A 72,089-nucleotide genomic window follows, 5' to 3' on the forward strand; every position below is an offset into this window, starting at 1 on the left:
ACACACACACACACACACACACACACACATATATATATATATATATATACATATACACACACACACACACACACACAGATATATATATATATATATATATATATATATATATATATATATATATATATATTAGATCCAGGTTTCTGGTATATCTCTATTCCAGAGACATGAAGGATATGTAATTTTCTCATCTTATAAATCAAATGTGCCAACACCCATATGAGTGAAATTTCTTTCTTCTGGACCTGCAAAATAGGATTAATGGGATTTTACCATTCACTGCAGGATTAATGGAATTTTACCATTCACCCCCACTTTTAGATGGTTTTGTTAAATGATTTGTTTTGGGTTCTTTAGAGAGTTCCGAGTGTCATTAAAACTATAATGAGCGAAGCAAGATAAATTGTGCTGATATCTAAATTTCTGGAAAACCAGTGTGAATCTTGCAAGGAACAATTGAAATGTGGGTGCCTAATAAGCATGATGTTAGGATTGAACTTTAAACTTTCCCAGATCACAATAAAAATAATGAGAGGTTTTCTAGTTATGTATGCTTTCTAGTTCACACTATGTTATTGTTTATACACCTAATCTATAAGCCACACATGTAGTTTTACCTACTGAGATTTGTAGACATGAAGGAGTGGAGGACTTTGAAAGGCTAGGATTAGGGCCTTTGATACAACATCCCTTGATTGGGCATTAATTTTCACCCTTGGCAGATATAGTGACAGTTTTCAAAATAATAAAAGAACAGATTATATCCTATCTCTCTGATTTCTTAGACGATTGGCAGGAGAAAGATATATGGGTAGAGGAATTCTTGTCTTTCGTGGCCAAGAAAGAATAAGTTTCTTTTCCTACCCAGTTATGCATACGCATCGAAAGTTTAAGGATGTACATTGGTTTTCTTTGGTGCACAAAGAAAGTTGAAAACGACCTTAATTTTTAGGTGGAAGATGAAACAAAGAACAAAATCAATATTGAAAGAAGGAAACAAGTATCTACAATGCAGTCCAAGATCATATCTGAATAATTGGCTTCATTTTTGTCTAGCAACAAGGAACTACATCCTTTGGTCACAGACATATAAGATTCGAGACAGTTTCAAGTTTAGATAATGATGAGGATCCTATAGCTAGAAACACTAGTGTAAGATTGGTACCAAAGAGAAAATTAGATTATCAGTGTGCGAAGTTTGGGGCTAGGTGCCCATACCCATCAATAGCAGAAGAATTAGCACGGTTGGGAAAACAACCATCAACAGATAAAGAAATAAATTTCCTTAAATTCATTTTCTAATGAGGATGAGGATCCAGGTGAAAAATCATAGGATATATCTAGGAGGAAAAGGAGAAAGGTTATGCAACATGAGAGATCCTTGGTTAGTTGCCCTTTCCATTCAACAACAGTAGAGCATGCTATGTCGGGGAAACAAGTATCCATAGAAAAATCCAAATATGTAAAAGATGATGTTCTTCTTCTCAAAGACAATGAACTAAAAATATTCATTGTAGCTTGGAAGGACATTTGTTGCGAACAATCAATGTATGAGGTTTTTACAAGAATGCTGGAATTGCAATGGATGGAAAGGGGAATAAAAATTGCACAAGAAAGTTGTTAAAACTTTTCAAAATGAAATCGGCTATTGGTTTGTTGAATGCTGTTGTGATGTCAATGAAAATGGGAATATGGGATAGCCTCTATGACACTTTCCAAGAGGTGAACAAACATGATGGTAAAAATACTAAAATGGATTATGTTCCAGGGGTGATAGATGTTGGAACTTCTAAAGTAGCAACACCAGTTCCATTTGTTAAGGAATAAGGTGACACTATGGTCTCTGCAAATGCTGTAAGCATTGGTGAATTTCTTCAACAAGTTATAAGTTTTCTCAAACGTTATTCTATAGAAATTATTGAGGCTAGAGAATTACTAATGAAGGAATGGTTCATGACATTGAGAAGGATTTGGGATTGTGAAAAAAGTGTCATTTGTGTTCTCAGTATTTCAAGGGTGGAGGATTCCTACCAATGGGTATGCCAAAAATGAGTCTGAGAAATAGTACAATAGATGAGTCATTTTATGGAAAAAACTAAAACTGTTTATAATAATGAACTATAAAATTATGTGCTAGATTAGTACCATATATTACATTTCATATCACATGTGAAGTAGAGATAGCAAACAATTTCCAATAAGTGGTCAATGTGGACTAGCAGGCATGAAATTCAATTCAATGGGACTCTTTCAGGACAATCCCTCATTTGTAAGATCCAAAGAACTCCCACCCTGATAATACTCTTAAAATTAGGAGTTTGACTCATTAATTTTGGTAACTTATTGATAAGATTTAGTCCCTAAGTTATGAGTGGACTTAGTTCTTGTATCTGTTATGATTGTAATTAACATTTTATAATTTATTTTCCTTGCTTTATTGTACATAATTCATGCAGGCCTTGGTCACACATATCATTCACCAAAATATGTATATTTTAATTGCATTCCCAGGGCACTTTTCTCTAATTATGCATTTCTATGAATAACTATTACGTTGAATTGTGTACCATATGCGTACATTGTAGTGTTCTTGTAGGAATTTACAGGGTAAGTTCCTCAGAAATAACACCAAAAGGACACCGCTCAAAACCAGATCACAGATCAATACACCAGTATTTTTGACGTGGTTAAAACCCTCAAAGAGGGAAACAGTCCACGGCCTGAGCCAACGCAGCCACTTCAGGCAATTTATTAATCAAAGAATGAAAATTTACATAAGCTTCTCTCATGCACGGATTACCTACCACGGATCAAGTGTCGGTAATACCGAGGAGAGAATGAACCGTCATATCACTACATATCATGACCATTTGATTGTAAGTTACAAAATGTACAACGGTAAAGAAACACACTTTACCTAACTCTATACCTAACTCTACACTAGACCAAGTTGTACTTAACTATTTCCTATGTGTCAGAATATCCTAACATCCCCCCATAAGAACAACTTGGGATAGGATTGAAGGATTTACAAATATGACACAATAGGAGAAGGAAGGAGGCACTAGAGCCTATCCCCCCTTAGTGAAAACTTCCTGAACTCCAACCATAAATCGAAGTTTAGTGAACTTCGCCTCTGTGAGAGCCTTTGTGAAGATGTCTGCAACTTGATCATCTGTTGAACAATATTGCAATTCAAGAACACGGTTGTGAATGAGCTTTCTGATGAAGTGCATGTGCAGTTCAATGTGCTTGCTGCACTGATGTTGAGCTGGATCTTTGCATAGCTTAATGGCACTTTGATTATCACACCAAAGTGTAGTCGAATGCTGCTGCTCAAAGCCAAACTCTGACAGGATCTGACAAAGCCACAAGGCTTCCTTACTAGCTTCTACGACACCACGATACTCTGCTTCTGCTGATGAAAGAGAAATGGCACCCTGTTTCTTGCAAGCCCATGTAATAGGTCCTGAACCAAGAGTGAACACATAACCGGCAGTAGACTTCCGATCATCAGGGTCACCAGCCCAATCGGAATCAGTGAAACCAACCAATAGAGGAGATGCTTTGGCACTGTAATGAATCCCAAACTAAACTGTACCTCGAACATAATGAAGTATTCTTTTAGCTGCTTCCAATGACTTTCATGGGGGTTTTGCATGAACCGAGCAACAAGGCCAACAATAAAGGAAAGGTCAGGACGAGTATGGGTTAGATACAAAAGTTTTCCTACAAGTTGGCGGCATAAGGTAGCATCAACTTCAGGAGAAGTACAAGTGACTGAGAGTTTGACTCTAGACTGAAAGGGAGAAGGGGCTGGCTTACAGTCTTCCATGTGAAAATGATGTAGAATATCACAAGCATACTTGGACTGGGAAAGGGAAATACCCTCCTTGGATTGCAAGACTTGAAGACCGAGAAAATAGTGTAAGTGTCCTAAGTCTGTCATTTCAAATTTCCTTTTGAGGCTAGACTTCACATGGTTTATAAGGTTGGGATCACTACCAGTAAGGATAAGATCATCAACATAAAGAACAAGGATGATAAGAGAGTTGCCCACTTTCTTGGTGCAGACAGTATTGTCAGAAAGACACCTATAAAAGCCAGATTCTAAAAGAAAGCTATCCATTTTGGCATACCAAGCCCGAGGAGCTTGCTTGAGACCATAAAGGGATTTCTTAAGTCGACAAACAAGGCTGGAGTCTGTTTGTATGAAGCCAATGGGTTGTTCCATATAGATTTCTTCATGCAAGTCCCCATGCAAGAAGGCAGATTTAACATCCATTTGATGGACTTCCCATTTGAAAGAGGCAGCAAGGGAAAGAACAAGGCAGATAGAGTTCATTTTGGCAACAGGGGAGAAGGTTTCAGTGTAGTCAATGCCTTCAACCTGTGAAAATCCCTTAGCAACAAGACGAGCTTTATGTTTATCAACTTTCCCATCTGGTCCATACTTGGTTCTGTAAACCCATTTGCATCTAACAAGTTTTCGTCCCTTTGGTAAAGGAACAAGATCCCATGTATCATTTGCCAATAATGAATGGTATTCTTCATTCATAGTTGCTTCCCAATCTGGATGGCCTGAAGCTTCTGCAAAGGTGTCAGGATCATAATTTACTGGAGCTTGAGCCAGTAAATAAGAGGCTCTCTCGAACTGAGAACGTGTGCGTCGCTGATCTGTAGGATCACCAGCAAGATCACCTGCTGCATCTCGAGTAGCACAAACCCATTTTGGAAGCTCAGGAGCTGAAGGAGGATCCTGAGATGGTGGGGGAGGATTGTCATCCTCACTTTCATCATCTGAAGAAGAAATGTTTTTAAAGGTAGAAGAGATAGGGAGAGGTGGCACATCCGCCGGACTAGGCTCGCAGGCCGATATATTTTCATCAAATTTTACATCTCTTCTAATGATAACATTTTTGGACTTAAATGGAATAAGTATAACCTTTTACATCTTCAGAATATCCAACAAAAGTACATTTTTCACTCTTAGGTTCTAAAGCTTTATGCTTTTCATCTGGAATATGGGCCCACGCTTCACTTCCAAAAACACGAAAGTGACTTACATATGGTTTGATTGAGCTCCATGCTTCTTCTGGAGTGATATTCTTTAAAGCCTTAGTAGGAGTGTGATTTATTATGTAATTTGCACAGTTAATTGCTTCTGCCCAAAAACTAAGACCAAGTCCTTTAGATTGTAGCATACAATTAGCCATTTCCTTTAAGGTGCGATTCTTCCTTTCAGCTACACCATTTTGTTGTGGAGTGTATGGAACAGTATGTTGCATTTGAATTCCATTCTCAGTGCAATAGTTGATGAATTTGTTTTTAACATATTCTCCGCCATTATCAGATCTTAACTTAAGAATTTGATGTCCAGATTGTTTTTCAACAAAGGCCTTGAAGGCCAAAAAAGTGTTAAATACTTCACTCTTGAGTTTTAAGAAGTATACCCAAGTGCGTCTAGAGAAATAATCAATGAAAGTTAAGAAATACTTGCAACCAGAGAATGACACAACTGGAAGTGGACCACATAAATCACTATGCACAAGCTTTAAAGGGGCTGAGGCGTGCCAAGAGGCACGTTTTTCAAAACTATCCCGATGATGTTTTCCGAGTACACATACGGAACAAACACCATCTCTGCAAGATACCATAGGAAGACCTGTCACCATATTTTCTTTACATAAATTCTGAAGGGAGCGATAGTTTAAGTGACCAAATCACTCATGCCAAAGTTTGCTCACTTCATCGTTATGAGCAACAAATATTGAGGGAAGATTTGATGACCCAAAGTTGTGAAACTTATACAACCTTGTAGAGTCATCAGCAATGCCAGTAGCCAAAATCTGTTTAGGATCTTTTAGGTCCTTGATTACAACATCATGAGGTGAAGATTCAACGATTTTACCTTCACCTGAATGAGTTATCTGATATACAGATAGAAGGTTGCAGGATAAGGTTGAAACACATAATACATCATTAAACTGACCATTGTCTAGATGAACAGTTCCAGTCCCTACAACATTAAGAGATCTATCATCAACAACATAGATATTTTTGGTGTTACAATCATTTAAAGAAGAAAACATGGCTTTGTTTTTGGCCATGTGATAAGAAGCTCTAGAATCAATGAGCCACTCATGAGAATGAGAAGAAGAAGATACATTTAATGCATAGCCAGACCGAGATGCTTGACAACCACATGCAGAAAGTGCCACCCTGAAGATGAAGTTGAAGTTGAAGATTGTCCCAAATGGATGTTATGCTTCTTCATTGCTGCTTCCAAGGCTTCCATCTTTTTAAAGCATTTTGATTCTAAGTGGCCATCTCGATTACAAAAATTGCAATGTGTATCAGTCTTCTTCCATTTGTTTTTATTGGTCTTATCATTTTGCTGAAATGATCTTTCATTTTGAGGCTGAGTTTTCTTAGGACCCTTATTTGGTTTAGGACCATTCTTTTTAGGATATGACTTCTTAGGATTCTTTGAATTTGGTTGCTGTTGGGCGGCTAACGCTTTCTTGGAAGAGTTTCCAAGATTAAGAAGACCAAGGTGTAAGAGTTTTTCTTGTTCTCTTATGAAAGAATCACAAAAACAGTCAAAGGAAGGAGGCTTATAGTCTTTTCCTTGAGAAATGAAGGCTTCCCTTGTAGAATGGAAGGTTGAAACAAATACAGAGTAGGCTGGTCCCAACTTAGTAAGGATGGAATAAATAAGGTTACTATCTTCTTTCTTAACCTTAACACCTTCCAAAAGATATCTAAGGGCCTTGAACTTAGACAAGAAATCTTCAATGCAAGAAAAATTATGGGTCCAATGTAAGTAACTCATTTTCAAGTTGATGGGCTCTAATTTCATTTTTAATCCCAAAAACTTTATTGATTTGTTCCATTGCTTCATGAGGAGTTTCAAGTTCTGCAATATGGAATCTAAGATCTGGAGAAATAGACATCCCTATCAAACCACGTGCTTGATCTTGTCTATTTTCCCACTTAGCAGCCTTGTCTTCATCTTTCGGTTTCTTTTCTTGGTCTATGGCTATTCGGTAGAGACCTTTACTTCTAAGTAAATCCTCCATGTAGGACAACCATTGGAATTAGTTGGTGTTGTCAAGGGTAACTTGGTATTGACTTTCCATTTCAACAGAAATTGAAGCTGAAGATGCTGAAAGTAAGTGTTCCAATGGATAGATCTTGAAAAATTAGGCTGGTTTAAAAAAAGCGGCTCTGAAAAAGGCTTCCGGATGAAGAAGTTATGGCTTTTTGAAAAAAAGTTGTTGAAGTTGCCGACGAAGTGCGGGAATGTGCGGAAATGAAAAAGTCCGCCCTCACAAAATGGAGACTTGAGCCCAAGACCTCTACTCTCTTAAAATAGCTTTGAATCAATTGATCTATACAAAAAATTTGTAAGAGAGAGAGAGAGAGAGAGGGGGGGGGGGGGCCTTGGGTTGTGTGCTTGCTTTGAGAAAACTATTTTTCCCTACAAAACAAAAATACAAAACCCAACACGGACATGCAAAGAAAACGAACCTTATGGCTCGAACTTAGCTTTACCCAAAAAACTAAATGCGGCTCAAACTTAGCTTTACCCGAAAAACTAAATATTTTTCTCAATGTTTCTGATTTTCCGAGATCACACTAAGGTGCAGGGAAAAGAGCATACGCATAGAAAAATCCTTCCTTTCTGTTTCTGATTTTCCCAGATCGCACAGAGTCGCAGGGCAAAGAGCATACGTAGAAATGAAAGGTATAGATCCGGTTAAAAAAAAGCTAAATAAACCGAAACCGAAATAAGTAGAGAGAAAATAACAGTAAACTGCAAATAAACACTGTATACCTCCAGATCTTAAAAATGACGCAGCTAGGGCTACCAGAAACCTTTTCGCGTGAAACGAAAGGGGTTCCTCACTGGAAGAGATGCTCCGAACACAACAGAGCAGACCTCTTGGCCCGAAAGCAGTCAGAAACAACAGATCTAGGAAACGGTAGTCGGATGCAGTTCTACCGTCTTCAGATTTGGATCACCAACAGACGCGGCCCTCAAATAGCTCCGATACCATGTAGGAATTTATAGGGTAAGTTCCTCAGAAAGAACACCAAAAGGACACTGCTCACAACCAGATCACAGATCAATACACCAATATTTTTGACGTGGTTACAACCCTCAAAGAGGGAAACAGTCCACGACCTAAGCCAACACGGCCACTTCTGGCAATTTATTAATCAAAGAATGAAAATTTACATAAGCTTCTCTCATGCACGGATTAACCTACAAATGACCCTCCATGCGCTTTAAATAGAATTCATGGACCAATCGGGTGTCAAGCCACGGATCAAGTGTCGGTAATACCGAGGAGGGAATGAACCGTCGGATTGTAAGTTACAAAATGTACAACGATAAAGAAACACACTTTACCTAACTCTATACCTAACTCTACACTAGACCAAGTTGTACTTAACTATTTCCTATGTGTCGGAATATCCTAACAGTTCTCCTCTCTATATCTGCATAATATATCTCTTGAGGTTTTATACTTTATTTTTTTTCTGAGTATTCAGATTGTTGTTTTGTGCTCGTATCAATTGTTATATACCTTTATGATTGGGGCTTTTTAAGGGCACCATGATTACAGCCTCCGTAGAGATTTTATGGTTGCCTCAGATTCTCCATTGAAGCTCTCTCCAAGTAGTTTGAGGAATTTCCAAGCATGCCACCACCACGAATTCCTGCTTCCAATCTATTTTTCTACTAGCCAAGGATTATATTAATCTTGAGCAAGAAGTCTCTTCACTCATAGTTTAGATTGGCAAAAATGTAGACAATTGATCATGGACAATGTCAACCAAGATAACTTTTGTTTCTTAGTAGTTGGTTGACTCGCTCCAAATTCATACCACACTGCATCCACAACCCTATCATTTTGGATGGGTCCAGGAAGCATGGTCATCCACACATACCATCCATAGGTGTTCTATCACTTTTTCTATTCGACCTCTCATTGATAGAGTTGATTGTGATGTTACAATCCTAGATTGTTGTGACATGCTTCTTAGCAAGTCTTACCAATTTGACAAAAGAGATCAGATATGATGAATTTTCCGGAGCTTAGAGATATCATAAGGATAGTGAAGGCTGCTAGATCAGACCTTATTCCCCGTATTATCGAAAATAGGTCATTAAACATGCAAACCTCCACAAATTTACAACTCTTTGTTCTGCTCCAATCCTCATTTCTCTCGATATTTTACAAGGTCATCCGTAAGCTTGCAACTTCAACAAGGAGATTCCACCCCAGTGTCGATTCCACATCCTATCATCATTATGTGTCAACCCATATTGTCGTAACTTCAACCTTGAAGCAGATGATATTGCATCTTTCTCAGGGACACCTTGTTAATTGTTCTCCTCTCCACACAGATCTACAGGTTATAGCTTTTTAACCTACCCTTCAACAACCATAGGAAGGACATTTCTTCTTCGAGCCAAGCACCAGTGGTTGCATGATTTCACATTTTAATAATGATTACCTTGCATTGTTATGTTAGGACAATCCAACCCACACATAGTTCTTACCAATTATGTGTTCTCCTTCACTGGAAAGCGGGTTAACATAAACAGAAATTGCGAATAATTTTCTCTTAGCAGGGAGAAGTTGATGAGATTTAATCACTAAGTTCCACTTCCAATGGACTTAGTTGTTATATGTATTATGACTATAATTTTAATTTTTCACTTTATTTTTCCAATCTTATTATACATGATTGATAAGGGGCTTGGTCACCTTCATTCACCCACCAAAATATGTATATTTTAGTTAACCATAGGAGACTTGGTCAAAGATAATCACACTGTGTTAAGAGTGTACCATGCCCACATTGCAACAATTTTGTCTCTCTACTACCATGATTGATCTCTTGGGGTATTCTATTCTCATATATCAGTATTTCCATTACTGACAATTGTTTAATGTCCCTATTGACTTTATTTTTAGAAATACAAAACTTTTACTCTGCTTCCCTTTTGGAAGACATTTTTGCAAATTAATTTTTTAACAAAAAAAGATATGCTAAAAAAATATTCAAATTTTTAAGTTTTCCATCTCTAACATCTCATTTATATTCAAGATGCAATGTGATCCCTTGACAACATGTTCCATGGAGAGAGGAGCTCATATCTATCGTGTTTACTACAATGACTATTCCATGGTGCTTGAATGTATTTTAGGTCTTGCAATACAATCTTTAATGGATGTTATAAACGGGCTTGAAATCACTGATGCAGTTCCCAAAAATGTGACGAAAATACTGAACAAGATTCACTCACATCATGAGAATCAAAATTATCTGGGACTAGACCTGCATATGAAGTCCTGCCAGTGAAACCTTTTTAATTTGATTGGATTTTTAATAATTTTTGGCTTTTCCACTTCACAAAGTAGATCAAAACATAGAGGATCAAGATCGGTTTTCTCTTTCTAAAACCAGTTTAAAATTATTAATTTGAACGCAAAATGTCTCAAAGTTGTAACATATTATAAATGTTGTATACTAATTTCTCTAAATAGATAATAAATACAGGGTAAAAGGATAGCCACACTTGACATAAAGAACCAAAATCAGCTACCTAAACCTCATAGAGTTAGTGGGGATGCATGCAACATCCAGAAGCACCAAGATGCATGGAACTTAAAGTAAAGAGAATTAGTAATGCTCTTCACACATTTAAAATCAACCATTTAATGTTGAATGAACTGCAAATAAATATGGCTTACATATATTAGTTGTCATTTTGGCAACTCTTATGCCCAGTAAAATCTGATCAAGCTAAAATTGACCAAACGTTATTATGTCCAGACATCAGTTTCAATAGGTTGGAAATGAAACCCTTTTAAAATTTTCTATTCAAATAGCAATAAGGTGGTGGCTATAATATGTCATAATTTCTAGGAGAAAACATAAGCATCTTTAAGAACTACATAATAAATCTACCATTAAACCTTAAGTTGTGTAGCATAGCTACAAATTGGACTTTTGTCATTGTGGCCAATTCTAGGTGTATGGCACACGTTTTAAGTTGGTGGTTGCAGTGTGTCACAATTCTATGAGGAAATATAAGGTTCTTCAAGACTGATGTATTAAATGAACTATTGAACCTTAATCTACAAATTCAACTTTCCCATTATAACCAATGATAATAGTATGATATATATTGTTATAATTTCTTCTATTGATTACACTTGTCATGAAGACAAAGATAAAACGTCTTCGGTTGGAACTCTTATTTGTCAAAAGTGCAAGGACATCTTTGCTTGTGTCATTTTGTTAAACAGAAATAAATCAATTTCATTTTTCTATTGGCCATTTTTTTTCACTTTCTAATGTAATATTCTCTGATTTTTCATAGAGTAATGCACGAAAAAATATCCTTGTTTTTCACGACTTTTGTTATTTTATTTGTTACTAGCTCATCTAAGATACCTGATTCTATTGGCACTTGAGTTTGGAGATTTGATATGTAGACACTCAGGCATGGCCTTTCTATCCTATATCTTCTTTATGACCTTTCTTTCTGAAAAAGCACACAAAGTGACATAATTTAGTTTGAAAGGGGTTAACTTATGCCATTGATGTGTCCTTGTAAATTACTAAGATACCATACACATCATGTTGTTGATTGTGCAGATAAGGGAAGTGTGTTAAGTAAATCACAAATCAAAATATGGACCGAAGAAACTGGCCCTGGATAAAAATATCATCAGAAAAGGTAAGTGCCATGGCAGAGCATGGAGAAACAATGCTAGCTCCTCCACTATCACCAGCACTAGGAATTATATCATTTCCAGCATGAGTGTTATCTCTATCTCTATCACCAACACCAACACATGAAGAACAAGTATATTCATTCTACCAGTGAAATAATAAACGAACTTCTTTTTTTTATTGGATAGGTCATTGAATGTTATAAATAAAATACTCTTTTGGTGTAGTTATTTTGCTTCTGAAGTTGTCCTTGTTCCAATATTTGGTTGTAACTCTGGAATTTTGGGTGGTATAACTATTTTGTATCAGGAAGGATTCTAATATACCATATGAAATTAGATAATATTGAAGCAATAGTAAGATATACAAGTTAAATAAAGATCACACTAAAGTGAAAATATATGCTCCTTGCAAATGGTTTTATTGTGCATAAGATTTCGTATGTCTGAACTTTGTGTTTGTTTTTTCAGCTTGATCCTTTTTGTTTCTAGAAATGATTCTTACAACTGTCCTTCATCCAAGTGTTAATACAAGCCCAATCACATTGCTTTGGCTGCTAGACCACACACATAAGTGCTTCAACTTACTCTTTACCAGTTGCACAATCAATAAATGAAATATATTCATTCCTGAAAGTCATGGAGGACTAGAAGTGTGGTCGACACTGTTATATTATAATATGACTTCAAGAATAAAAAGGAAAACTAGAAATGGCAGGAAACTGGCTTCCAAAACCTACAATGGGTGGCCTCCACTATGGGATCAAAAATTGGATTAGACATCTTTAGGTAATGGTGAGAAAGAGGGAAACCATAGGAGATAGGGAGAAAGAGAGGGTCCATCAGAACATCATAATTTTTAACATAAATTAAGAAAACTAAGTCATATATTATTCACACATAAAGCAATAAAGAAGTTATAACTTGATGCCTGTATAATGCATTAACTTTTCATTGCTAAATTTAAAGTTTGAGAATATTGCATAAAAATTCAATGACAACTTAAAGGGAACATTGAAAACTTACCATTAACAACTTCTATTGCAAAGAACCAACAGTTAGAACTTTTGTCACAAGCTACATTAGAAAATGGTGAAAATCTATTGCTCACTAGAGAAGAACTCAATATTATTTTGTATAAGCAGTTTCCTTTGATGAGATTTGAGCTATAAGATAGTTATTCATGTGAGGAAGTCTTGAATTATATTAGGAAACTCCAAAATTATTTTGAACAAAAGACGACAAGGTATTTGGATGCATTACTGGAAAGGAACAACACAAGTGTCATTCAAGTCCAAGCTCAGTTATTACTGAAAAGTGGATATTTGAGCCTTTTTAAATAGCTAGAGAATTTGGTCACATGACTAGTGTTGATGCTTTGAAGTTCCTACTAAAAGAACCTATGTTATCAGATCTGGAGGAGTGGTCACATTGGGATCATATTTTTTCTCCAATACTTGGTCCAATTTTGAATTGGTCGGACAAAGAAGAGAATAGTAACGGTTTGCTTTGTCTTGTATTAAGGATTGGAAAAGGAGTCTCTGTTGATGGTTCAAAAATAATGGAAGGCTTCTTGACTGCTCCAGTGAAGTGCTCCACAAAGAAAGCCCTGATCAAGTAGCAAACTACGATTTTTTAATCTTATCATCTAACTGCTGAGATATACAGTTTTCAATTATTTGCAACCCAAAATTCTTTAGAGACACATGGTTTCTCATGAACATAGTCCTGGAATTCAGCAAAAGTAAATGTTGATTGAAGTTACAATACATAGATGAAGCACTAATTGTTGTTGCTTATTGATTACAAAGCCTAATAAATTACCTTTTCTGTTAATACTACATTGACAAGGAATTTTTCTTTCTATACTTATTTGCAAGAGTTGTGTACCTATAATTGATTAGAGGTTTAGTGGGTTTTGTTCTTCCAACCTATAACAATTAGGGTATAATAAGAAGTGAACTAGGATTGTTGTTTGGTTAGATTAGCAGGTTCAGTTGGGTTAATTTTGAGATCAACAATTTTTATGTTCTTTGGATGAGGCATATCAGACTTGTATACCTTGAAAATATACATCAAATTCCATGCAATAAGTCTTATTTTCAATGAGAAATTTCTAATGCACAAATGGTTGGTGATCTACTTGAATTTGTTGTCGTAGATTTTGTTAATTCAATTTACCTGATTCGTTTGTGAACTCTGTGAAATATGTATGACCTTATTCAAAGAAATACTAGTCTTTCAAAGTTTGCAAAATCTTTTTGTGGTTGGTTAGTTTGCTGATAGGAATCATGGAAGTAGTTTTATAAGGCTATTTTTATTTTGTGTAGAATGGAAACTCTTCAGATACACATGCCACAGACGGGTGCAGATGGAATGAATGAACTAAAAAATATTTCTTTATGGTTTTAGGAGAAGATTTATACAGTCGCTATAAGTCAAATTTGATACTTTTTGTTAGAGCCTAGATTTGCCTCAGGCTAAAAAGACAAGGTTCTAGGTCCACATCAAACCACGCTCAGCCTTGTAGCTAGCCCTACGAGGACAGGGGAGGGCTCTCTCTAGGTCGATATCGGCAAAAGAAAAGTGATGGGGCTTGAGATGACTGAAATAAAAGCTAATTTTAGGCTAGGTATGAAGTACAAGGGTTTTTTTTGAGTTTTGGGGGGTTTTGTGTTGGAAACAGGGAAAGGCAAATTGGGCTCCGGGATGAGGCACAGTTTCTGCAGAGTTCTGATTGGGGCAAGGAAGGAAATCGTTTTGATGCTTTAAAGTGAGTGAATGGATAGATCAAACTGGTGAGGAGCTAAGGAGAGCAAGAGAGTTTCAAGAATTCTCCTTAAATAGATGAAAACATGGGAATTTAAACAAATTCAAAGGCAGAGCATAACAGTTAATGGATTCCACCTTAATCACTCATTTGTTCAAATTCAGAAGAAGAGAGAGGAAAATGATACACATGAAACTAATGAGCTTACAATTACTTAGATAAGTACACCATCAAAACATGAAGCCACATGGATCCCGAACAGTGCTACAAAACCCTAGTTTTTCGTTAGCCAAAAATGCAGAGATAAAATGTACAATGATATGCCAAAGCAATCCCAAGTGTCCAACCCTGAAAATGACTTAGGAATTACATGATATAGACTAACCCAACCCATTCCCTTTCCTCTAGGGGTCGATCTCATCATTCTAGGAAATGTTTTAACCAATTCTAAACAAAGCACTAAAATCTAAGCAATCAAAACAACTTGCCTCTATAAGGTAGGAAATTGATTCATTCATTAAATTTTCACTTTTTAGTGAATAAATCCTTTAGAAAAAGTAAATAAGTCCCAAAATTACATCATGTTTATCCAATTATATCAAGATAGATCAAAAATTACATCAAAAAGCTAAGCTAGTAAAATTGGCCGAATATCTGAGCTGCAAGGTGAGAAATTGAGCAAAAATCCTCTATGCGTCGCGCCACTTTGAGGCTGAGTTTGAGGCAATTCCTGAAATCCAAATTGAGCCCAAGATAGCTCATTGAAAAGAACTTTCTGTCTACTTTCCAACCGAAGTGGAATTTTTGAATTTGGTGCACATTCCCCCCCCCCCCCCCCCCCAAAACTTAAATCTCCCAAGACTGCTTCCTGTGTGTCAAAATAGGGGCAGTGAGGTCATGTTTTGAGTGTTTTTGACCTCCTGAGAACTCAAAACTTGCCTAAACTTCTTGGCCATGCACCAACAGTCATGATTTTTCATGAAAAATCCAAAAATGTAAACTTTTTTCAATTTGGAGCTCCCTAGCAAAAGCGCGCACCATGTGGCGCGGTGCACAGGGAGAAAAACCTTGTTTTTTGTGCCAAAATTTGCCAAAATACCAAGAATGCCCCAAATTTCTTGAAATTTGGGTTGGAGCTTCTTCATTAAGTGCCATGCAGAACTAAAGAGGCTTCGACCAATATCTAGAGACGATCAAGCTCCCTTTGCCTCTTTTGCTTCCTTATTGCCTTTAAATTCCTGATTCGTGCCTTGCAGACCTTGTTTCGTGCCATGTAATGGAAATCCATATATCTCAGCAATGTATGGTCCTTATTAGCCTTGTCCAACAGTCTCTCCAAGTGGATGTTGGCTTTCTCGAGATTAGACTCCCGATTGGCGTTGATCTCTTGCTCAAGCGAAGTGAACTCCACCCTCTTTCTTTGGGCAGCTTGGCAGTTTTTCTTTATGTTTTTTCCACCTCCATGAGGCCTCCCGAGCGCATGTACTTCTGTTGGCGAATCATTGTGTGTCTCCTCCTCATGATCATATGATGGATTAGATGCCATCTCTACTAGTGGACGAAATGTCTTGGAGCTGCCTTGAACTGTCTTGATGCAAAATAGGTGATTTTATGGTGTGCCTTGACCTTTGCCACCAAGGGGAACAATGATAGGTGGGATTGTGGAGGGAGAGGGTAAGAGGGGTTTTAGAAATATTTCCAACTGGAATTTGGGGAATAAGAGGGTTTTAGGGATATTTTTTAGATTTTGGGATAACAATTAGGGTTTAGGAACATGTAGCTAGGGTTTGGGATAATGAGAATTAGGGATATAGGGTTAATGATAATTAGGGGTATGGGGTTAGGGAATGGGTTTATGAAATTGGAAAGTAAATCAGGGAGGGAGTGATGAAGTGGAATTGACAACAAAAGCTCAAATTGCAAACCGTAAGCAATTGTTTTTGAGGAAAAATTGCAAGGAGGTAGGGTTTGAAAAATTTCTCACTAAAACACCATAAAAACCAAGGTAACTCATTAACTAGTGATGGGAGAAATTTTAACTTACTTGAACACAAGAAGATTGAGCAAAGTTTGTAATTTGGGAGAGTTTTTTGAGTGAATTTCAGGCTTTTTTGCCCAATGCGCTGCGCCTTCCCAGTGCGCCGTGCCTTTTTCCAGGAGACTTTTGGAGGCTTTCCTGGTGTCCAAATTGGGTGCAAGATAGCGCGTTTGAAATTTATTTGAGTCTACTTGCCAACCCAACTGGAATTTTTCAATTTGGAGTTCATTTTCCCTATCAAAGATCAAATCTCCCAAGACTGGTAAAAATGTGCCAAATGAGGCTGCCTAAAGGCAGAGTGTCGTTGTAGTCAACTTTTGAATGCCTTCCTCAACTCCAAATTGAGCTCATGATAGCTAATTAGAAAGCTATTTATGTCTAGTTATCATTTGAGGCATCAAGAAAGTCATTTGACTAGCCAAGCGAGGCGAAAACCTCATTTTCCCAAGGTCAGGTCAGAGGTGCATCAATTCTCCCAAGGCAACTGTATTTTTGACATTTCTCTAAAACCGTGACACTTGTGTAAAAAGCGAAGAAGGTTTTTATTCATTGGCCTGTTATGGAAAAAAAAATCTCTCATTTTTCCAAAATTCATCCTTTCTTCCTTAGAAACACCATTTGAGTAAAACCTATCCCGATGTTTGGAACAGGGGATTTGTCGAAATGAAGCGAAATGAAGGTGATAAGGGGCTTCTAAATTCTTGAGAAACTTTTTGGAAGTGGGGAGGGATGTTAGGAAGCAGGGGAAAGTGGAATGTCAAAAATTGAGTGAGGGTAAGGGGTCCAAAAGTGCTAAACACAGGCCCAACCTAGAAAATAGGGTTTGTAGCAAGAAACTAGGGTTTGTGTGAAAATGAGGAATTTGGGGGATCTCAGTGATGGGAAGTGTTTAATAAGGTACATTAAGGATAGGGGAAGGTGGATGAACATCAGGATACAAGTTTTGCTGATGATTTGACCGTCCATGAGAAATTGCCTTCAAAACCCTAGGAGAGGGAAATGAACCTTACCTAGGCACGACTGAAGCATGAACAAGGTGTAAAATGACCCATTAGACCCTGACATGATAATGATAAGCCTCTAAATGATGGTACACTCAGCTGAACAATGACAAGGACCGACATTTGGACAATTTTGAGAGGAGTAAAAGCAAACCCTAGACCTAATGCCTACTGACCAAATTTTGCTTGAAGACTCACTGAAATGACAAAATTTGACCTTGACACTCTGAGAGCACTTTGTAAGAGAATATTTGATCACTGGAGGAAGGTTGAAAAGACTGACACTAACACTTTTCGCACTGGAATTGCTGTGACAGTTAGTTTTTGTCTGAGGATAGTCCATTCTATCAATTTTTTTTATTATGAAACGATACCTGATGAACTACTTTCTTCAAATTTGAACCAAGAGAATATTTCATAAATATCCTATGTATGCATATCACCATGTAAATATATCTCCTTTCATACGATGTCAGATGCCATTGTTGTTTGAATACATATTGACATTTCATGGTGGAATATCTATGGAGTCTTCGTTCATTTTCAAAGCCAAAACAAGTGATGTGGGGTGTGTTGTGAGGTTGGAGGTTTGAATTTCTGTCAAGTAGCACCATCAATTAGTCGATGTTGTGGAAGAATTTATGTTTGTGTGTCTCGGTTTTTTATTTTAAAGGAGGATTGTAGATCATATTGGGGTTTATTTCTTAATTGGATGATGCTTATTGTTTGGAACAACACTTCATTTCGTAGTCGCTAAGGTAGAGTGAGTGCTGATGGAAAATAAGGCAGATTTTAAGGAGGATTTTGGGTTGAACGGTTCTACTTCTGAAAATTCAGGTTATTTTATTTGTTTGGTTATTTAAAATTTTCCTTTAAGTTTGTTGTGAGATCCTACGAGATAGAGGCTTTTTTTGCTTTATCATTGACGAAAGACTTCATTTTGAGTTTTTTGGAGTGATCCAGTGCCAAAATATATGTCATTTTAAATAATTGTAAAATTCTATATGTGTTGCGACACATAAGATCCTAGATTGATATCTGTAAAACCATTTTTGTTGATTGCAGAGAGTGAAACAAAAATAGAGTTGTGTTCAGTCTGTAATATAGAGTATGAAGAAAAATCTCAGAATCCAAATCTTTTGACCCCAAAGGTAAATAAATTCGTTGCATGTAACATATCACTTCTTTTTTTTTACAGCTCCATACATCCATTTCCTGTGATATGTGCACTTGTTTTTGCCTTTGTTTCCTCATTACTGTGGAAGAGTCAGACCTTTTGTTTTCACTGGTAACTTGGATACCATGGAAAATAAATGATATGAATCCTCCCAAGAGGGTTTCTTTGCATCCACTTACCAACTTTGTATTAAATGAAATGCATATCATTTGGGAAACTATTTTATATTAATCAAGAAATTTTTATCCAGGGTAAAAACTAGTGTTTTACATTCCTTAGAGAGAGGGGATGAGCATCAACATAGATAACGACCAAAATCCAAAGTGGTGCTACGAGATATTCCACCAAGACTCCATGTGATGTTAGTCCTGGACTAACAGAGGATACTATTACATCAACCCTAGGATTTCGCCCCCAAATCCTTCTACCAGATTGGAAAACCTGATGCAGGTAGTGCCTTATAAACCACCTCTATCTCATAGTTGTTACTCACACTCACAATTAGTAGGAGTACTAATGTGAAATAGAATTATAATAACAGGATATACCAATGCATTACTAAGACTTTCAATTGTTGTGGACATCACCTAGATCACAACCGTAAACTAGGGAGAGAGACAAAGATGACTTAGTAAAAGTTTCCTTATCATGCATGTGCAAGGATATTTCTGAGAGTGCATTTACAAAATTGAAAACTTGTTACTAGATCTTGCAATTAGCTTCTTCTCGAGATCATTCTATACAATACATTCTACTCATTCTATTCACCATTCTTTGCAGATATATATATATATATATATCTAAGTTCGTCTGCTGAGACATGTCCACAGGATTAAACTTCTGATTACTTGGATACATAAGGGCTTGTCAACATGCCTTTTTCCAATTGTGCTACCACCCCGCGAACTTTGCAAAATTTATACTACAAATGGAACAACTTCACATTGTTAGGAGGAGATGTGAATCCAAAATGACTAGGTGCTAAATTTCCACTGTTTAAACTTTAAAGTCTTGATAGTTTATAGATATCATTTAGTTGAGTGAATTCTACTCACATTGTTCATACCTTGTCTCTGCTTGTTTTTGACGAAATTGATCTCCTAGCTTAAATACAAAACTTTATTCCCTCAGATGGAAGTGGTCATGATGTCAAGAAAAATGCGATGCAACATGGTAAATTTTGATAACCTTGCAGTTTACTAAACACGTTCCTTGTATGCACAAGTGTTATAGACATTTTTGTGCCTTACAACATTGAGCATGAAATGTCCATAATCCAAGGGATCCAAAGTTCTTAAAAGAGTTGTTCCTAACCCTAAAGGAACAAGGTCAACAAAAGACAGCTTCTCCCAGAAGTTCTCCACCAAAAACAACTCAGAAACAGTCAATTCACGATCAATTCAGAGGCTCCACTAGCTGTCTGCGCTGAAATGCAGAGGTTACATTGGCTAGGTGCACTGCAATGCAGGTAGAAACACTACCAGGGTGCACTGAGCGGGAAATGACAAATGGCAAGCTCATTCAACGAGGTGGAAAGACCGTGGAAGCTTCCAGAATCTTCTCCAATGACACTTGCCTCAATGAATTCGACTAGTGATGAGTAAGAGGTTCTCAACCTCCAAGTGGAAGCAAGAACTGACAGAGAGAAGCCACAAGTAAAAACATAAGCTGACTCATCCTCTCTGCTTACATCTATATATGGATCTCTCACCCAGAGGTTCAAGAGGCTGGAATTTTGTACTTTGCAGAGAATTGCTGTTGGTTTGAGATTGATATTAGTACATTGGGTGATTTATGCTTTGTTGGAGGAGAGGAAGGGATTCTTTTGCTGGGAGGTAGATGCTGGATCGGGACTCATTTGGTTGTATCTCCTCTTGAACCTTGTTATCATATCAATAAAGCTACTTGAGTTTCTCCTATATGCTTGTATTTCAATGATGTTTTGTTATATTTGCATATTTAGTTTATATCTGATCCTAAACTAGTTATGAATGTGAATCTATATCTTTCGTGTAGTCTTCCTCTCTTGTGATCTTGCAAGAACTGGGTGAAACTGGACCAGTGAAAGAGCATGCAGCGGGAAGCGAACGAAAGAGAGAGTGATTTGATCGACAAACTAGCAGAAGACACCGGTTAGTTACATCCTTCTTTCTCTATTTGCATCTCATAAAGAAGGATACTCAGATAGCTTTCCTTGTTTGTTGCTAAGGCACTATCACCTCTTAGAGTGGGATAGGGGCATTCCGAATTGGATACTTTTCCCAACAACAAATTGGTGACTCCGCTGGGGAGAGTATCTTGTTAGTTTATTTGTGTTTCTATTGCTATTCATTTCATAAACTCAAGAGTGACGAATCGAACTGCATTTGCCATTTACAAATGCAAAGTAGAGAACAACTACTCTAGTCCACTCACTGGGCCTGTTTATTATCTGAAGAGCTGATCCACAAGTGCTCTAACAGCCCTTTGTGATAGATCTTAGTCCTCCTATAAATCATCCTCCTAATTGTACCTAATTGATAGCTTTTATTCGGCCAAAAACTGTAGATTAAACTGCAAACCGTAACCCAGAACCCAGAAACAACTCTTGTTTCTGCTTCAGCGCAGACTCTATGAATAGGTTCTGCATTTCAACGCAGGTCCTGTGAAGGCTACCTGCGCTGAAGGCCAAATCCTCTGTTTTGGGGGTGCACTGATCAGTCTTTGCCTTGTGCAACTGTGGTTCCCTGCTTCCTTTTGCCCAGTTTCATCTCTTTTTTTGCAGCCTGTTATCAGTCAGTGTACCTATCTGAAACCCCTTTTCTTTGCCTCAATTCTATCTCAGGTGTATAAAGAAACTGTATTTTTTCTTTGTGTATTTGTTACATCATTTGCAGTTTCCCATTACAAAAGTAAACTAGTCATACTGTCGCCCCTAGATCTAGACCTGTCGTAAGTGTCGTTTTGATCTTAGGAGTGAGTTTGTTTGATGTTCACAGTTGATTTAGATTTTACTTTTGTCTTTTGGTTTTAATTTATACATTTCAAGTGTCGAAACAAGTAAGTCATAAAGTGTCGTAATCGTCTTTTGATTTCAAATAAGGAACTTGTTTTTGTTTTCACTTGAAATAGAATTCAAATTTATACAACAACATTCTTTTTAGGCATCAATATTAAGAAAGTGAAAACAAATACATGCATATGTGCATTTGCATTTTGACAGTTTGTATGTTGATTTAGGGAAAAGTGCATTACTGTGTGCTCTATGCTCTTTGAGAAAAGATGGTGTCTTTCTTTTCCCCTTGTAGCTATGATTTTCATTGTTGAAAAGATATAAAAGCTTGCTTATCATCTTTAGACTGCATTTAGGAATTGAATCATACATCTCGTGGTGATCCAAAAAGGCAAACTTCTAAGAAATATCAACCTAAAATAAATCGAATGAACTTAACAACGCTTTGTAACATAATGCACAACATATAGGTCTAGGCTAGAGACGTGTTCCAGCGTCGTAAAACCTGGTCACTGGTCGCCTCACTGATGGTTGGGTGATTCCTCCTGAGAGACGATAAGTGCCAGTACGGATTGTGCTCCCACGTACTGTCGCGTATATATTGGGAGACCCCTATAGGAATATAACCTTTATCCATAGGAAGCCGTGTCAGCTGCCCTACTGATCGCAATGCACTGAACACAACATTCGGGAAGATTGACCGCTCGTACCCTAAAAAGTATTCTGCGGTTTTGTGAAAAGTTTGGCACACCCTCTACCTAGAACTCCAGAGCAGTTCCTTTTGGCCTTTTTCAGACTCTATAACGGAAAATGTCCATTCGAGCATTTGTCACTTCGGGCTCGTTAAAACATCGAAGGAGACTAGAGTCATCTTTAGCTTTTTCTCGACTCTTTAAAATTGAAAAAGCAAGCTGTGTCTAAAGCGTCTAAAAATTCATTTAATTCAGAAACACACTTTCCCCTTTTGTATTTTGGTTGATCGAGTAATCCGCAATCGTGGAAGAAAGTCAATTGAAAACCCGTCGTTCGCGGAGGCTTACGAGTCAACCGTCTTTGTCTCCGGAATCGAAAACAGTACGGACAAAGCGAACTCGTTTAACCGGTTCGAAACCTCCTATCAAAGTTAGAACAAGTGTTCCAACAACATCTGAGAATCTCGTTACTCCAAAAAATTCTGGAAACCCTGCCTCTATAGAAGAAGTTCAACAGCCACAGAGGGACAGTGATACTAACCCTAGTCTGAGAGCAAATACTTGCATTACTGAACCAGTTCCATCCACAACCGGTTCAGAGAGTCTTGCTCCTCAAACATCTGTCGTTGTCGATTCAACCCCTTCGACACCAGAAATATTTTACGGACCTGAAGGTCTTCCCCTTCCAACTGGTTTGATTGTGATAGAGGAAATTGTAGAAGATCCGCAAGCAAGTACTCCAACACATTTTGGAGTCGGGGTCACTCTATTTCCTTCGACATCAGAAGTTAGTCTACCACCAGTGGAAGTTCCTGTAGAATTACTAGGCAATCTATTGGATAGACTCAAAATGTCTGAACAACCGTCAACATCTAGGACTGTGTCGAATGATAGAGCGACGGCAGAACTCCCTGCCGTCACTCCGACAATGTTTGCCAGCGTACCATCTGTCCCGACTAGCTCACAACCGCTAGAAGGAGTCCATCCAGGGACTATTTCGGCAGTGTGGTCCATTCCTATTTGTTCCTTCGGAATAATATCCCGCAACTCTTATGTTGAGACTTGACAAATTGATCCATTTGGAGGTCAATTTGGGCCATCCAGTCCCCAAGGCCAAACAATTCCCTTGAGTTCTGGATTACAACCGTATGGGGGGCAGTATGCCCTTTCATTACCCCCTCCGGGAGGATATCCATACGGGAGTTCTCAACATTATTCAGGTTATACTTGAGTTACGATGAGTGGGTGGGTACCTATACTACCCCAACAACCAAGAGTTGTGTATTCTATGCAACAATGTGTACCTATGTCGAACATCCCGACAACACCAGCTATTGTAACAGTGTCACAAGTTCAAACAATGCCTGTTGTATGTCAACCTCAGATTTCTCAGGTTGTAATGCAACAGCCCCTTGACCCTGTGACTCAACCACAATTGCCAACTGGTGGGGCGACACAGGTCCAAACGGGTACAATTACCCCACATCTTGGTCCGACGGTTAGTATAACACAACAGAACATGGCTTCACAACCGTGGCTGGTGCAATACCAACAACCACAATTCCAACAAGTGTACCAAGGTTCTGAGCAGTAGATCTTTGCGAACAATGGACAACCGTACATTCAAAACGGTGAAAATCAACCACTTTATAGTGGTCAAGTCCACCAACCGTATCAGTCATACCAGCATCAATTACATTATGCTGGTATGCAAAGGCCAACTGTTCAGGCAATTCCATCATACCCTGGGTATGTTTCACCTAACCTGAATCAACAGTTACCTTTCGTGGCAACTTTAGAGTTACCCGATTTACACCGGTTAACAAACGATCCAATTTCTTACGCCCCTTGGTGGCCAGCGATTCCTCACAAACTTCCATCAGACATTCCTAAATTTAATGGAAATCCAGGTGAAGACCCATCGAATCACACGATGACATTTCATCTGTGGTGTTCATCAAACACCCTAAACGATGATTCGATAAGGCTTCGCCTTTTTCAGAGGACGTTAACGGGTCCAGCGGCAAAATGGTATATTGAATTGCCTAGAGCTTCGTTCGACAATTTAAAGACTTCATTTTGAGTTTTTTGGAGTGATCCAGTGCCAAAATATATGTCATTTTAAATAATTGTAAAATTCTATACGTGTTGCGACACATAAGATCCTAGATTGATATCTGTAAAGCCATTTTTGTTGATTGCAGAGAGTGAAACAAAAATAGAGTTGTGTTCAGTCTGTAATATAGAGTATGAAGAAAAATCTCAGAATCCAAATCTTTTGACCCCAAAGGTAAATAAATTCGTTGCATGTAACATATCACTTCTTTTTTTTTACAGCTCCATACATCCATTTCCTGTGATATGTGCACTTGTTTTTGCCTTTGTTTCCTCATTACTGTGGAAGAGTCAGACCTTTTGTATTCACTGGTAACTTGGATACCATGGAAAATAAATGATTTGGATCCTCCCAAGAGGGTTTCCTTGCATCCACTTACCAACTTTGTATTAAATCAAATGCATATCATTTGGGAAACTATTTTACATTAATCAAGAAATTTTTATCCAGGGTAAAAACTAGTGTTTTACATTCCTTAGAGAGAGCGGATGAGCATCAACATAGATAACGACCAAAATCCAAAATGGTGCTATGAGATATTCCACAAAGACTCCATGTGATGTTAGTTCTGGAATAACAGAGGATACTATTACATCAACCCTAGGATTTCGCCCCAAAATCCTTCTACCAGATTGGAAAACCTCATGCAGGTAGTGCCTTATAAACAACCTCTATCTCATAGTTGTTACTCACACTCACAATTAGTAGGAGTACTAATGTGAAATAGAATTATAATAACAGGATATACCAGTGCATTACTAAGACTTTCAATTGCTGTGGAGATCTCCTACATCACAACCATAAACTAGGGAGAGAGACAAAGATGACTTAGTAAAAGTTTCCTTATCATGCATGTGCAAGGATATTTCTGGGAGTGGATTTACAAAATTGAAAACTTGTTACCAGATCCTGCAATTAGCTTCTTCCCGAGATCATTCTATACAATACATTCTACTCATTCTATTAACCATTCTTTGTTTTATATATATATATATATATATATATATATATATATATATATATATATATATATATATATATATATATATAAGTTTGTCTACTGAGACATGTCCACAGGATTGAACTTCTGATTACTTGGATACACAAGGGCTCTCCAACATACCTTTTTCCAATTGTGCTACCACCCCGCGAACTTTGCAGAATTTATACTGCAAATGGAACAACTTCACATTGTTAGGAGGAGATGTGAATCCAAAATGACTAGGTGTTAAATTTCCACTGTTTAAAATTTCAAGTCTTGATAGTTTATAGATATCATTTAGTTGAGTGAATTCTACTCACATTGTTCATACCTTGTCTTTGGTTGTTTTTGACGAAATTGATCTCCTAGCTTAAATGCAAAACTTTATTCCCTCATATGGTAGTGGTCATGATGTCAAGAAAAATACGATGCAACATGGTAAATTTTGATAACCTTGCGGTTTACTAAACACGTTCCTTGTATGCACAAGTGTTATAGACATTTTTGTGCCTTACAACATTGAGCATGAAATGTCCATAATCCAAGGGATCCAAAGTTCTTAAAAGAGTTGTTCCTAACCCTAAAGGAACAAGGTCAACAAAAGACAGCTTCTCCCAGAAGTTCTCCACCAAAAACAACTCAGAAACAGTCAATTCACGATCAATTCAGAGGCTCCACTAGCTGTCTGCGCTGAAATGCAGAGGTTACATTGGCTAGGTGCACTGCAATGCAGGTAGAAACACTACCAGGGTGCACTGAGCGGGAAATGACAAATGGCAAGCTCATTCAACGAGGTGGAAAGACCGTGGAAGCTTCCAGAATCTTCTCCAATGACACTTGCCTCAATGAATTCGACTAGTGATGAGTAAGAGGTTCTCAACCTCCAAGTGGAAGCAAGAACTGACAGAGAGAAGCCACAAGTAAAAACATAAGCTGACTCATCCTCTCTGCTTACATCTATATATGGATCTCTCACCCAGAGGTTCAAGAGGCTGGAATTTTGTACTTTGCAGAGAATTGTTGTTGGTTTGAGATTGATATTAGTACATTGGGTGATTTATGCTTTGTTGGAGGAGAGGAAGGGATTATTTTGCTGGGAGGTAGATGCTGGATCGGGACTCATTTGGTTGTATCTCCTCTTGAACCTTGTTATCATATCAATAAAGCTACTTGAGTTTCTCCTATATGCTTGTATTTCAATGATGTTTTGTTATATTTGCATATTTAGTTTATATCTGATCCTAAACTAGTTATGAATGTGAATCTATATCTTTCGTGTAGTCTTCCTCTCTTGTGATCTTGCAAGAACTGGGTGAAACTGGACCAGTGAAAGAGCATGCAGCGGGAAGCGAACGAAAGAGAGAGTGATTTGATCGACAAACTAGCAGAAGACACCGGTTAGTTACATCCTTCTTTCTCTATTTGCATCTCATAAAGAAGGATACTCAGATAGCTTTCCTTGTTTGTTGCTAAGGCACTATCACCTCTTAGAGTGGGATAGGGGCATTCCGAATTGGATACTTTTCCCAACAACAAATTGGTGACTCCGCTGGGGAGAGTATCTTGTTAGTTTATTTGTGTTTCTATTGCTATTCATTTCATAAACTCAAGAGTGACGAATCGAACTGCATTTGCCATTTACAAATGCAAAGTAGAGAACAACTACTCTAGTCCACTCACTGGGCCTGTTTATTATCTGAAGAGCTGATCCACAAGTGCTCTAACAACCCTTTGTGATAGATCTTAGTCCTCCTATAAATCATCCTCCTAATTGTACCTAATTGATAGCTTTTATTCGGCCAAAAACTGTAGATTAAACTGCAAACCGTAACCCAGAACCCAGAAACAACTCTTGTTTCTGCTTCAGCGCAGACTCTATGAATAGGTTCTGCATTTCAACGCAGGTCCTGTGAAGGCTACCTGCGCTGAAGGCCAAATCCTCTGTTTTGGGGGTGCACTGATCAGTCTTTGCCTTGTGCAACTGTGGTTCCCTGCTTCCTTTTGCCCAGTTTCATCTCTTTTTTTGCAGCCTGTTATTAGTCAGTGTACCTATCTGAAACCCCTTTTCTTTGCCTCAATTCTATCTCAGGTGTATAAAGAAACTGTATTTTTTCTTTGTGTATTTGTTACATCATTTGCAGTTTCCCATTACAAAAGTAAACTAGTCATACTGTCGCCCCTAGATCTAGACCTGTCGTAAGTGTCGTTTTGATCTTAGGAGTGAGTTTGTTTGATGTTCACAGTTGATTTAGATTTTACTTTTGTCTTTTGGTTTTAATTTATACATTTCAAGTGTCGAAACAAGTAAGTCATAAAGTGTCGTAATCGTCTTTTGATTTCAAATAAGGAACTTGTTTTTGTTTTCACTTGAAATAGAATTCAAATTTATACAACAACATTCTTTTTAGGCATCAATATTAAGAAAGTGAAAACAAATACATGCATATGTGCATTTGCATTTTGACAGTTTGTATGTTGATTTAGGGAAAAGTTCATTACTGTGTGCTCTATGCTCTTTGAGAAAAGATGGTGTCTTTCTTTTCCCCTTGTAGCTATGATTTTCATTGTTGAAAAGATATAAAAGCTTGCTTATCATCTTTAGACTGCATTTAGGAATTGAATCATACATCTCGTGGTGATCCAAAAAGGCAAACTTCTAAGAAATATCAACCTAAAATAAATCGAATGAACTTAACAACGCTTTGTAACATAATGCACAACATATAGGTCTAGGCTAGAGACGTGTTCCAGCGTCGTAAAACCTGGTCACTGGTCGCCTCACTGATGGTTGGGTGATTCCTCCTGAGAGACGATAAGTGCCAGTACGGATTGTGCTCCCACGTATTGTCGCGTATATATTGGGAGACCCCTATAGGAATATAACCTTTATCCATAGGAAGCCGTGTCAGCTGCCCTACTGATCGCAATGCACTGAACACAACATTCGGGAAGATTGACCGCTCGTACCCTAAAAAGTATTCTGCGGTTTTGTGAAAAGTTTGGCACACCCTCTACCTAGAACTCCAGAGCAGTTCCTTTTGGCCTTTTTCAGACTCTATAACGGAAAATGTCCATTCGAGCATTTGTCACTTCGGGCTCGTTAAAACATCGAAGGAGACTAGAGTCATCTTTAGCTTTTTCTCGACTCTTTAAAATTGAAAAAGCAAGCTGTGTCTAAAGCGTCTAAAAATTCATTTAATTCAGAAACACACTTTCCCCTTTTGTATTTTGGTTGATCGAGTAATCCGCAATCGTGGAAGAAAGTCAATTGAAAACCCGTCGTTCGCGGAGGCTTACGAGTCAACCGTCTTTGTCTCCGGAATCGAAAACAGTACGGACAAAGCGAACTCGTTTAACCGGTTCGAAACCTCCTATCAAAGTTAGAACAAGTGTTCCAACAACATCTGAGAATCTCGTTACTCCAAAAAATTCTGGAAACCCTGCCTCTATAGAAGAAGTTCAACAGCCACAGAGGGACAGTGATACTAACCCTAGTCTGAGAGCAAATACTTGCATTACTGAACCAGTTCCATCCACAACCGGTTCAGAGAGTCTTGCTCCTCAAACATCTGTCGTTGTCGATTCAACCCCTTCGACACCAGAAATATTTTACGGACCTGAAGGTCTTCCCCTTCCAACTGGTTTGATTGTGATAGAGGAAATTGTAGAAGATCCGCAAGCAAGTACTCCAACACATTTTGGAGTCGGGGTCACTCTATTTCCTTCGACATCAGAAGTTAGTCTACCACCAGTGGAAGTTCCTGTAGAATTACTAGGCAATCTATTGGATAGACTCAAAATGTCTGAACAACCGTCAACATCTAGGACTGTGTCGAATGATAGAGCGACGGCAGAACTCCCTGCCGTCACTCCGACAATGTTTGCCAGCGTACCATCTGTCCCGACTAGCTCACAACCGCTAGAAGGAGTCCATCCAGGGACTATTTCGGCAGTGTGGTCCATTCCTATTTGTTCCTTCGGAATAATATCCCGCAACTCTTATGTTGAGACTTGACAAATTGATCCATTTGGAGGTCAATTTGGGCCATCCAGTCCCCAAGGCCAAACAATTCCCTTGAGTTCTGGATTACAACCGTATGGGGGGCAGTATGCCCTTTCATTACCCCCTCCGGGAGGATATCCATACGGGAGTTCTCAACATTATTCAGGTTATACTTGAGTTACGATGAGTGGGTGGGTACCTATACTACCCCAACAACCAAGAGTTGTGTATTCTATGCAACAATGTGTACCTATGTCGAACATCCCGACAACACCAGCTATTGTAACAGTGTCACAAGTTCAAACAATGCCTGTTGTATGTCAACCTCAGATTTCTCAGGTTGTAATGCAACAGCCCCTTGACCCTGTGACTCAACCACAATTGCCAACTGGTGGGGCGACACAGGTCCAAACGGGTACAATTACCCCACATCTTGGTCCGACGGTTAGTATAACACAACAGAACATGGCTTCACAACCGTGGCTGGTGCAATACCAACAACCACAATTCCAACAAGTGTACCAAGGTTCTGAGCAGTAGATCTTTGCGAACAATGGACAACTGTACATTCAAAACGGTGAAAATCAACCACTTTATAGTGGTCAAGTCCACCAACCGTATCAGTCATACCAGCATCAATTACATTATGCTGGTATGCAAAGGCCAACTGTTCAGGCAATTCCATCATACCCTGGGTATGCTTCACCTAACCTGAATCAACAGTTACCTTTCGTGGCAACTTTAGAGTTACCCGATTTACACCGGTTAACAAACGATCCAATTTCTTACGCCCCTTGGTGGCCAGCGATTCCTCACAAACTTCCATCGGACATTCCTAAATTTAATGGAAATCCAGGTGAAGACCCATCGAATCACACGATGACATTTCATCTGTGGTGTTCATCAAACACCCTAAACGATGATTCGATAAGGCTTCGCCTTTTTCAGAGGACGTTAACGGGTCCAGCGGCAAAATGGTATATTGAATTGCCTAGAGCTTCGTTCGACAATTTAAAGACTTCATTTTGAGTTTTTGGAGTGATCCAGTGCCAAAATATATGTCATTTTAAATAATTGTAAAATTCTATATGTGTTGCGACACATAAGATCCTAGATTGATATCTGTAAAACCATTTTTGTTGATTGCAGAGAGTGAAACAAAAATAGAGTTGTGTTCAGTCTGTAATATAGAGTATGAAGAAAAATCTCAGAATCCAAATCTTTTGACCCCAAAGGTAAATAAATTCGTTGCATGTAACATATCACTTCTTTTTTTTTACAGCTCCATACATCCATTTCCTGTGATATGTGCACTTGTTTTTGCCTTTGTTTCCTCATTACTGTGGAAGAGTCAGACCTTTTGTATTCACTGGTAACTTGGATACCATGGAAAATAAATGATTTGGATCCTCCCAAGAGGGTTTCCTTGCATCCACTTACCAACTTTGTATTAAATCAAATGCATATCATTTGGGAAACTATTTTACATTAATCAAGAAATTTTTATCCAGGGTAAAAACTAGTGTTTTACATTCCTTAGAGAGAGCGGATGAGCATCAACATAGATAACGACCAAAATCCAAAATGGTGCTATGAGATATTCCACAAAGACTCCATGTGATGTTAGTTCTGGAATAACAGAGGATACTATTACATCAACCCTAGGATTTCCCCCCCAAATCCTTCTACCAGATTGGAAAACCTCATGCAGGTAGTGCCTTATAAACAACCTCTATCTCATAGTTGTTACTCACACTCACAATTAGTAGGAGTACTAATGTGAAATAGAATTATAATAACAGGATATACCAGTGCATTACTAAGACTTTCAATTGCTGTGGAGATCTCCTAGATCACAACCATAAACCAGGGAGAGAGACAAAGATGACTCAGTAAAAGTTTCCTTATCATGCATGTGCAAGGATATTTCTGGGAGTGGATTTACAAAATTGAAAACTTGTTACTAGATCTTGCAATTAGCTTCTTCCCGAGATCATTCTATACAATACATTCTACTCATTCTATTCACCATTCTTTGTAATATATATATATATATATATATATATATATATATATATATATATATATATATATAATATATATATATCTATATATATATATATATATATATATATATATATATATATATATATATATATATATAAGTTTGTCTACTGAGACATGTCCACGGGATTGAACTTCTGATTACTTGGATACACAAGGGCTTTCCAACATGCCTTTTTCCAATTGTGCTACCACCCCGCGAACTTTGCAGAATTTATACTGCAAATGGAACAACTTCACATTGTTAGGAGGAGATGTGAATCCAAAATGACTAGGTGTTAAATTTCCACTGTTTAAAATTTCAAGTCTTGATAGTTTATAGATATCATTTAGTTGAGTGAATTCTACTCACATTGTTCATACCTTGTCTTTGGTTGTTTTTGACAAAATTGATCTCCTAGCTTAAATGCAAAACTTTATTCCCTCATATGGTAGTGGTCATGATGTCAAGAAAAATACGATGCAACATGGTAAATTTTGATAACCTTGCGGTTTACTAAACACGTTCCTTGTATGCACAAGTGTTATAGACATTTTTCTGCCTTACAACATTGAGCATGAAATGTCCATAATCCAAGGGATCCAAAGTTCTTAAAAGAGTTGTTCCTAACCCTAAAGGAACAAGGTCAACAAAAGACAGCTTCTCCCAGAAGTTCTCCACCAAAAACAACTCAGAAACAGTCAATTCACGATCAATTCAGAGGCTCCACTAGCTGTCTGCGCTGAAATGCAGAGGTTACATTGGCTAGGTGCACTGCAATGCAGGTAGAAACACTACCAGGGTGCACTGAGCGGGAAATGACAAATGGCAAGCTCATTCAACGAGGTGGAAAGACCGTGGAAGCTTCCAGAATCTTCTCCAATGACACTTGCCTCAATGAATTCGACTAGTGATGAGTAAGAGGTTCTCAACCTCCAAGTGGAAGCAAGAACTGACAGAGAGAAGCCACAAGTAAAAACATAAGCTGACTCATCCTCTCTGCTTACATCTATATATGGATCTCTCACCCAGAGGTTCAAGAGGCTAGAATTTTGTACTTTGCAGAGAATTGCTGTTGGTTTGAGATTGATATTAGTACATTGGGTGATTTATGCTTTGTTGGAGGAGAGGAAGGGATTCTTTTGCTGGGAGGTAGATGCTGGATCGGGACTCATTTGGTTGTATCTCCTCTTGAACCTTGTTATCATATCAATAAAGCTACTTGAGTTTCTCCTATATGCTTGTATTTCAATGATGTTTTGTTATATTTGCATATTTAGTTTATATCTGATCCTAAACTAGTTATGAATGTGAATCTATATCTTTCGTGTAGTCTTCCTCTCTTGTGATCTTGCAAGAACTGGGTGAAACTGGACCAGTGAAAGAGCATGCAGCGGGAAGCGAACGAAAGAGAGAGTGATTTGATCGACAAACTAGCAGAAGACACCGGTTAGTTACATCCTTCTTTCTATATTTGCATCTCATAAAGAAGGATACTCAGATAGCTTTCCTTGTTTGTTGCTAAGGCACTATCACCTCTTAGAGTGGGATAGGGGCATTCCGAATTGGATACTTTTCCCAACAACAAATTGGTGACTCCGCTGGGGAGAGTATCTTGTTAGTTTATTTGTGTTTCTATTGCTATTCATTTCATAAACTCAAGAGTGACGAATCGAACTGCATTTGCCATTTACAAATGCAAAGTAGAGAACAACTACTCTAGTCCACTCACTGGGCCTGTTTATTATCTGAAGAGCTGATCCACAAGTGCTCTAACAGCCCTTTGTGATAGATCTTAGTCCTCCTATAAATCATCCTCCTAATTGTACCTAATTGATAGCTTTTATTCGGCCAAAAACTGTAGATTAAACTGCAAACCGTAACCCAGAACCCAGAAACAACTCTCGTTTCTGCTTCAGCGCAGACTCTATGAATAGGTTCTGCATTTCAACGCAGGTCCTGTGAAGGCTACCTGCGCTGAAGGCCAAATCCTCTGTTTTGGGGGTGAACTGATCAGTCTTTGCCTTGTGCAACTGTGGTTCCCTGCTTCCTTTTGCCCAGTTTCATCTCTTTTTTTGCAGCCTGTTATCAGTCAGTGTACCTATCTGAAACCCCTTTTCTTTGCCTCAATTCTATCTCAGGTGTATAAAGAAACTGTATTTTTTCTTTGTGTATTTGTTACATCATTTGCAGTTTCCCATTACAAAAGTAAACTAGTCATACTGTCGCCCCTAGATCTAGACCTGTCGTAAGTGTCGTTTTGATCTTAGGAGTGAGTTTGTTTGATGTTCACAGTTGATTTAGATTTTACTTTTGTCTTTTGGTTTTAATTTATACATTTCAAGTGTCGAAACAAGTAAGTCATAAAGTGTCGTAATCGTCTTTTGATTTCAAATAAGGAACTTGTTTTTGTTTTCACTTGAAATAGAATTCAAATTTATACAACAACATTCTTTTTAGGCATCAATATTAAGAAAGTGAAAACAAATACATGCATATGTGCATTTGCATTTTGACAGTTTGTATGTTGATTTAGGGAAAAGTGCATTACTGTGTGCTCTATGCTCTTTGAGAAAAGATGGTGTCTTTCTTTTCCCCTTGTAGCTATGATTTTCATTGTTGAAAAGATATAAAAGCTTGCTTATCATCTTTAGACTGCATTTAGGAATTGAATCATACATCTCGTGGTGATCCAAAAAGGCAAACTTCTAAGAAATATCAACCTAAAATAAATCGAATGAACTTAACAACGCTTTGTAACATAATGCACAACATATAGGTCTAGGCTAGAGACGTGTTCCAGCGTCGTAAAACCTGGTCACTGGTCGCCTCACTGATGGTTGGGTGATTCCTCCTGAGAGACGATAAGTGCCAGTACGGATTGTGCTCCCACGTACTGTCGCGTATATATTGGGAGACCCCTATAGGAATATAACCTTTATCCATAGGAAGCCGTGTCAGCTGCCCTACTGATCGCAATGCACTGAACACAACATTCGGGAAGATTGACCGCTCGTACCCTAAAAAGTATTCTGCGGTTTTGTGAAAAGTTTGGCACACCCTCTACCTAGAACTCCAGAGCAGTTCCTTTTGGCCTTTTTCAGACTCTATAACGGAAAATGTCCATTCGAGCATTTGTCACTTCGGGCTCGTTAAAACATCGAAGGAGACTAGAGTCATCTTTAGCTTTTTCTCGACTCTTTAAAATTGAAAAAGCAAGCTGTGTCTAAAGCGTCTAAAAATTCATTTAATTCAGAAACACACTTTCCCCTTTTGTATTTTGGTTGATCGAGTAATCCGCAATCGTGGAAGAAAGTCAATTGAAAACCCGTCGTTCGCGGAGGCTTACGAGTCAACCGTCTTTGTCTCCGGAATCGAAAACAGTACGGACAAAGCGAACTCGTTTAACCGGTTCGAAACCTCCTATCAAAGTTAGAACAAGTGTTCCAACAACATCTGAGAATCTCGTTACTCCAAAAAATTCTGGAAACCCTGCCTCTATAGAAGAAGTTCAACAGCCACAGAGGGACAGTGATACTAACCCTAGTCTGAGAGCAAATACTTGCATTACTGAACCAGTTCCATCCACAACCGGTTCAGAGAGTCTTGCTCCTCAAACATCTGTCGTTGTCGATTCAACCCCTTCGACACCAGAAATATTTTACGGACCTGAAGGTCTTCCCCTTCCACCTGGTTTGATTGTGATAGAGGAAATTGTAGAAGATCCGCAAGCAAGTACTCCAACACATTTTGGAGTCGGGGTCACTCTATTTCCTTCGACATCAGAAGTTAGTCTACCACCAGTGGAAGTTCCTGTAGAATTACTAGGCAATCTATTGGATAGACTCAAAATGTCTGAACAACCGTCAACATCTAGGACTGTGTCGAATGATAGAGCGACGGCAGAACTCCCTGCCGTCACTCCGACAATGTTTGCCAGCGTACCATCTGTCCCGACTAGCTCACAACCGCTAGAAGGAGTCCATCCAGGGACTATTTCGGCAGTGTGGTCCATTCCTATTTGTTCCTTCGGAATAATATCCCGCAACTCTTATGTTGAGACTTGACAAATTGATCCATTTGGAGGTCAATTTGGGCCATCCAGTCCCCAAGGCCAAACAATTCCCTTGAGTTCTGGATTACAACCGTATGGGGGGCAGTATGCCCTTTCATTACCCCCTCCGGGAGGATATCCATACGGGAGTTCTCAACATTATTCAGGTTATACTTGAGTTACGATGAGTGGGTGGGTACCTATACTACCCCAACAACCAAGAGTTGTGTATTCTATGCAACAATGTGTACCTATGTCGAACATCCCGACAACACCAGCTATTGTAACAGTGTCACAAGTTCAAACAATGCCTGTTGTATGTCAACCTCAGATTTCTCAGGTTGTAATGCAACAGCCCCTTGACCCTGTGACTCAACCACAATTGCCAACTGGTGGGGCGACACAGGTCCAAACGGGTACAATTACCCCACATCTTGGTCCGACGGTTAGTATAACACAACAGAACATGGCTTCACAACCGTGGCTGGTGCAATACCAACAACCACAATTCCAACAAGTGTACCAAGGTTCTGAGCAGTAGATCTTTGCGAACAATGGACAACCGTACATTCAAAACGGTGAAAATCAACCACTTTATAGTGGTCAAGTCCACCAACCGTATCAGTCATACCAGCATCAATTACATTATGCTGGTATGCAAAGGCCAACTGTTCAGGCAATTCCATCATACCCTGGGTATGCTTCACCTAACCTGAATCAACAGTTACCTTTCGTGGCAACTTTAGAGTTACCCGATTTACACCGGTTAACAAACGATCCAATTTCTTACGCCCCTTGGTGGCCAGCGATTCCTCACAAACTTCCATCGGACATTCCTAAATTTAATGGAAATCCAGGTGAAGACCCATCGAATCACACGATGACATTTCATCTGTGGTGTTCATCAAACACCCTAAACGATGATTCGATAAGGCTTCGCCTTTTTCAGAGGACGTTAACGGGTCCAGCGGCAAAATGGTATATTGAATTGCCTATAGATTCGTTCGACAATTTCAGCACCTTAGCCACGAATTTCTTAACCCATTTTCAATTACCGATAAGGTATGAAATGGGAACCGAAATCTTAACCAACTTCAAACAGAAAATGGCCACTCACATATCTGATCATATACATGAGTGGCGACGTCGTCGTAGGATGGTAAAAACGTATGTTCCCGATCAGCTATTAGCTGAATGGTTTATCAAGTCATTACTTCCTGCCATAACGGAAGATGTGGCAAAGGGGGGAGTCGTAACGGAAGAGCAAGTTATTGCTCGTGCGCAATATCTAGACTTGGTCTATACTAAGTCTGGCACGCTCTACGACAAAATACCTGACGCCCCTAGACCGGAATTCTCAATTCCTCCTCCTCCTAAATCAAATAATGACTCTCATGCCGGCGATGGCGTGATTGGCACGACAAACGCGAAATCGACAAAGGCTTCATCCAAGAAAGCCCGTAAGATTTCAGATCAAAATGCAAAAGACGAAATTCTTGCTTCGGAAGTAAATGTCGTATCAGCAGATAAAGGCAAAGAAACCAAACAACCAGGAAGCAAGAAGAAGCAAAGAAAAGGGAAGAAGAAGAAACAGGGTGAGTCATCTCCTGAGAAAACTTCTTCAAACCATCCTGGAGATAGGAAACCCCCTTTCGGGTGTCAGATATGTGATGAGAATCACTGGACGAGAGAATGTCCATACAAAGCTGAGCTTAAAGGATTCTTTAAGAGTAACTTCGCAAACCTCAGTTGTGTTAACTGACCCATTTCCAAATCCAGGCGCAAATCTGGTTGATAGTGGAAATGCTTCCCCATCGCAAGTGCTAATGTTGTTGATTTCCAAGCAACAAAATGATGCTTTGATTTCGACAAGGAACAAAGGTTACGGGAATCCGCAACTGTCGAACGACAAAGGTAAAGATCAACCAAGTAGTTAGACAACAACTTCGACAGAAGTTGTACCACCCATCATTCCTGAATTAACAATAAAACTGCCAAAGGGAGTAGTACACAAGTCGACATTTAATCCTCGCGCCAGAGCGGCGTAGCATTATAACATAGTGGAAGATTTGGCCACATCGCCATCCACTATGTCGACTCTTGAAGTACTACAAAATTGTCCATCCCAAAGGCAGGCTTTGTTATCAGCCATTGGTGGGGTTGATCCTAGGGATTCCAATCTTGTATCCTTTGACCACAAAGGATACGATCCTCAGTTACCAGCTCAACTAGCTTTCCTTATTCAAGTGAAAGCCCTCAACAAAACTGTTCACCGAACAATTATTGATGAGGGGACATCTACATGTATTATGTCGACGAGTTGCTGGAAAACTTTAGGATCTCCAACCTTGTCGCGATCTTCGACGACACTAAAAGCATTCGACGGAAGGACATATACCCGATATGGTATCCTAAATAACTTGAAGGTTGAACTAGGGGGGAAAACAGTAGAAATAGATGTTGAAGTCATCGATGGAAATCTTGATTACAATATCTTGCTAGGAAGACTGTGGATATATGCCATGGCAGCTTTGGTGTCGACCTATTTTAGAAAGATCGCATTCCCCTTTCAAGGGGGGATTACGATCGTCGACCAACAAAACTTCCTCCCCAATGGTTCACAAGTTACAGGAAGCATTCCCATGATCCATGGAAGCCCCCATTCACTTCAAAATATCGGAGTAGGCCTACTGAAAGATCCTATACTAATGGGAACTTTCGCTCTTCCACCTCCAATTTATTTGGCAGAAGTAGCGTCGATAGGTACCTGCAATATGATATCTTCCACGAAGATCTCAGAAGACGATATCAACATGGATCATGCAATGGTTTTGCCCCCAAGCCCAATAGAAGTGTTGTAGCAATCAATGTTTCTAGCATGGGAGGCAAACCCCAACCAACGCTCATCAAGCGTTTGGGTGGATAGGTCTAGAGAATATGGTACCCCTTTAGATCCTTGGTCGAGAGTGCATGGAACCGACGAAGGAATTTTACAATCAATGTTGATTGAAGGGGCACCATGGAATGATTGCCACCACCTTCTTCCAGATTATGAAGAAGATACTCAAGATGACCTTTATCACCCATCAGTCTTTGAATTCCTACCAAATACTGTAAATACGGTGGATTCCGAGCGAAACTTATCCAATATTGAAGAGACTATAGCCATAAATATCTCGACTAAAACGAATGTTGTAGAGAATATTTATGTCGGCAAAGGTTGTTCTCCTTCAGAACTGGAAACATATAACGCTGTTTTTCGTGAGTTCAAAGATTTCTTTGCTTGGTCATATGATAAAATGCCAGGCATTGACTCGAGTATCGTTGAACACGAAATTAAGATGTATCCAGATGTCAAATCGGTACGACAACGGCTCAGGCAGGTGCACCCCAAGAAAGCCGTTGCCATTAAGGCAGAAGTTGAAAAACTTCTCCATGCTGGTTTCATCTACCCGGTTCCTCTAACCGATTGGGTATCGAATATTGTCCCTGTTATGAAGAAAAAAGGGACAATTAGAGTGTGTGTCCATTATAGCGATGTAAACCAAGCTTGTCCAAAACACAACTACCCTACACCCTTCATCAACCAGATAATTGATGAATGCGCCGGATGTGAAACCTTTTCATTCATGGATGGATTTTCTAGGTATAATCAAATAAATATCCGCCCACAGGACCAGTCAAATACTGCATTCATTTTTCCGTGGGGCACATTCGCTTATCGAAAATTACCCTTTGGTTTAAAGAACGCAGGGGCGACGTTTCAGAGGGTAATGAATTATGCCTTCCATGACATCAAGAACATCGTTCAACCATACCTCGATGACCTTCCGGCTCATTCACGAAAGTGGACTGATCATCCGCAGCATTTAAGAGCGATATTTCTACGTTGCCGACAATACAAGATACGACTTAATCCGCACAAATGTGTATTTTGCGTCAGTTCTCATCGTTTTCTTGGCTTTTTTGTTTCCAAGGATGGGATTCGTCTCGACCCTTGCAAGGTCTAGGCAATCATCAATTTGCCTCCACCTTCGAATTTGCTTCAAATTCAGAAACTCCAAGGGAAAGCAAACTTTCTGAGGAGGTTCATTCTGAATTACGTAGAACTTGCTAAAGGTTATACACGTCTTTTGAAAAAGGAGGTACCCTTCGTTTGGGATCAGGTTGCGCAAGCTTCCTTTGATGCTTTAAAGGATTCCTTAATAAAAGCATCGTTAATGTACGCCCCCGATTATCAAAGAGATCTTAACCTGTATCTGGCTGCAGCGGATACAACCATCACAATGGTTTTAGTTCAAGAGGTCGACGGAATTGAACACCCTATATATTATTTAAGTAGAAACTTAAATGATACAGAAAGCAAATATTCTTATGTTGAAAAACCAGTGCTTGCAGTTGTTCAATCGATTCAAAGGTTTCAACATAATGTCCTCTTTCAAAAAAATACCATTCTGTCAGATTGCAACCCCATGACTTATATATTGTCGCGACAGTTGCTGGGGGGAAAATATTCAAAATGGATAGCAATCCTTCAAGAGTTTGATCTGGAATTTGTAAAATCCAAATCGAAGGAAGCTCTAGTTTTCGCAGAATTATTATGCGATCTCCCATCATCGTCTAACGATGAAACATCCGAGGAATCAATCGTGGACGATAATTTGTTTTTGATATCTACAAGCAATGAGCGGTATGGAGATATAATAATTTATCTCCAAACCCAAAAGTTCAGGCCTAACACCTCTCACTCTGAACAAAAACGTATACGATACCAAGCAAAAGACTACATGATCGTCGGTGATACGCTTTACCATCGTGGTATCGATACAGTTCTGAGAAGGTGCCTCACCCATGAGGAGGCCCAAAAAGCCCTGAATGAGTGTCATTCAGGCACGTGTGGGGGCCATCTATCTGGATATGCTACAGCACAAAAAATCTTGCGAGCAGGATACTTCTGGCCAACCATGTTCAAAGATTGCATAACCGCAGTCAGAAGTTGCCATGCTTGTCAAATTTTTTATAGCAAAACCAGAAGACCACCCGCACCTTTACAGCCAATAGTTGCTGTTGGGCCTTTCGCCAAATGGGGCATCGATTTCATGACATGTAACCCCACCTCGACCGGGGGACATGGGTATATTATAGTCACCATTGACTATTTTACCAAATGGGCCGAGGCGATGCCTACATTAGATAACACTGGTGAAACAACTGCCCTTTTCTTTTTCAATCATGTAGTCGCCAGATTCGGCGTACCACAGGCTATAGTTACAGATCATGGATCGCATTTTCGCAATCACATGATGGTTGAATTAGATGCCAAGCTAGGGCTATCTCACGACAGCTCTACCCCGTATTATCCGCAAGCCAACGGACAAGTTGAAGCGATCAACAAGGTCCTGAAGCGTATGTTGCAAAGGATGATCAGAGTTCACAAAAGAAGGTGACACCTAACCTTGTACTTAGCCTTGTGGGCTTACCGAACATCAGTAAGGAATGCGACCAGGTTCACACCTTTCCAACTGGTATATGGCCTGGAAGCAGTCTTACCAGTGCGAAATCTCGTCTCTTAAACTCGCAGTCGATCTCCTCCCAGGAACTTCAGAAGAAGAGGCCCGTTTCTTAGAATTAATCTAATTGGATGAAACCCATCGTGATGCTGCTTTGGCTAACGAAGCCCATAATAAACGAGTCAAGGCGCAGTTCGACAAAAATGTCAAACCCCGTGTCTTCTCAGAAGGTGACTTGGTCTTGCTTTACGACCAAGAATCCGATAAATTGGGAGCAGGTAAATTTAATTCTTTATGGATGGGCCCTTATATTGTTAAACTAGTGTTAGCAAAAGGAGCCTACGAGTTAATGGATTATGATGGAATCCCACTGGTGCAACCTCGTAATGGGTTGTATCTCAAGCGTTACTATGTTTAAATAGTAACCAATATGCTTTTGTTGTATTTTGTTTTCGCTAAAGTGGTCGCTTTGGTCGAGTAATCCACCTTTTTACATTTATTGCAGATGTCGAACCTTTTGGAGACATGTGTGGGATATGCCGACGGAGCGAGTCGTAGTTCGCGGAACCTGTCCTCCGCAGCCTGGGCCATTTTTGATCCAAGCAGCGAGTTAGTAAGTTTCAGAGGTGTATGTATTGGTCAACCAGCGAATAACATCGCTGAATATAGCGCGTTGATAGAACTGCTCTCTGATGCCATCACCCATGGTATACGCCAAATAATCGTGAGGCTAGACTCACAACTCGTAATACTACAACTCAATGGTATATATTCCGTCCGCAACCCAGCTATTTATCGCATGTTCCTAAGGGTTAAGATTTTGGAAAGACGATTTGATTTGATTCAATACCAACGTATTTCCAGAAACTTAAACACGTTAACCGACTCATTAGCAAACTATGCGTTAGATAGACATTTGCAACATTTATAAAAAGAAACACATCATCAATGTTGTACATGTGGATCATATAACTGAACCAGAATAAAACCCCAAAAATCAAAATATATATATATATAAGCTATTTATGGTTTACATATAATGTTTTGTAACCAAGACAAAATCGGTCACATGACCCAAAAACTCAAAATGCTAGGGGGCACCCTAGTCTAATGATGCTCGTGATAGCACGTCACAGCCTGTGCGATCATGCGTAAGAGACGAGTCCATCGTCTAGGCACACCAGTAGTATGTCGCTGCAACTGTAAAGGTAACTCGTCGATCCTCACATCTGGAATACTGAGAGTAAGGCTCTCAACCTGCTCCTGCACAGCTGTAAGGGTCTCGGCCACATCAAGGTCACGAAGGATAACCCTCCCAGCAGCCTCTCCTGCTAGGGCAGCGGCTGGCAGCCTCGGGCGAACTACTTGACGAACATGACCAACATCTGCATGCACACATGAGTTTGATTAAAGTCTTGATAGAGTAAAGCACAAGGACATTATAAATAAAAACAGTAAACAGTGATATGGTCGAAGATTTTACCAATCAAAACTAGATCATGTTATCGAGCAGTTTTAGCACATAGTTCATGCTCGTTAAAAAATAAACATAAGATCAAGAAAGTGTTTCAATTTCCATTTAAGCTAGTTAAAAAATGAACTATCCTCCAGTAAATAACCACTGCGAATGTAGATTTATCAGCCATTAAAGCCTTGGTCGTGTTTGCACCGTCACCTCCAATTTTCCATTGGCTAATCATTCACCTCCATTTGATTGTTTACCCATTTCGAGGAACAGCTGCGAAGAGTGATTTCACTTAGCCATCCTTGGGACACTGCCGTGATTGGAAAATTCCAACCCTTACCTGGAATCAGCTGCTACCCGTTTTATCAATCGTTCCTCAAAAGATGAGTCTTCTTTAAGCTCTTTTCATCTGACTCGTAAAATATGAAAAGATTGCCGAGTTTTGGCCTTCCAGCTCGTTAAAGCGACCGGACGTGTTATCCCTCCTCTAGATTTTAATCTTTTTTGACCTGAGGGATTATTGCACAAAAAGATCGAGTGCTTGTTTTTTTCGGCTCGTTAAAACTATCGAAAACTCATCCCTTCTGTATTGTTTTATACTTTTTCAGACTTAAGGGGTTAGATGACGAAAAAGGAACTTTGGATTTATCTTTACGTACCTTTTCAGAGTATCGAAAATTGAAAAGGACCGAGTTATCTTTGTCGTTAGACTCGTTAAAAAACATTAATAGCGACAAACTTGTCTTTAGACGAGAACGAGTTTCACTATCGCTAGGCTCGTTAAAACATAGCGATGGGTTTGCCCGAAGGGAAAATTATAGAACAAGCATATGTTATCCTCCTCAAGCTTGACAAAAATAAAGAGGTACTGGTCAGAGATGACTGGGGAAAATTGGGAAGAAACTCAAAGAACTTTTATTGGTAACAAGTCACTCTTGAACATGACACTTCCACTCTGTGCCTGAGTCGGGTTGGGTTGTTTCATTCACCGGCCACATCACCAAGGTCTCACCAATACCATCCATCTTTGGTGTAAATGCTACCAATCCATCGCACAAGTGTCGCCGATATGTTCAAGAGAAGTCATCCAGAGAAGTCAACCGTGTCCCATCCACCACCATACATTATCCTTCATCCTTTCATGACCGCCACCCTGAACCATATATCATCAGATCGTTTTCACCTCCATTGAAATCATTTGCTCCGTTCTGTGTCACTGATGTGGGATACATTAAGGCCCTCCTTTGACGGATCGCTTCTTGTCGACATCAGCTCGTTATCCAAGAAGTTAATCTAGGAACACCCCCTTCAGTACTTTGAAGCTTGCATGCCTCAATGGCAAGTTTCTCACTTCCGGCGACAGGTATACATCAATGACCTTCGACCAAAAGATTTTGTGTGGTGTTTGACGCCAAGTCCTTTATTCACACCACGTGAATTGTACTGCAGTACCTTGAGGGTCATTGTCATTATCGGTGATTCCTCTCGCGCTTGTTAACAGTTTACATCATTGACTGGTAATCAAGCGATGTCTTTCCATGTTCGACTTCAGAACATTTCTCACATGGATCGAATTGTACTTAGAGTGAAGATCGAACGAGATTGAAGACCCCGAATCTAGTTTCATCCATCCGAGCTGCGATATATATTCAGGAAAAATAAAGACATTGACATGTACAACATTGCAGCAGATAATCATCCTACCAAAAGGATGATGATTTCATCAAAATCATCAGTCTACCATCAGACGATTGTCTGTTCTATGTACAGAAAAATGAATTTATAAAGTTGAGCATGGGAATGCCCGCATCAGCTAGATCATGAAAGCAGTATGAAAAATAATGTATTGTATTGTATCTTACTACAAGTCTCCTCCCAGCATTGGAAGAACTTCGGATCCTCCTAATAAAGCATTTCACCCGATAAACGGCCTCATACTTTAGGGGGCAACTGTTATAGACATTTTTGTGCCTTGCAGCGTTGAGCATGAAATGTCCATAATCCAAGGGATCCAAAGTCCCTAAAAGAGTTGTTCCTACCTCTAAAGGAACAAGGTCAACAAAAGACAGCTTCTCCCAGAAGTTCTCCACCAAAAACAACTCAGAAACAGTCAATTCAGGATCAATTCAGAGGCTCCACTAGCTGTCTACGCTGAAATGCAGAGGTTACACTGGCTAGGTGCACTGCAACGCAGGTAGAAACACTACCAGGGTGCACTGAGCGGGAAATGACAAATGGCAAGCTCATTCAACGAGGCGGAAAAACCCTGGAAGCTTCCAGAATCTTCTCCAATGACACTTGCCTCAATGAATTCGACTAGTGATGAGTAAGAGGTTCTCAACCTCCAAGTGGAAGCAAGAACTGACAGAGAGAAGCCACAAGTCAAAACATAAGCTGACTCATCCTCTCTGCTTACATCTATATATGGATCTCTCACCCAGAGGTTCAGGAGGCTGGAATTTTGTACTTTGCAGAGAATTGATGTTGGTTTGAGATTGAGATTAGTACATTGGGTGATTTATGCTTTGTTGGAGGAGATGAAGGGCTTCTATTGTTGGGAGGTAGATGCTGGATCGGGACTCATTTGGTTGTATCTCCTCTTGAACCTTGTTATCATATCAATAAAGCTACTTGAGTTTCTCCTATATGCTTGTATTTCAATGATGTTTTGTTATATTTGCATATCTAGTTTATATCTGATCCTAAACTAGTTATGAATGTGAATCTATATCTTTCGTGTAGTTTTCCTCTCTTGTGATCTTGCAGGAACTGGGTGAAACTGGACCAGTGAAAGAGCAGGCAGCGGGAAGCGAACGAAAGAGAGAGTGATTGGATCGACAAACTAGCGGATGACACCGGTTAGTTACGTCCTTCTTTCTCTATTTGCATCTCATAAAGAAGAATACTTTGATAGCTTTCCTTGTTTGTTGCTAAGGCACTATCACCTCTTAGAGTGGGATAGGGGCATTCCGAATTGGATACTTTTCCCAACAACAACAAGGTTGATGTTTTAATTTTTAAATCTATAGTGAGGTTTGAACCAATAACTTGGACTTATATAATAGAAATATGAGTCTAAGAGCATGACTTGATGGGTTATGATGATGAGAAGATCCTTTAGGAGTAAAAAGCAACCAATTGTTTGTAGGATGGTAGACCATTCTATAGGAGAAACTCTAAAAGTGCATTCCAAGATAGTTGATATTCATTATTTAAAATGACTTATTCTCATGAAGGTCCTAGTAAAAGGTAAGTCAATGCAATTAGATTTTTTTCGACATAAAAGCTTCTTTTAACTAATAGTAAAATGTTATGTAGAGAGGGTTTAGATTGACATTCATAGATCTTAAATTAAAGCAGTTAATCACAACAAATGCACTAGTGCACCACATTTCTTGATACACATAATTTCTTTTTTATTAGACCCCGTGGAAATGGATCTAAGCTGAATCCAATCATATGCAAAATTTGTTAGGCAATCTTCCAGGTATCTAAAGTTGTTATATATCAAGGATCTGTTTCCTGACTAGGTCAGTTAAGGGAGATGGATTTGATATGAATAATGTAAGTCTTATCGATGTGTAAATAATGGATGCAATGACTATTTTAGCCCAATAGAAGATCATGATGCTAAGTCTGTTGTGTGATGAAATGAGAATTCAAAACATAATTCATGAATTTTGCAACACTGCTTCAAATCCTATATGAGAACCAACATGTCCACTATAAGTCTAGATTCAAAGCTTGGACGTAGATAAAAAGGATGGATTATTAACATAAATAATAGAAGTTAGCCATCCTCAAATTCTATGAGGTAGGTAGAAGGTCCATCTATCTCAAAGTCAAATTCATTTGCAGCTCACATCTGTTGCTATTACAGAACAACCTGAATGATTTCTCTACTGGAAATCTTCTAAGAGTGAGATCGTAAGTATTTAAATCTTCTTGTTTGTGACTGTTAAAACTAGGTTTGTAGTAGGTCATGAAAACCATTGAGGATAGCCAACCCAGTGCCAAAGTAAGAAAAATGAGGGGAATTTTTTTCTATTATGTGGCCTACCTTAGTATCGTGAAGGAGATAAGCATATTCCTTTACAAACCACCACATAGTGACTTACAACCAACCTCCACATGAACCAAGCTATTCTAAAGAGAGAGAGAGTTTGAAGAGGCATTTATAAACCTTATTCAAGATGTTAGTAATGAAAAATGCATTAGATTTCTTGATACATAGATCCTCTCTTTCTAACCAAATTCCACAGAAATGGATAGGAGATGAAGTTGTCACACACACAATTGATCAGGTAGTCTTACAAGTTATTAAAACTGATTTGTATTGAGGATGTGCTTCCTGATCATATATTATAATGGAGATACATCTGATATGAATTTTGTCTACCTTTGTTGGCATAATTTTTACACTAGAGCAAAGGAACTATTGTCCCATAGATCCAGCATTAGTATCTTCCATGTTGTTGATATAATTCTAAACAAGTATTCGCTAGATCTCTAGGCACATGACCTCTCACATAGAATATAAACAAAGGAAGGAATCAGATATGCACCTGGTTTCTCTCGCCTGCTGGTGTAGATTAATGACTCGATTCCGCTGCCAGAAATATTTCTCTTCATCCAGAGATCTTGCAGCAACACTTGTAATCTGTCACCTACGTACATACTACAATCATAGACAAACAAGGAAAATCCTTAGCCCCTAATAGAAGGAAAATAAGTGCACAAAAGAGAATCAATTCATAACAATCTATACAAATGTATATCAAAGAAAGGAAAATCACCTTGGAAGCAAAGTATTCCTCTGTAGTTTCTTGATTCTAACCCTTCGTTGACTCACACAGATTGGGCTCATTTATGTAACTGGGAAAGGTCTCTTGGTGACAATTCTTCACCATGACAGTACAATATGAAATCTCTCCTCGTCTTCCATACTTCCACCCTTGAGAGGGCTTGGTTGTATACACTCTTCCTACATCTAGGATTATTTACTTGGTCGCAAAGGGCTAAAAGGAGTTATGAAGTTTCTCTAATAATTGACTCTAAGCCAAAGTCATGACACCCTCACTGAAGCTGATAATCTTGGGAAAGAAAAAATATAGAACCTTGAGGCATCAATTCTCTGTGAACAAAGGCATCATGTGTAGTCTACAAATGTCTTGACAGGATGTGCACTGATAAGGAGTGATGGTACACATGCTGATAAGGGACAGGGAGAAATGGGTTATCTACATGAGAAAAAACAAGGGTGAAAGGGGATGCACTTTAGCCTGCAACTGTTGTGAGCTGAGCTCTGGTCTCTCTAAACACAATGAAGTGAAAAATAGGGTCATAAATCTTCAAAATATTTAATAAATGGATACAATGATAGTTTTCTCCCAATATGAGAATGACAATAGATGACACTTTTAGGTGTTGATATGAAAACCCTTGACATACTCATCGATGAGAGATGTGGGATTAGGTGCTAGGTGTACCACATTAATCGGACATCTAATCTTAATTTCTTTACCAAAACCGTCAATAAAACACATGGCATTCCTTGCAGTTTTTTATTTGAATTTTCATGGAATACTATTAACTTCTCAGGTTTACATCACAATGAAGATGCATCCCTCTTGTGTTTCTTTTGTTGCTAGGAATGTGATAATAATTTGTTTTCATTTCTTTTAGTTTTTACTTCTGAATTAAAGAGATGCATGGCTACATTTATTACACATACAATATCCAAAATAAATGCAACAATTTTTTATATTAGACTGGATAAGGTATGACTAGGATACTGTGAAATATATACTAGTGCTATTTTTTCTTAAGGGACGGAGAGGATGAAATTATTTGGTCTAAAACGAATACTATGGAATGTATATTGCACAGCTAGAATACAAGTTTAGTTTTGAGGAGGATGAAGGGGGTGAAAAGAAGTGGCGATGGAATTTATTATGGAAACTTAAAGGCCCTTTGAAAACTATGTTAATCATGGCTAGCACCATCAAAGGAATTATTGACTTCGGGAATTTGTTAGAAGAGGTTTTGATAAGGGCCTAGCAGATGTATAGTCTTTAAAGATAGTGACAAAATTATTGATCATCTACTAGTGCACTGTCCTTATAGTAAAGAACTTTGGAGTGAAGCTTTGAAATTGACAGAGATGGAAGAAGAGTGGGTAGGGAATACTTTGGTTATTTATTTGGATAAATGGTTAAAGTATAAATATGTGAACGAGCGCAAGGTATTTCCTTGTACTGTAGCATGATCTGTTTGGTTGCCCAGAAATAAAATGATCTTTCAAATTAAGGAGACTATATATCTATATATATATATATATATATATATATATATATATATATATATATATATATATATATATATATATATAGATATAGATATATAGATATATGTCAGGTTTGTGAAAAAATTAGTCTTGGTTATGGAGGGGTTTGGAAATCTAGCAGAATGAAGAGCCATAGAACTTTGAAAAATCCAGAAATAGATAAAGTAGATGCATGTGTATATTTTGTTGGCTTAAGTGAATCCTAGAATTTGAGGAGTTGGTTGAATAATAATCATAGTTTTACATTTAAGTCTATTGTGGGGGGTGGGGGAAAAATAATAGGGCTGAATTGTTTGCTCTCTCACTGTTAAGAATTTAATTTCTTGGATTTCAGGTCTTGGGGGATTCTAATCTCATCATGGATTGGGAAAATGGGAAAAATAAAATAGAAAACTTAATTCTTCTCCTGATCATGGAAACAGTCAAAGAAGTGAAAAGTTCATTTTTAAGATTATCTTTTCAGCACATATAGAGAGCTAACTGTTATGGATGATGATTATAGGAGTTACCCAAACAAGCTCTTAAGGTACGATAATGATCGTCTTCAGAAAAATAATATTAGCTCCTTACAGCAGAATGAAATTAATCCTTGACAACAAAATAATATAAATGCTCTACAACAACATCCCCACTAGACTCTAAAGTAGCAATAAATGATGCAAGAAAAAGCAAAACAACTTAAGATACATCAAAAACAAAATTTTCAACATCAACAACAACATCTCAAACAATAGCTTCAACAGCTTCTATAACAACGGTTCCTACAGTTACAATAGAAAAAGCAGCAACAAGTTATTGAGTTGCAGGCAAAGCTTCACACACAACAAATGCTGCAACTTCAACAAATTAATGAGTTGAGTAAAGAATCAATGGAAAAATAGTATGTTGTTAAACAAACATTTATACAAAAACATTGTATATTAAGTCATTGTTTAGTTTATCACCAGAAACACTTAAGGTAGGGTCAACACTTTATGTTTCTTCATCACAACTTTTCCAGGCTGCTTCTCCACAAGTCTCTCAACAATCCTCCCCACAGGTAGATCAACAATGTTTAGTATCATCTTCACTTCAACTTCCTAAAGCAACTCCCATGCAACCTACAACCTCGCCATTTATAGAACCTCCACCCTCTACTCTCCCAGCTCTTTCGCCTCACATAGAAGACCCTGAGAAGTAGCCTTCTGTCATTTCTTCAATTTCAAATGCTAGAAGTGCTAAGCGATTTCAGGAGATAACTCCTGGACTAAATCATGATCAGTCTCTAGCTATTAGTGCACCTAGAATTTCTACTTCACCACTATTAGCTAATTTTTCTCTTAGCCCAACTATGAATACAATCAACCAAGATGGACACGGAATTGTTTCATCTAGATTCCTGGTGGGAGGCAAGTCAAGCACAATAGAACTCCCATTATAGTGCTTGGTAAAAGTGGTATGCAGGTGTGAACTCATTTTCTCATATTATATATGGAGGGATAGTTATTTTCCTTTTCCACATTATTTTAGAAATTGATCATAAAAGGTCTTTTTATTGTTACTTGTTGTTTCCACATTAATAGTGCAAGCTACCTAATCTACGCAATTTTTAGGCTCCATGGATATGTTTCAGTTTTCCTTGGAATTTAAATATAGTTTGTGTTTACATCATTTTGTTTTTTGAAAACAAAACAAGCATCATGCATTTTTAAATTTTAATATATCGAAACTTGGAATTCTCCTTGGGTTTCATCATTGGTGTAATAGAAACTCAACCGATATTATAAATTACACGATGAGACTTTTAATCGACATTTCTATTATAGTAATTCATCGTGGTCTCTCCTAGATGCTGTAATGGCAATCTCATGGTTATGTCTAGGGGGCAGTAGTATCCTTTATCAATTTATAATGCATTATTGTTCCACAATGGCAATTATTATTCAATGGAAGCAAATTAGATTGAATACAATGTAAAAATGCTCCAGTAACATAAGGGAACAATAAACTGGATGTAACATGCTATTGTTAGGGCTATTAGGTGATACATTCAAATGGTCACATTAGCAGTTAAAGTTAATTATTTTATATGATAATAGCATAAAAACTAGGAGATTGTTAGAAAACCTTAAGGAGCTTTGACCATTTTATTTATCGTTTCGAGGACTGATTATTAGTATTGTTTTCTTTTGAAAATATATTGTGGAGTCCATTAGATTGGTTCTCTGTTATATACTTGAGGAAGAGTTGCAGGTGATTGCACTATGTACATGCACCCTATAAAATAGCGATCAAGGAATGGTATTAGGAGTTTGTATTGTAACAATAATCCTGGCTCAAAAGCCCTCCAAATATATCCTATTATGTTTAGAGTATTGATTGTCTACTTTTTAGTTCCTTACCTTCCAGTTTATGTGTTGGTGGATTTGGTTCCAAGGAAGAAAGTACTCATGTGGGAGAAACCCCCTTCATAAGGATATGTCATTGCAGTAATAACTTGAATTGGGATTTAGGAAATCTAAATATTAGAGACCTCAATAGCCCCTGGTCACCAGCAAAATTGACAGATGAAGTGTCAATCTCCCTTATTATTTTACCAGATTTGAAGAATTTCAGTATGTGAAGTTGACTATCCTGAGAATCATGCTATGCTTTTGATTAATTTAATATGTTTAGCTGACTACCAGGTTTCCAACATCACTTTCCTTGAGGCCAAATAGCATAAGGAAATAGATGAACTAAAAATAGGACTACATTATTCTGTCATGCTTGGAAGTTGGAACACTTCTATTTGAGGTTTCCCTTAGACACCATAAATAGTTGTAATACCAGTTTGAAGATCATGAGAATTGTTGGTTAACTTAAATGTTGAGTTCATGTTGAGATGTATCTATCATGGAATGTTGTTTGATGTTTTTCTTTTCCCTAAAATTTGCGGATCAAATCAGTCTCCCTAAAGGACTTGAGGGTTGTCGTGAATGAAATAGGTTCAGTGGTAAGCTTGATATATTGGATGGTAGGTTCTACACCAAGTAATGTCTCCATAGTCGCTGTCAGAGAGGATTTGGTTACGAGACAAAATTTAGTTTGCAAGCAAGAAATCTAATGTCACATGATGGTAGTGCAAAGACAAAGAGAATGAGACATAGTACAAGTTTGATGCCCCTAAGCACTACATCTTCAGGCGGAAGTGTTATCAATAGTCTCCAACAAAATAATAATCTAGAGTCTCCAGAAATGGAGTCTATGAAAACCTCGAAAATCAAGAGGCCAAGATTGGAGGTATGCAATGTAGATTCACTTATATCTTATATATGAGCCACCAATCTAATGTAGAATCTAATATTTGCAATAAAGGAGTGGGTAGAGGGGCTTCACCTTGTTGACCAATATCTTACCATGTTCATTCATAAAGGGAATTTTAAAATTATAAAGAGTAAAGTCAGTGCATTATAAGTACTATGGGGAGTTGTAGAGTACCAAATGGTTTATAGGTATTGAGGGGAATTTAAAGGATATCTAAGTAAAAATAAATACTTGCTTTAATGGCAATATGTATTGGGAGGGGGGTTTGAAAAAAGGATTTTTGGAGGTATTTATCAATACCTAGTGAAATTAAAGGTATTATTTAATATTCCATAATGAAGTTTCTATGTCACAATTCATTAGGTGAAGGCCCCATTGGAGTGGATGAAGCTTATGATGTTTAACACAATGAAAGTGTTGTTTCTAAGGATATAGTCATACTTTATCACTAACATATAAGGATCTAGGGCTACGATAGTGATCACAAAACATATGGATGAGTGTTAGGTTACAATAAAGGGCATAATTGTAGATGATATGGGCCATATGTTTCACAAATGCAACAAAAAACTTATATGCATTGATCTATAATTCCTTCCTTGTTAAACATAGAGATGAAAAATGGCATGTATATATTCAAAGTTAACGTTGATCCATTCTAGCGCCATATAAATACTATTATACCCTCCAATTTCTTCCTCTCTTCAAATCCATGATATTTGATCCTTATTTAAAGATGCAAGTGTCCCTACTTGTAAAATGGGATAAGGGAAATGTGTAGAAAATCATATTCTAGAAACCATTTATCTTTGGTTGGGAGTTTACCAATATTACCCATGATGTAAATAGTTATAATGTCATGGAGAGTAGATTTTTGGCACACCTTTAAGAATGTATCATCATTGAAGGGGGCTAGAAATCTAAAATGTTATCCATTGAATTAGATATAGGATTATATTTGTCTATATGGGAAGGTTGATATAGTTTGATCTTGTAGGAATTAATTATTGGAGAATACCGTGTTGCAGAGGAAGCTTTGGGTTGAATGAAATTTCATGAACCTACTATAGAATCTGTGAGCTAATTCTTTTATTTTTAATATATATTTTTCGTTATACTGTAGAATCTCTGAGATATATTTTTTTATTTTTAATATATTTTTTCTTTATACTATTTCTTATGACAGATGGCATATGATATGTAGTAATATTTTAAATCTATCGAAGATATTCATGGCCTTGTGTATGGTCGAGAAGATTCCTAAACTTTAAATGACAACAATTTGCTATTCAAAGTTAACAAAGATATTTTGGATATTAGGAAGTCATTTGTATCATGCTTATGCATGGTACAAGCTCCATATCCTCCAGAAAAGGTATAATAAATACTTAGCATAGAAGGATTTGCAGTTGATGGCATCATCTGGATTGTTGGCTACCATTTCTATTATGCCCTATGATCACAAGCATGGGGCTCACCATTTTGATATGGAGAATGAGAAGGAAAGAAGTTCAAGAATAGCTAGTCTTTTAGGTTTTGGGATTTAGTTTCGATTCTAAAATGGATACCAAAGAAGTGGTAAGTTATTTCAATGAAAAGTCTTAAGTTCATCTATCGCTGTTTGAGATGTTTGCATTTGTATAGGTTTTTCTAGTATAAGTATTACATTTTATGCTTAGTTGAAGGAGTTTTCTTCCAATATGTCTTTTTGGTAGTTTTCGCGCTCAACACTTCTATCTGAAGTGGCAAGTAATAGGTATGGAGCTCATTAAAGCATTTATTTTTGAAATTAAGTCTTTCCTTGATGTTGTTGAGAAGTCAGATCACGCATATATTCTTCTAACCACTTTTTATTCTTGTACATGTTTTTAGTTTAGTAAGCTACATGGTTTGAATTATAACTGGATAGAATGTGGTGCAATATTAGGACAAATTTTACTATATATACTTATATTTATAGCTTATATTAAAGTTTTGTACCATATAATCATAATGCACTTAATTTTGTAATAATTAAAATGCGTCTTCACTTCAAACTATTTGGTTCTACTTATCTCCATTATTATTTATAAAAGTATGGTTTATGTTAACTCTTACCTTCAAATATAAGTTAACATTTGAGGATATGTGAATATAAGTTAATTGTACCAACTTTAAAGGCTCTTTGGGTTCATGAAGAGAAAGTGGCAACATCTACTTATGTGGGTAACTTGTGTCTTTATTATGTTTTAGGTTTCTAAAGGTGTCATGACATGTGTTCCGCAAGAAGTGAAAAATTTGTATCATCTATTGGAAAATGATTTCCAACTTTTAGGTATTGTTGAATAAGCTTAGTCACAATTTTTCTTCATCTTCTCCGGTCTCATAAGTGAAATTGGAGCAAAACATTCTTTATTTAGAAAGGATAACTATTTTGATAGTGTTACAGCAAGTGATGGGATTTAATTCCTACTTTTGTTTCATCCTTTCTATTATTCTGTGGTGTGAATACTTGTTATGTGTAATTGTGACCTACTTTTAGAGTTACACAACTTAGAAAATATGATGGGGAATTTAATTATTACTTTGTTCATTTCATTTATCTCTACTATTTTATGCCATATGGTGTGGCAATCTTGGATTTGGTATATTTCTTTCACTTTGGTGTTAAAGTGTACACATTCTCTTGTGTCTTTTAAAAGTAGAATTCCTGAGGTTTTCTAAAGTTAACCCTTGCATGTTTCCAGGTATCACAAGTGTATCAAATAATGAAAATCACGATCCTATCAAGCATGATACCATTTTCTGATTTTTCTTTTATAAAGAGGCTTAGTGTGGATGATATGTAGTACAATTTTGTATAGTTGAAGATTAACTATTTAAAAGGAATTGTACAGTTTGGCAGTCAGGTGAAGTAATACAATTTTTTGATTTTCAGTATTTTGTATAAAAATACAACTTCTACTAATTTTTAGGATTTAGCTTTTGTGCATGGAGTCTTTTTTAGAGTAAGCATAATATAATTTTGTCAGTGAATTTATTTATGCAAGACCTTGAATCAGAGTAGTCCATATATTAGAGTCTTATTGAATTTTCTGAACAATCCATATATCAAGGCGATGAATTACAGTAGGAGGGGACCAATACCTTAAGTATTGTTATTAACTTACAGGCCAAAGGTATTTCCTTAAATCATAATGCCGGTATGGTTATTATCTACTCCTAGGGAAATACTTACATAACTTAAAGTACTCTAATGATATGATAAATAAAACAATAGAGTCAAATATCCTTTTTAGAAATAGAATAGTCTAGAAGATACCAAAAAGAAATCTTTACTAGATAGTGCATCAGTTGAGCTTTATGATATTGGTAAGTAGGGAGAGGGTGTGAAATTTTTGCAAGTAAAAAGAAGAGACCTTTAGATCCGATTCCCAAAAGGTTGCATTTGGAATTCACTCTTTTGAATAACCACTTCACATATAAAAGTTGATAAGGAGGTGTGTTACAACATCAACTTTGTTGAAATATGAACATTTTTTTCTCTAAAATTCATCGTGTAGCTGCAATTGTTTTTTTTATAAATCAATGGCTATAAATGCAATTTTAAGGATTGCCATAACTCTTCATGTAATTCTTTAAAGTGTGCTAGCTCAACGAAAGAGCATCTACCTTACAAGCAGGAGGTTGGTGGTTCGATTCCACTGTGCGCTAACATGAATTAATGAACAATTTTGTAGTTTATTTTTAATTAAATGTTTTTTATATCGATTTATTTCAATCGTGAGATATTTCTGGATTCATTGTTTTATATTGTCTCTAAATAGGCAAAAGTGATCTTTACATAAACTTGTCATCGTCTTTGGAGAGACAATAGCAAGTATTAAAGACATATTATCTCTAATCCAAGTGTCGTCTCTAGAGAGACAAAAATGAAATAGTCTCGAGAGAGACAAAAATGAAATTATCTCTTAAGAGACAATAATGCTTGTGTTATATATTGTCTATATAGAGACAGTAATCTTTAAGACAATTTTTTTTAGACAATAATCTTTAAGACAATATTTTTTAAGACAATAATCTTTAAGACAATAATTTTTGAGACACTTGCTTAAAGACAATATTCAAGACAATACAAAAGTTTTCTTTTGTCTCAAGTTAAGACAATTTACCCAAAAATTGTCTCAAATATTGTCTTAAAACCCCCCTGTACGTAGTAGTGTGTCACTCACAATCAGCTTGAAATCAGGCAGAAACCTTACTATAACACTCAGTACCATAGTTCAACCTCATGATGCTCAACCTTCATAGCCTCGCTCTGATATCAATTTGAAAAACTGATCACTGCATTAATTAATCAAATAATGATACAGATAAATACATGTATTGTTGTCTCAAAATAGGTATACTATCCTGGACACACAATCACTTTGTTGACATAATATTTCAACCACACACCAATCTAAGAAAATTCTAAATCTAAACAAATCCTAAGGAATAAGAACAAACTCATTTAAATAGAAAGAATCACAACTCATACAAGTATGAATTATATTTGCCAAGTCTACACTACATAAATTTGCAATTTCAACAAATCTTGGCTAGAAAAAAAATTTAAATTTAACTTTAAAACTGGAATTAATGGATCCACATAAATGACTCCAAATTAATTTAAAATTTTTAAATGGAGATAACTAAAATTCTAAAACAAACCCCATTTTTTATTTTGATTGCAAAATATCATGGAATCCGAAGGTCACTCTAGTGAAAGATGCTCTTTACTTAATCTCATTATCAACCCACACTGACTTTAGTCATTTTCTTTGGGAAATTACAATTTTTGTGTGCCAATGCCCACGCGCACCTATTGTAATGTTTCTCCTCATTACTTTGCATGTTATAGCTAGGATATAATATGTATATAAGATTTTGGCATAGTGGTATGATTGGAAAAAAATTATTTAGCTAGGTGGTTCGAGCAACATTGGTCATATTTGTGAGACAGCCATCGACACAAGTGTGAGACTATTGCTATTGCAAGCTTGAACAAATTTCCTCCCCTCCATTCTCCACCCTTTAGGTTGTTGTCTTTCCTTTGCTGAAACATATTTGTAGTAACGTCATAAACATGTTCAATTCCTTCGATGCATCTTTGCACCTATAGGAACCATAGCTAGTAATTAACAACATTAATTTTATTATTAATCCCTTATTGTAGTGTTTCTATTGTGCATTTAAAATTAAGATCTTAACCAACTATATTAGTTATAAAATTAAATTTTATTTGATAAAATTTTATATTATAATAATAATTTTTAATCGAATAAATGTTATGATTAAAAAAAAGTTCATATAAAAATAAATTAAATACATTATATAAAAATATAGATCTTATTGTAGTGTTTCTCTTGTGCATTTAAAATCAAGATCTTAGCCAACTATATTAGTTACAAGATTAAATTTTATTGCATAAAATTTGATATTATAATAATAAATTTTAATTTAATAAACATTATGGTTAACAGGAGGTTCATATAAAAATAAATTAAATAAATTATATACAAAATATAACTCTAACTTAAAGAAACCTTAAAAGAAAATACTAAATGTAACATTAAAACTTAAGACCTCATATACATATACAATAAAATATTTGACCTATATAAAAAAGAGATAACGAAGAGTTACATTTACAAAAAAGAATTGACCTATACCAAAAAGAGATAACGAAGAGTTACATTTACAGTATGGTTCTTGTCCCATTGTATGAACATGTGGGCATAAAATAAAATGAACTTAAAAGAGACCATGCAAGTGTATATACCGCAGGAAATTCAGTGCACTTTTCTTTTCTAAGTTTGCATACAATGTCAGCATGGTTATTTATAAGTGAAACACAGAATAAGTTTACAAATAAGAAAACTAAACATGTACAAGAAAAACCAAAGCACGTAGAGTGAGCGGTTGGGAAATGAAATCAAAATGAAACACTATGAAATGAAGAATGAGACGCTGCAAAACATGAAGATTTGACACTAGCAAAAATGAGTTTTTCCTTTATTACCTCAATCCATGTTTAGTACAACTCTACATGTGAAAGATGGAATATATGTACAAAGAAAGTGGAAAAGTGAGATTTAATTGGATAAATGACTTGAAAGGAACCCCAGTCTTGCATAACAATCATTAATGAATAGTTGTGAATGGTAAATGATGATGGAAATTAAGAAGTAAATGTGATATCTTTGTGATGCCAAAATCGAGAGAAGAGTCTTTTATGTTTTTGTTGTTGAGAGATTTCACTATGAGTTAGGTGTTATCATATTTGATTAAGTTGTTTGTTAACTTTCATAGATAATTTGGTTTTATTTCAGCTTTACTACATAAGTGTAGAGTTTTATTTCAATTATTTATTATTAAAGTTTATGATACGATATATTTAACTATTTCTAGTACTAAGAAGAACATTCTTTACTCCGCGATTTTTTTCATTCTTTGTCCTGGTATTAAAGCTAGTTTGCATAAGACTTTTTCATTAAACAACAACGTAATTAAAGCGAAAAAAGTATTTGAATCTTGTTGGAGTAGAAATCAAAAGTCTACAATGAAAAACAACAAAAAAAAATTGAGTGAAAGATAACCCAAATAATACACCCCAATATCTTTGAATCTAGCATTATTACCACATGAGACACCTACAACAGTTGCGTTAGCGTTACAAATGCTCAAGCTCATTGCAAGAAGTCACTTAATAGTGAAGGTGGCTTCGTTATAGCTCTAGAAACAATACGAGCCATCAAAATTCTTTTTTCAAACGACTTAAGTCGTAATACCTTTCTTATGGCATCCGTATAAAATTCATGATATTCTAAAGCTTCATGGGATTTTCTCAACTAAAAAGGCGTGTTTTCAAATTCGTTTATAGGGTACGAAGTCTTGTTATGTTTTAAAAGGAATATTAAAAAGGGAGGTTGAATTAAAAGGTTTAAAGAGAGGGTCTGCTATATATTTTTTTAAGTGTTTTTTTAAATAAAAATTGGAAAGGAAAAAATATATAAGTGTTTTTTTAAATAAAAATTGGAAAGGAAAAAAGAGATTTTTGTTTAAGAAGATGGTGTTTATTCAATTTTAATATAAAGAAGAGGGGATTTAAAAAAAAAAAAAATTGTAAAAGGTCATGCAAATTTGTATTTGAAGAATGGTTTTCTTCAACACTTTAGCACAAACCTTATTTCTGCTTTCCAAAAATTACGAGTTTTGGCATTTGAGAATGAAGACATTCATGCAATCTAAAAAATGTTGGGATACACTTCACATTGTCTATGTAGAGCCGACCCAAGAACCATGGGTTGCCATGTCCAATAATTAGAGGAATGCAACTACTCAACTCAAAAAGAAAGAAAACAGAGCTAAATAATGGATACAAAACTCTATTGATGACTCTATTTTCGACAAGATAACTGACACATCCACAACACATGAAGCTTGGGAAATCTTGAAAGGTGTGTATCAAGGTAATGATACAGTGAGGATAGTGAAATTACATACATTGAGATCACAGTTCAAAACCCACAGGGGCTTCATTGAATGAACCTGTGACATATCATGTGCGTTCATGGCATATTAAATAATACCCTTAATTTGAATGGATATTGGAAAATAGCTCTAAAAATCACATTATTTAACCCCCTATCAAAACAAACAGAATACACCTTCCCAATTTAAAAGCCCATACTTTCACTATGTTGGCTCCCAGTTAATGGTGGTGTAGAAGGTCAATGCTCCTCGTGTGTTTCGTGGCATGTGCTTAAATCTAGCGACGTGTCTATTTACTAACACCTGCACGTTTTGGTGTAACAGCAATCGTGACTCCAACAAGTGGTATTAGAGCCAGAGGTCTCGAGTTCGAAACACACTGGGCTCACATTGGGGGGGAGGTTGTTGGCTCCCCATTAATGGTGGTGTAGAAGGTCAACACTCCCCGTGTGTTTCATGGCATGTGCTTAAATCTAGCGATATGTTTGTTTACTAACACCTGCGAGTTTTAGTGTAACGACATTCGTGACTCCAACACACTAGATATTGTACCCCATTTTTTCGTTAACATTTTTTATACCCCTTTATATTTTTTCGTTAACTTTGGGCTCCATTTTTTATACCTTCCAATATAAAGACCCTCTACCCCCTACATATCCCCCAATATATTATGTCATTTTTTCCTCATTAAATATCCCCCAATATGAACCCATGTGATATGGTATTGCTTCCCTAGTGAATCCCCCATGTAAAAACCCTAAAAATGGCTAACATAGAAATATGGATTAGTCCATGATTAGATTCGTGAAAATAGTCAAGAAAATCAAACTCAGTGCTGAAACCATTTCAAATCAGAAAATTGTTCCAAAATTCCATCAAATTTTACCCAAGAAATATGACATGATTATAATAGCCATTCTGGAATCCAAAGATTTTACAATTTTCTCAGTAGAATAGTTGATTGGATCACGTATGGCACACGAAACAAAACAAAACTTAGCAAAAGATACCGTGGAACAAGCTTTCAAAGCACAACTTTATTTTGGCAAAGGTTGAGGCAAAGGATATAGAGGCAGAAACAAACGAGGTAGAGGTCGAAGCAGAGGCAAATAAGAACATCATCATGTAGCAGAGTAGTGGAGACCTCCACAAAACAAAACTCAAATAAGTATAGCATGTAGAAAATATAATGTTGAATGTTATTACTTCAAGAAATTTGGACATTATGAACATTAATGTAGAAAGAAACATGTAGATCAATAAAAAGGCAATGTCCATCTCTCCAACAATGAAGGACAATCCTTTGCAATGATGTTTCTTTCATGTCATCTTTCTGAATATGCTCACAACAAGGATCTTTGGTTGCTGGACAGTGGCTGCAGCAATGATATGGCAAGTAACAAAAATCTACTTTATTTTCTTGATGTTTCCATAACATCAAAAATTACTCTTGGAGATAATTTTTGCATTAAAGTTGAAGGAAAATGTATTGTCCCTCTTCCTACTAAATATAATCAACAAAATTACATTCTTGATGTTTATTATGTTACAAATTTGAAGCATAGCCTCATTAGTATAGGACAACTGATGGAACATGGTTATGATGTAATATTTCAAGGGAACATGTGTTATATATATGGCAAACTTCCCAATAGAAGATTGATAGCAAAGGTTGAAAAAACCAAGAAAAAGATGTTTCCTTTCACTCTTATAAGTCTAAGTATCTCACAATATTTTGTCTACAAAGTGTCAAGAATAGATGAGTCTCATCTATGGCATTGTAAATATGGGCACATACCATTCAAGAGTTTAAGTCAGCTTCTGAAATAGTCAATCATCATTGGTATCCATACTATGAATGAAAAGTATTGTAGATATGGACACATACCACTCAAGAGTTTAAGTCAGCTTCTGGAATAGTCAATCATCATTGGTATACATGCTATGAATGAAAAATATTGTAATTATAAAATTTTTGTTTTGTCCAAGCGTAAAAGAGATAGCTTTCCCACACCTTCCTCTAGAGCAAAACAACCTTTAGAGGTTGTCGATACAGATATATGTGGCCCAATGTACACACAGTCCATTGGTGGTAGTCTTTATTTTCTGGCATTCATTGATTATTATAGTAGGAAGACATGGGTATATTTTCTCAAAAATAAATCAAATGGATTCTAAAGGTTCAAAGAATTCAAAGCAGAAGAAGGAAAGAAGAGTGGAAAGCCTTTGAAAGTACTCATATTTGATAGAGGAGGAGAGTACAACTTCAATGACTTCAATTTTTTTTGTTAACAACAAGGAATCATAATGCAGAACACAACAAGATATACTCCACAACAGAATGGAGTAGTAGAAGGAAGAGAATCCCTGAATCCGAGATAAGCTTGAAGTCTTGGAAAAGAATGTTGAAGATGAGCTTCTTGAATTTGGTTGGACAATGGAGCAAGGCGAAGTTTCAGATTGTGCTAACAAGGAAGAGGAAGCTATGATAGTTGAAGATGTTGCAGACATAGCCATGATGGAGGATGAACTTGAGATTGATCAAGTTGGACTAGGATCGTGTAGTTTGTCAACATGGATGGATGTGGATACTCACATGGAGGAGCCTCATGGTGATGAAGTAAGTATTGGTACTTGTGTTTCATCTGAGAATTTGGTGGATGGACCATATGCAGGGAAGGGCAAAGCTAGTTTGATGATGCTAGGGAGCATCTTACTATGGATGTCTATGATGAGACCTTGTATGCAGAAGCAAGGATTGTTGATTGTTGCAGGACTTGTTGGGGTTGTTTGTGACCTTATGGTAGAAGGTACAAAGGCCCGTGACAAGGGAGGAACATGATGATCATTGTGGATGAATGGGTCATGCTTTAGTCACATTGGCTGTGCCCGGCATGACTCATGGACAGATTGAAGAGGGCACACACTTGAGTTGCTTGGGTGGACTTCTCATGGCCGAGACCTAGAGATAGTCTTGGTGGAACCATTAGTGGGGAGCTATGATGGAAGGGACTCGTGATGATGATATGGTTGAGTGACCGAGTTCACTAAACCGAAGATTGCAGACTTTGATGAGGATGACCGATTGTTGTGATGAGTCTACTTGGTTGTACTACATGGGAAACTTAGTCATGGACATCAGGTTGGAAACGTGGAGCATGGCAGTCTTGTGCAGGGACATTATGTGGGAGCACTTATAGAGGTGTCATTTATGGGCATCCAATGAGGAGTGCCATGGTAGGGATGTTGTGCAGATCGATTTGCTGGTGTGACATGGAGACTTATTACTTATAAGCCTATGGAGAGGTTGTACACTCTTGTGCAACAATACCATGGACTTGGATGGAGTTATGAGCAGACTATGGAGCATTCCTACTACATGGAGAGCTGAGGCATCTTGCACAGACCTTTGGGCCGAGACTTGTATGCTTGCTGGATGTTGGTTGGAGATGATTCATGGAGCTCATGATGACCTGAGATTGTTGTGACTTTTGGGGACTTCATACATGGTGCACTTAAAGGATCTGATGCATTGAGGAGCTGAGGTCAGAGACTTTGATGCAGTATGGGATGCATACTTTCAAAGTACATGTATGGGCATGGCTTGGAAGAGTGACTTGATGTGGAGGATCGACATGAGACACTTTGGGGTGATGGAGTTACGATGATGATGATGCCTTGGTGGCAACACTTGGGCATGAGTTGAGCCGAGACGCAACTACCTTTTTACATGAGAGCTAATTGATCTATGATCATGGGCAGCACATGGATAGGTGAGATGAGTAGATACTTGTTTCTATGGATGACTTGAGGGATGGCACATTATAGATATGATGGAGGGTTGCTTCATGGACCTAGATGTGGCACATCGAGAGTCGGATTGATGAGATGATCTCTTCATATGGAGGAGATACACATATGGATGATGTTGGGATAGATGTGGCTAGTTTCATGTAGCACATTGACATCAAACATCATGGACATCATGTTGCAGATGAGATGAGGGCTACTTCATGGACCTAAACATGGCTTACTTATATGGGGATGGATTCTCTATCGAGTTGAGGATGTGACAGGATGTTTTGAGAAATGACTGATGGTGGCATGAGGATGTGCATTCTCATGGTTTGGGCGCGACGGTTGGATTAGCTACCCAACTAGTTCAGACATGGGGACATGTAGTGTATAGAGATGTGTTAGCATTTGTTGGAGTATCATGGCAGCGGTTCACATGAGGACGACACATGATGAGGTCAACACGATATGTTGTAGTAGGCATGCATCTTGAGATGGACGGACCAACCTTCCACAATGGAGCAGCATGTGGAGATTGTGACATGGTGGTTGATGATCATGGATTGAGATGACTTCCAATGTATGACATATTGTTGAGATGAGATGTTGGCACATGGTCGAGGTGTGTTAGCACTTGTTGACATATCATGAGAAATTTTGCACATGGTGGTGATGACATGATGGAGTTTGACACATTGTTGCAGTGGACATGTAGCTTGAATTGGAGGGATCAACCTTCCATGGTGGAGTGCAGCATGGGGAGATTGTGACAGGGTGGTAGATGATCATGGACATATGATATATGACATACATTGGTATGGAATATCTTGGTGACAGATCGTTGCCAAGGCGAGACATGGTGGAGACGGTGGTTCTACATATGTTGCGATGAGGATTGCAGTGTGTGGAGAAGTCAACATCATGGATGGTGATTATCTTAGTGGATGGCTACCGAGATGGTATGTTGTCGAGGACGACAACGATTTCCAATGGGGGAGAATGTAATGCCCTGCGTTCTTGGGCATAGGTGTGCGCTCCCTCCATCGTGAAAAATCGACTAAGTAAAGGTGCAAGTCGTCCAAGCATCACATGTGCACGCAGGTATGAAGGAGTGTTCGCGTTTATATATGGTGAATGGACAACGTTCAAGCCGACCAAGAGTGCACCCACGTATCGGGCAAGCCGACGGTGAGGAGGAGCGCTAGGTGGGCGAAGCGTTGTGTGTTTGGAGGTTGGCCAGATGTTAAGGCGACAACCTTATGTGCATATAAATGAGGTGAGCGCACGGTCATTTCAACAACGAACTCATCGCAAGTTCCTTCGCACAAGACTTGTGTACGCACAAGGAGCGAGGGCGAGTTCTACCACAGGTCGCACAAGGGAGATGCGCCCGCCGAGTCGGGCGAAGGTTGTGTGAACGGTGGAAGGTTAGGTGGTGCGCACGGGCGCCCACCCACATGATATACTCCGGTTTGGGTTGAGGTTTGGGTACGGGTCGTGCACGGGTGCGTCCGCCCGCCCAACGCCAGAACTTGTATATGTAATCTTTGTATTTGGTGTACAGTTAAGGCAGATCGCCGTGCGTTCTTGCACGGGTGGGCGCTCACTTATTATCAACGCCGGTAGAGCACGACTCCCGGTCATGTAAATTCTCATTATATAATAAAAGATTATTCTTTTATATTATTGACGAGTTGTATTATTATCTTTATATTGTTGATGGTTTCCACACATTAATAATATGAATTCATGTTTATTATGAATTGTTAAGGCGTAGTTCGTAAAGTTAATTAACAACGGATCAAGTTATTAAGTTAGGCGGTGCCGCACCCGGCCAATTTAAGGAAAAATAATTGGGTGCGTGACAATATGTGTCGTGTGACTGTCGCTATTCACTATGTGTCGTGTGACTAAGTGCAACCCGCAATTTGTCGTCTGCATATCATTTATTCTATACTTGTCAGTCAGTTAAATTGCTAAGGTAGCTTGTTTCGAAAAGAAATCGGAAGAAAGAAATGAAAGAGCATACTCAGTCAGTTAATTTGCTAAGGTAGTTTGTTTTGAAAAGAAATCGCAAGAAATAAGTTAAAGAGCAGACGCAGCTGCCGTGAACCAAGCTACAAGGGTTGAGTTAAATATTTCAGAAAAGAGTTATTAGAAAGGGTCTTTTAAAGCAAAAGCAAGATGGAAGACCATAAGGGGCCAGTTTGGTCATAAAAATAATGAGATTTTTTATTAAAAAAAGCACGTGGGCAAGTTATTGAAAAGTTAGGAAGGCATTTTTGTTTGAAGTCCTTTTTGGGTCGTATTCAAAATTGCTAAATGTGAAGTTTGGTTTTTACCTTGTAAAAGAAAAAAATAGTTAACTTAAAATGGAGTTTATTAATATTGTTTTTTAAAAGTGATTTTTTTGAAAGAGAATTAAAAGAAAAATAAGAAAAGGGGTTTATTGGAAAGAAAAGGGTGAATTTTTCCGTAAAGTTTTCTATTTTGTCAATTCTAAAATTAAAAATAATTTAAACATCTTATTAAATATAATGGTCAAATAAATAAAATATATTAACAATTAATTTATGGATTAGATTTTATAATTTTTTTTTAAAATGTTAATAGTCTTTAAAAGAACAAACTAGATATTAAAATTAAAACTATAACTAAAAATATTATTAAAATTAAATGAAATTGAAACTAAATCTGAATTAAATCAATATTAATTGATTCAGTATCAAAAATTTGCTGGCTGCCATTCATTCCTACCTCAACCCTCACTTTCATTTATTAACACTATTTAGTTTTGACTTTTTCACTCATCGATCTATCCTCATGATGAACCACTGAGGAGAGTTCGAAACGTCGATTCCAAAACTATGTATGCGATGACTCTGGAAGATAACACCACACAAAATGTAGATCGCAAATCCTCAAATCAATGATTATTATAGTGTTTTTTGGGTGAAGATTATCTCTTATGGGGCACATATTAAATATTATATTTTTTTCGGAGTGATGTAGAAGAAGGTCTCATGCAATAAGGAAAGAAGACAAAAGAAAGACAATAAACATGGGTTATAAAGCGCGACTAAAGAATATTAAGAAAATGACTAAAAAAGAAGAGGCAAAGATCATTTTTGTGGTTACAAAGGTTTAGGCTGCATCCGAGGAAATGAGAACTCCAGCAAAAGACAGAGAAGAGATTAGGGGTGATTTGTGTAGCCTGTATCTACTACTACCTCCAATGTTTACTAGTAAATATTTTGATCATTGGGTTATCAAAATGCTAACTTTTCTTCGAGGTAAAGAGTGAATTGAGTATCATTCTAATAACACATATGATGAAGTATGCGATGCTTTTGTATTAGATTTTAAAAAATAGGGGTTGGATGAGAAGTTTTTTTGTAATGTAGCAAAAACTACAACTTCCAAGGAAGCATGGAGGACCTTGGAAGAAGAATTTGGTCTAAGGGGGAGTGACATGTAGTAGTAAGATGTGTCACAGTCTATTGAGCTATCCATGTTAGAAACAAAGAAAACCGAGACACTACTAAGAGAGGGGGGTGGGGGGTTGGTGAATGAGTAGTGTGGCCAAATTATACATTTCTTCACAAATTTCAGTATTTAATGTCTTCAATATTTATTCATGGATCAAAAATGCAACTCAATCATGTATACTATCATAAAAATAAATCACAAGAGAACCATATGCACAAGACACCAATATTCTCCTCTTACGAGCTTCAACTTGATTATGTTGTGACCCCACAAGCTACCACTTATATGTTTATCAGTTGTTATTGAAATGATCTTCAATCCCTGCTCATTTATTAGACACCATTGAAAGAGACTATTGCCCCTACTCGTTTACCAGTAACCATTGGAAGGAACTATTTCCCCTGCTCTTCTATCAGTCTCTGCTAAAAGGGACTCTTACCCCTAAAAATTTAGTAGAAACTATTAGAAAGAGATGCTACCCCTGGTTTACAAGATACCACTTTCAGGCCCTGCTAATCCATATTTCATCTATTTTCGAACTTGGATTAATAGGCCTCTTACCTCATAAATAAAAAAATTCTTTCACGGCAACTTCTCACCAAAGCCACCATAAACACCTTCAACAATCTCTGGTTGCTGATACAAATCACCATCACCTTCAAAAATCTATGATTGTTGATAAAAACACTATGCTTTGCTCACCATTATGCTTCACCAACAACGTTGTCGCTGTCTCACAATTTGTTGCACGCTCCCATGGAACACCCCATAAACATTCTACTACTCTCACAATTCAGTTGCAAACTTGCATGTAGCAAGCCAACATCATTTTGTTGTTGTCACAATTTAGCTGCAGACTCACATGCAACACCCAAACTCCAAAAAATCTATGTTTCTCTCGCTTATGCAACAACTAACATCTCTCACACAATCTATTACTTTCCACACTTCTAACATCACCTTCAATCTGTTGTTCAAATTATGCTTTTATAGAATTTTGTATTATTGTTTCTAGAATTGAAGCATTTGATATCTTTCCCTTCGGTCTATTGCAAGTATTAATATCTTTTTCCTTCATACTATTATCTTTTATCCTCTAACTTTGTTTAATCTTGATCTATATTTTTGGGCTTGAAAACTGAGTCAAACTATTATTTTCCTTAGTTTTGGTTTTCTTATAGGATTTAGCAGTGCGCCTCCTATTTTTAGCTGCAATTTAATTTAGCTTGCCTGCTAAATTTGATGCTACAACTCACTATTCTACCAAATATTCCTCTGTCTATTATGTTTCATTTTAACTGCCAAACAATGCTGAAATATCACTTACAAGGGCTTTCGACTCATTCATGCCATTATCGGGCTTCCAAACACCATCAAAACTAGTAGTTGCCAACTATTCATGTGAAAGCCACAATGCCTTTTATTATGCTATTAACTATTCAATCTCTCTAGCGGACTCAAACCGCTATCCCCAAACCATGCTTCTAGATAAAACACTTTATTATAGCTGAGAGGGCCTTCACAACCCTTTTTTAATTTTAAAACCAAACAAAAGTGGCAAAACTATTAGTTCTGTGACTTTTTGTCTTAAGCCCCATTTCCACTAGCACCTTCATATTGTCTGTCATTAGACCAGGTCTTCGTGACCACCGGCTAGGCAGTTTGGGGGCTTAGCCATGTCAATCCCTGCCTAAGCCGATTTCTTTTGTTAACGACTTCACACTGTTGGTACAGCTTCTATGTGAAGCAACCATGCCCAACGCTAAGGTACAACCTCTTGAATTTTTTATTAATTTGAATTTTTAAAAAGTTATGGTATTTAGGGATCTGGTGATGGCCCCACATTTTATTGTTTTTGTGCCCTTGCTCCTGTTTCTATGTGAAACAACCAAGAGACAAGCTCAGGCGCTTATTCTAGCATCTCCCAAGAGCCTCCATGACTCTATTCTCTAAGCACAAGGTTCATTTCTACATGAAATGACCCAAGGGTTGGGTCTTGAAGCTCCCAACTCTGACTCCTTTTATTATCTATCACACCCCTGGTCTCCAATGGTTGCACAAGACCCTATAAGAAAAAATAGCCCATATCTCGCTTCCTCCCAGAGCATTCACTTATGTGCACCACAATAACTCATTGGGTTCTAACCTCTCGGTTGATCTTTCCGTTGGTTGTTGTTATGTCACTGTGGCCCAGTACCTGCTACATGACACATTTTCCTAAAAAATCCCATTAGGGTAAATTCTATGGGATGAACTATACTGTGGGTACTCTTAATGCCTTTTTTAATTCTCTCCTATTGTTTTTAGTGTTACCGTGTCAACTGCTAACATGTCCTAGCTTCAGCTACCTAGTGCTCTCTCTCTGTGCCATTTTAAATATTTTCGGCTTATCCCACCATGATGATGTCGCCATGACCTCACTACTGCCATGTGTCAACCTGTGATTGGTGACATGTGTCATCAAGAAATTATCCCTTTGGGTTCCCAAAAACCTTGAATATTCCTGCAATGTGTCCACGCTAAAATACCACCTCACGTTATCTCATCCAATCATGAGTTTCCATATGCCTTCCTGGAGAAGAGAGAAATGATCCTTCTAGGCCTATTTTGCAGCCATTTCCATTGTAAAGCTATCTTACAGCTTGCTCGCCATTTTATTTATTTTCATAGATTTCCATCAAGTCGACTCTCCTTTACATTGAAATCTTTACTATCCCTTTTGGATATACCTTCGAGCTCACCCTTAGTTGGTTGAGCTAGTGGAGTGGGTCTCCTCCGGCTCCATTTTCATTAGTTGGCTTTCTCAACTGTCGTGTCCCAACACTTACCTCCCAACCCATCTAGTATTGGACAATACATGAATCCTCCCAGCTACTCCCACCGAGGTATTATTGTTGGGTGAGCTCCACCCACTCGGTCCCCATTGGACAGTGTGTAGTTTTCACGTCTCGGCTCCCATCTTGCAAACCTTCCCTTTATGGGCCAAAAGGGTTGCGCTAAGGTGAACCCATTAGGCTACCACTATTGGGAGGGCTCCACCTGTGGCCAATAAAATGTCTTCATGTTGATGCCACATCTTCCCAGAGCTTTGCGTAGAGGGTCTACCCTTGCTGCTGAGTTTGGAATTTAATCCAACTTTGTCTATGTGCAAAAGGCTCTTCCAAACACCTTTAACTCTGCAATCTTAGACTTGGGGTCACCAAATTTGACTGGCTCTAACTTTTGAATGAGGAGCCCATTTTCTAACTTCCACATAATGTTCAAAATAATTTTCAGATTTATCTCAATCTATGTGGGTTAGACCTACACTTGTGATGGTCTTCTACTCCAAAATTGACTCCAAATCCTCTACACATTATAATTTATTTTACCTTGCTTTGTATGTGCATATCTTTTCCATTTCCTTTGCCATCAATCATATTTTCCTTGGCCACCAATGACAACATTTTTTCCAATATAGTTTCCTTTGCCAACCTTTATCATTTCCTATGCCATCAATGATAACGCATTTCTAACAATCTTCCCCTTTTGAATTGATGGCAACACCTAGATCAAACAACACATTAATACCAATTATCATTACCATCTTGAAACTTCTCCCTTTTCTTTGCCATTGATCATTTACCATATTGTGTTTGATCAACAACCATTCTCCCCCTCTGAAATCAATGGAAAAGATACTAACATGCTCTACCTATCAATAATCTCCCTTTGTCTTCTTATCTTTTGTACCTGTCTACTACTTCTTCTTAAGATGAAAAAAATCAAATACTTCTAATAAAATTCAAGAAACTTCCTTTATCTCCCATGAATAAGACTAAATAGAAGGGAACGGGGTATTTACTCCCAAACTTTGCCTCAATAAAACGAGAGGAATTTCTTGCTTGAAGAACACATGCTTGTGCATCTAATCTATGAGAAAATGATTCTTGCTGGTTTGAGTCTCACCTAGGATGACATTATTAACAGTGCCTACCTGCACCCATACACCTATCCTCTAGTAACAAGAATAATCATTGTTATGGATAAAGCTTTTGAATCCTCATGAACAAGAGACATATCACTACTTACCGATCAACACTAGACCACATCAACACCATATTACCACAAGGAGTCTAATGACTGTAAATACCAATTGGTAATACCTTTGATACCAAGTAATACCAAATTAAAATGATGCCAATTGTTCAATCGTTCCCATTGTTAGAAATAGTTGAGCACTTCATGACTGAGTATCCTCATCCTCTCACCATGTTGTTTTCGCCATAAATATGGTGTCTGATATCAATTATGAATAGGAACAATAACATAAGAGCCAATCCATCTGATCCAAATCTTGGGGGGAGTACCCCAAGATCTAGAAGAATGAAATGGATTTTGGGGGAGAGGTCCCAAAGATCTGAAAAATTGAAATTCCAAAAGAAAAAGAGTAGAAATCCCAATAAACAAAACCAAAACAATTTGTTTTATTACAAATGGAAAATAATTGTAAAAGCTAGATTGTGGCAGAAAAAACTGTCCTTTTACAAAATGCGACTTGTTACATATAGCATTTTTCGGTTACAATAACATGGGTAAATTCCATGGGTGAATGAATACCATGGGTGGATGTGACAATACCATGGGTGGATGTCACTTACAATACCATGGGTGGATAAATACCATGGGTAAATTTCATGCGTGGATGAATAACATGGGTGGATGAATACCATGGGTTGATGCCATTTTCCTTTCGGATCATTCCTCCCTCCTTAAGAAGAAATCATCCCCATTGCGTGAAGTTCCTTCCTGCAAAGCCTTTTTTGAATACAAAGAGCCACTAAAGAGAAGGGTTTTATGTGGTTAACCCATAACCATGATGAACAAAGATCCAAGGATAGAGATACCCTGTAATGGTTATGGTCAACTATGATACTCACAGTCTGTGACCTAGAAAATAGACTTTGATGAAGTGTGGTTTTGCGGATGACCCAGAAACATGAAGAATGAAGATCCAAGGATAGAGGTACCCTGTAATGCTTGTGACCAACTATGATATTGAATGTGTGCAACC

General features: G+C 37.7%; 1 pseudogene; it reads left to right on the forward strand.

Moving 5' to 3' along the window:
- Positions 1 to 18,344: 18,344 nt before the first annotated feature.
- On the forward strand, positions 18,345 to 50,372 carry LOC149172753 (mediator of RNA polymerase II transcription subunit 15a-like; annotated as a pseudogene).
- Positions 50,373 to 72,089: the final 21,717 nt, after the last annotated feature.

This window comes from Pinus tabuliformis, chromosome 4_2, assembly GCF_031772625.1.
Source record: "Pinus tabuliformis cultivar Carrire ecotype Pingquan chromosome 4_2, CPIR1, whole genome shotgun sequence".
In the NCBI taxonomy this organism is placed as follows: domain Eukaryota; kingdom Viridiplantae; phylum Streptophyta; class Pinopsida; order Pinales; family Pinaceae; genus Pinus; species Pinus tabuliformis.